This window comes from Mesoplodon mirus (assembly GCF_964341445.2).
Source record: "Mesoplodon mirus genome assembly, chromosome: 5".
Taxonomy (NCBI): Eukaryota; Metazoa; Chordata; class Mammalia; order Artiodactyla; family Ziphiidae; genus Mesoplodon; species Mesoplodon mirus.
In genome coordinates this window covers 3955475-4027563 of record NC_138980.1, presented here as the reverse complement: position 1 = coordinate 4027563, position 72089 = coordinate 3955475, and the positions used below count along the sequence as shown (strand labels likewise).

Genomic DNA, 72089 nt, shown 5'->3' with positions numbered 1-72089 from the left:
CGCCCAAAGCTGCAAACCCTCAAGGCCAGATGGAGGTGTCTTCCCTTTAGGTCTCACAGCACCCAAACCAAGCTTTGTTCCAAACAGAATGGTTCCGTTTCTAACTCAGGATCAGATTTTGTCATCAGGGCCCAGAGGTAGCGCTGCTTGGGCTCCCAGTGTCCCAAAGTTCTTTGAGGAAAGAGCTTCTTCAGTGATTAAAAGTGGTATACTGGTAAACTGCTTTCCAAAAAAGAAAAATCAAAGCCCTGATTTGTCATGCTTACCGATTTCTGTGGTATAAATATTCCCATCACTGCAGATTTTAAGCAAAGTTGGAAAGAGATGCTCATCATCAGTCTCACAGCTGGGAAAAGGCAGCACTGGCACAACACTCCCTGAGGGCTGGCCAGGGACCAGATACCAAAACGTCATTCATTCATTCAGCAACTATTTACTGAGTGCCTGCTATAGGCCAGTTGCTATTCTCTGATCTGGGGATCCAGAAGTAAATACAAGGGATCAAGCTTTTGCCCAGGTAGAGTTCACCTTCTAATGGAGGAGACAGCCCATAAATAAATAAGTAAACAAACAGGTCAGCTCTTGATAAGTGCTATAAAATAAGGAAAGCCAGGTAAGGAGCTACAGTGATGGGTGATCTATTTTAGAACGAGTGATCAGCAAAGGCCTCTCTGAGGTGGTGACATCTGAATTGAGTCCCAAAGGGGTGAAAACTGTAAATATCTGGAGTAGCACAGGCAGAGGGAACAGCAAGGGCAGAGACCCTAAGAAAGGCATATCCCTGGTGTGTTCATCAAGGGGGCCAGCGTGTTTCTAGAGCAGAGGGAGGGGAGAGTACAGCAGAGGAGGTGGGAGAAGAAATGGGGGAGCGGAGCATTGCACGCAGTGTGGATTTCTTGTAGTGGGAACTCATTGGAGTGTTTGAGCAGGGCGTGGTCTCATTTACTTTTCAAAGGGACCATTCTTGCAGCTGGGGAGGGTGGTAGAGATGGACAGTTTTCTAAGGGGGAAGCAGGGAGTTGAGTTGGGGGGCAACTGCTGGAGAAGGTGATGGTGGCGGTGGTGAGAAGTGGATGGATTCCAGATACATTTTGCAAAAGAGGCCATCAAACCTTTTGATGGTTGATGTGGGGTTTGAGATCCACAGGGAAGTCAAAGAGACTCTGGGATCTTTGGTTTGTGTAATCAGGTGAATGGTGATACAGTTACTGGGATTCGGCAGGAACCAAGAGGCCAGCTGGGAGCATGTGAAGTTTGAGCTGCCTATGAAAGGCCTGGGCTGGTGACATGACTTGGGAGTCATCACGGTGTGGATAGACTTTAACACCGCGGGAGTGGATAAAGTCACCAGGGAGGGAAGAGGAAGGTCCAAGGACTGGAGCAGTGGGGACCTTCAACACCGAGAGGATGGGAAGATGAGAAGGCGCTCTGCTGAGAAGGAGTCGTCAGCGAGCTTGGCAACTGTGCAAAAGAAGTGCTTAAAGGTACAGAGCAGCCTGATCAGTTGTGCTAAATGCTGCTGAGAGGTGCGGGAAGATGAGGACTGAGAAAAGGCTTGGCTTTGGCAGCATCGAGGCCCTTCGTGACAAGCATGGTTCTCAGGAAGTGGTGGGGATGAAAGCCTGTTTACAAAGGATGGGAGAGGAAACGGGGGAGAGCAAGTGAAGACATGGAGTGTAAACATGAAGGGGGGTTCTGTCAAGGGAAATAAAGAAGTAGGTTGGCAGCGGGAGGGAAGGCACTGCAGGTCGGCAGAGGGAGAGTGGTAGAGACCAGTGATGCTGGGAAAAAGACAGTATTGTCTCTCTGTCCCCTGATGCCCACCTACAAAATTGCCCTTGTAGACTCCTTTGATTTCCTGCATGTCAATTCATGCCCAGCAGATGCTGGGGAGGGCCCCTGGGCCACCGGCGCAGGAGGCACAGTCGGACTGTGGATTCCAGTTTCCATTCATCTGGCACTCCTGCCACATCCCCATCGCCGAGGCAGAGAGGCTGGCTGGCTCCGTCTGCTCACCACTGTATCCTAAGCACGCCTGGCTTGGAGGAGGCCTCAGCAATATGTGGCAAATGGTTGAAAGAACACCGGTCCCTCAGAGACCTTAGGGACAATGCTCAAGGACAACTGTGCTGGAATAGCTGGGGCTTGAACCTTGCAGTGGGGATGATCCAGTGCCTTCTGACATCTCCGTCTAGGTGATTTCAAGTGGGGGGCGGGTAAGGGGGAGAATCCTGCCCAGGTGTTTCCTTGGGTGCATCACAGCCAGGGGTGGCCAGCCTCTCGGGCTCTCTTGGGCAGCAGAGTGTTCCGGTTGGGAAGGGGAAGCTCTGCTGACTCTGCTGTATCAGGACAGCCAGCAGTCTCTGCCCTGGGAGCCCCTTCCTGTGAAACCCGCTGGCTTGTCCTGGGGTCACAGCTAGGGAGGGACGGAAGGGGGCTGCTTCAACCCTGACGCTGCAGCAGGTGCTTCCTCATCAATCCCTCCTTTGCGGACGCTCATAAGGGATGGTCTTGAGCTAGATTAGCTGTGTGGACTGGATTCCTCAGCCAGGTGTGGAGCCAGCAAGCTTCATCCTGACGTGTATCACACATGCGGAGCATCTACGTGGCTGGATTCACCCTTTGGATGGGGATAGACTGGACATTTGGGTCGTGAGTGACTGGGTGATATTTGTGATTTTCATTCACGTTTCTGCCCCACACCTTTCTGCCCTTTCCCTTTATTCAAGCAGACAGTAGGCTTTGTGCTTCATTCCTTCCAGCGAGGCATGGATGGCGGACGCAGGAGAAGCTTGCAAGGTTTCCCGGCTTTTGTTTTCTAAAAGCTCAAGACCAGAGACAGGGCAGAGTCAGAGGGAAGGAGGAGGGAGCTTGGAGAAGCGGAAGGTGAGAGGTGCTTCCTTCAACATACAAAGAAGGTTGTTCCAGGTAAGGGGTGTGTAGAGCAAAGTCAGAGGGGCTGCTCAGTTCGAATTCTGGCTTTGCTACCTGGAAACCACCTAATCTTGGACTAGTTACTTAAACTACTCTAAGCCTAAAAATGAGACAATAATAATGTCTACCCCATTGATGTTTTCTAACATTTTGGCTTTAGTACCAGGGTTCTTGGGGTACCTGTTAAGGACTGAAGTCTGTACTCCCCGCTGCTGCCCGCCCCCCTCCGCCAAGTTCATATATTGGAGTCCTAACCCCCACTACTTCAGAATGTGACTGTATGTGCAGATAGGGTCATTAAAGAGGTCAGCAATATAAAATGAGGTCATTAGAGGGGACCCTAATCCAATATGACTGGTGTCTGAGGACGTTTGGACACAGACAGGCACAGAGGAAAGACTGTGTGAGGACACAGGGAGAAGACAGCCATCTACAAGCCAAGGGGAGAGGCCGCAGAAGAAATCAACCCTGCTGACATCTTGATCTGACTTCTGGCTTCCAGAACAATGAGGAAAAAAATTTATACACACACCCAGGACTATTATTCAGCCTTGAAAGAGAAGGAAATCTGTTTGCAACCATATGGATGAACCTGGAGGTCATTATGCTAAGTGACATAAGCCAGACATAGAAGACAAATACTGTATGATCTCACTTACATATGGAATCCCAAAACATTGAACTTACAAAAACAAAGAGTAGAATGGTAGTTGTCAGGGGCTGGGAGGTGTGGGAAATGGGGAGATGTTGGTCAAAGGATACAAAGTTTCAGTTATGCAGGATGAATAAGTTCTGGAGGTCTGATGTACGCCATGGTGACTATAGTTAATAATACTGTATTGTACACTTGAAATTTGCTAAGAGAGTGTTCTTGCCACACACACAAAAAGGTAACATGTGAGGCGATATATGTTAATTAGCTTGATTGTGGTACGCATGCTTATATCAAAACATCATGTTGTACACCTTAAATATATACAATTTTAACTTGTCAATTATACCTCTATACAGCTGGGGGAAAAAAATCAAACCACAAATGACAAACCCTTCCTGGCCCTAGGAGTAATGGTTGTAAGTGTGGGTTCCAGAGTCATACTGTCTAAGTAGAAATCTTAGGTCTTCCCTTATTTACGAGTTATCTGTTGCCGTAAAGCAAAATTGGTGGTGCAAAACAGCAATAGTCCTTCATTATTATCTATCATGATGCTGGGTGTTAATTGAGCTCAGCTGGGTGGTTCTCACTCAAGGGTCACTTACATGTCTGGTGGTTGAGGTTGGCTGTTGGCTAGGACCTCAGCTGGCAGGTACATCTACTGTGGCCTCTTCATGTGGCCTGGGCTTCCTCATAAAATGACAGGTGGGTTCCAAGGGTAAGCATCCCAAGAGAGAAAGACATGGGGATTGAATTATGTTACATGACTTTGGAAGTCCCACGGGGTCACTTCTGCTGCATTCTATTCAAGGAGTGAATAATTAGACTTCACCTCTTAATAAGAAGAACCTGCAGAACTATTTTAAAACCACCACATCTTCCAAAGTCTACATCCTTAGCTTCTCCAAGCTTCAGTTTCCTCATCTATAAAGTAATGGTAAACACAGTCCCTTGTTCAGAGAAATGCTATGAGAATTAAATGAGGAAATGTGTGTGTAAACCCCCTAGCACAGTGCCCGGCACACAGCAATTGCTCAGAGATAGTATAGTGCTTATTCTAGGGATTATCTCATTACTGTCCACCCAAGCCTTTGAGGTAGGCATTTGATCTCCATTTTACAGAGGGTGGGGCAGAGATCCTAAGATGATATGTAACTTTCCCAACCCAAACATCTTCCCAATTCTCAATAAGGGTTCCCCTCTGGGAAGGACAAGTGACATTGGAAAACAGTTACAACTGAGTTTCTGAAGGCCAGGGATAAGCAGAAAGCCTCGCCTGGAACAGTGTTCCTCAAACTACGGTTCTTGCGCTGTGAAATTAAGTTAGTGAGCCACAATTGGCACTTTTAAAAAAGTGACATCTAATAATACAAAATGAGAAATATCAGAGTACATTTTGTAAGTAAGGATAAAGTTTTTGAAACTTTTGTTCCTTATATCTGTGTTCATTAGTGGTTTTCAACTGTGGGCAATTTTGTCTCCCAGGAGACATTTGGAGATGTCTGGAGACAATTTTAATTGTCACAACTGAAGGGGGCAGGAAATGCTACAGACATCAAGTGGGTAGAGGCCAGGAATGCTGCTAAATATCCTACAATTCTCAAGACAGCCCCCTCCCCACTCCCTAGTGATGAATTATCCAACTCAAAATTTCAACAGTGAGGAGACGGAGAAACCTTGATATCTGTATATCTATATCTACATGTACTGAGTTGCAATGTGCAGTGTTCCATCCTGTGGGTTGCAGTCAAAGAGTGTGAGAGCCCCTAGACTAGAAGACTCCTTGTGAGTCCAGCTTCTGAATCTAGTTCTGCCACCGAGATTTGCTCACCAGGCCCTGGTAGCATCTGCCCCTACTCAGATGATCTGAATGCACTATTCGTTTTCTCCTGGTTTTCTTTTATTGTCAGCTCTCCCCCAGATAGGACTTCTCTCAGAAGAGTTGGAGTGTGGACATAATGCAGCTTTAGAAGAGAACCCTCTAACACCTGTGAACCCTGGTTCAGACAAAAGCTTTTAACTTCCCTGTTGGCCCTAGGTTTTCCCTGTTTCTTCACAGCGAGGATACTGACCTAACCACTATTACTAGTTGAGCATTTCCTATAGGCCCAACACTTCTCAGTTCCAAGCATTGGCTTATTTATTTCTCATAGCAACTGTGTGAAGAAGATTCTATCATGGCAGTCTTACTAGTGTGGGAACTGAGGCTCAGGGAGGTTAAATCACTCCACTGGGACCACACAGCTGATGAATAGCAGAGCCAGGGTTTGAACTCAGCCCTAAAGGACCAGGGTGTACCGCCACTTTCCAAGCTATGTTTTGATTGGAATCTAGGCTTGAAACACATCTATCACACAGACAGATCCAGTAGGAGAGAACAAATTCTAGGTTGGGGCCAGGCAGTGTGGAGTCTTGTTCTGACTCTCCCCTTCATCAGCCATGTGACCTGGGAAAGGAACTTTTAGTGGTTCAGCTTCCTGGTCTGTCAGGTGGGGATTCCCGTACCTGCTCAGCCTGTCGTAGGAAAACTGTGCTCTGGCATCACTTTGGACATGCAACTGCTTGGGCCATACCTTTACACACCCACCCTGTCACCTCTCACATCTCTCACCTCTTTTAGACCCCTCCTCATCCAGGTTCTCATCTCTGACCTCTTAGAGCCTCCTGTATTCGTCAGCTCGGGCTGCCAAACAAACTCCACAGACTGGGTGGCAGACATTTCTTTCTCACAGTTCTTGGGGCTAGAAGTCCAAGATCAAGGTGCCAGCAGACCCTGTCCTTGGTGAGGACCCTGTTCCTGACTTGCAAGTGGCTGTCTCCTCACCGTGTCCTCCCATGGTGGAGAGAGGAAGCGCTGGCATCTCTCCCTCTTCTTATAAGGGCACCGATCCCATCATGGAGGCCCTACCCTCATGACCTCAGCTAAACTAATTACCTCCCAAAGGCCCCACCTCCTAACACCATCACATCGAAGGTTAGGGCTTCCACCTGCATCCTTTCTCCCTTGAATTCCCAAAGCCCTTTACTTACATGCCTCCAATGGCACTGATGATGTCTGTGTTCCTTCAGAATTCTTGTTTGGAGGGAATGTCCAATCTCCTCTTCCAGACTGAAATTTTCATGAGTGCAAAGGCTGCGTTTTATTTGCCTTTGTTTCTTTGCCTCCCAGATCAACAATCATTTGTAGACGAAATGAAAGAACAAATGGGGGCGTGACATACAGGTGTAAGTGGTTGCCGGATTTCAGGTGGTGTTTGGCAGAGACACAAACATGCTTTCAGCAGAAGCAGCTGGCACTATATGTGAGGGCAGTCACCAGCCCTTTAGCACTTTCCTCTGCTCCCGAGCAGTTCTGGAAGCTTCTTATATAGATGCTGCTTTTCTGAACGAGGCCATCAGCAAGGGCCAATGCTGTTTATCTTACTAATCACGATGACGTTGTCTCCAAAAATAGCTTGTCTATGAGGATTGTGCATTGAGGAGAGAACAAAAGTGGCATCATAGATCGGCAGAGCTTAGGGGTTGTCTTTGGCTCAATGCTTCTGATTGTCAGACGGTAGACAGAAGCCTAAAGAGGGTGGAGACTTAGGAGCTGGGCTATGACCAGATACCTGGCCTTCAGACTCCCATCTCCACCCAGCCGGTGTATGAAAGCACTAACAATCGAACCACAGTGGGTGTTGGGTAGGCAGGGCCCAGCTGACATTCTTCAGATGCCACTTCCTACAGGAAGCCTTCCCTGACCAGAACTGCCCCTTGCCGCAGCTCCCATCATCAAGTTAGAGGTAGGAGCCCCTGCCATGAGCTCCCCTAGCACTCTGTTCTACCTTGATAGCACTCCCACACTCACGGTGAGGTAACATACACTCGTTCATTCAAAAATATTCGAACACTTAACCATGTGGCAAGCACTACTTTAGATGCTGAGGATACATCGGTGAACAAAGCAGAAAAAAAATCCCCACCCTCATGGAACTTGTATTTCTAGTGTGCATGGGGAGACAAACAAAAAACATAAAAACAGATAAAATATAAAACATGCTAGGCAGCAATAAGTGCTATGGAGAAAATAAAAGTGGGAGAGGGCTATAGGAGGGGCTGGATGATGTGGGCAGTGAGGAGGTCAGTTTTAAATAGGACAGTCAGAGGAATCAGATGACCCCTGAGAGGTGACCCTTGAGCAAAGATGCGAAGGAGGTGAGGGAGAGGATGGGATCTAGGTAGAGGGGCCAGCAAGTGCAAAGGCCCCGAGGAGGGAGCCAGGCTCCCCAGTCTGAGGAACAGCAGAGGCCAGCGTGGCTGGAGCAGAGTGGGGAAGGAGAGGGCTGAGAGGTTAGAGCAGGAATGGGAGCAGATTGAACATCTGTCTCCTCCCCACTTCCCAACACCCACACTTCAGCGAACTAACTCATACACTGAGGCTCTGACTGTAGCCAAGCCAGCCAGGAGCAAGCCACTCATTGACTAAGGGAAAGGTTTTCCAGGGGAAGCCAAAGAAAAACATGGCCAATTCTTGGTTCTTAAGTTTCAGAAGGCAGGTCCAGGTGTAATGTGGGAAGACTGTGGAAGGATGCAATTTCTTCTACGTTGACCCAGCCATGCCTTTGTATCCTCTCACCCTTAGCCAGACTAAATAAAGATTCCATGGACTGGGGGTGGTAAGGTGAAGACCGTACTGAAGGAATCTGCTGAGAGGAGGTGGGGTAGCTAGAGGCTGCCATGTCTGTTTCCAGGGCTGGGTGGAAGTCAACCCCTAATTTGAGCTGAGGAGTGGTTGCTGTTCTAGTTTTTGGCATCGGGTGAGGACCTCTTGGTGACAGCATGCAGAAGGAGGCCTGTTCTTCATCCGGAGCACTGATGCTCAGTACTTTGCCTAGGTCCCATGCAGCCCGCTCCCAAGATCCCAGGGCACTGATCCATCACCTCCATGCCCCAAATGGAAGATGGAGCCTGACACTTGGGGTCTCACCAAGTGAGGGTGGTGGTAGACGCCCAACTCCTGTCACACACTCAAATTCCCTGGTGACCTGCCCACCTCTCATCCAGGCTGGGCTCCCTGAGGGCTAGCATGTCTCGTGTGTATATTTCTCTCTGGATTTGGCTACTTCTGTATATCAAGGGAGTAAAATCTGTTGAAAAGTTTATGGGTTCCATATGTCTGTTGGGAGATTTGGGGGGCATGAATTGTAGGTGACATTTGGGCTGTTATGCTTACTTTTCTTTGGTTTTCACCAGGTTCTTTTTTTTTTTGGCTGTGTTGGGTCTTCGTTGCTGCGCACGGGCTTTCTCCAGTTGCGGTTACTGGGGGCCGCTCTTCATTGCGGTGGCTTCTCTCGTCGCGGAGCAAGGGCTCTAGAGTGCAGGCTTCAGTCGTTGTGGCTCGCAGGCTCTAGAGCGCAGGCTCAGCAGTTGTGGCGCACTGGCTCAGTTGCTCCGTGGCATGTGGGATCCTCCTGGACCAGGGCTCGAACCCGTGTCCCCTGCATTGGCAGGTGGACTCCTAACCACTGCGCCACCAGGGAAGCCCTCAGCAGATTCTTAAAGGAGCTTCTGGTTTAAGAAAGTTGAGAACTGCGAGAAAGGAGGATATGTAAGGTGGCCCACAGGTAATAAAAACAATGCCCAGTTTGGGCCAAGCTCTGTCATATTTTGTCTCATCCCAACCTTGTGAGGTCACTGCTAACCACATCCCCTATTTCCACACAGGGCAATCAGCCTCAGGCCTAAGTAGCTAGTTCAGACAGTGGAGCTGGGCCTTGAACCCAGGTACATGCTCAGAGCAGCCCTGTGTCCCCTCCTCCCACTACTTCATCACGGGATGCACTATCCCTAAGACATCCAGACTTCTCTCACACACCTATGCTGGCTTTGTCACTCTAGAATGTTCTATAACATTATTTTATTAAATTTCACTTTTCCTTTTAGTTTGGGCTGATCATCACCTTGAGTAATATGTTTTTTCATGCTGTAAGACATAAAATTCTTTTACTCTGTCATAAACTTGTGTCTTTCTTCTTCAAGGTGGACCCTGAGTCCTAAAACCCTGATATCTCATGAATAGCACCAAATTTGTTTTCTTTGTCTTTTTACTCAGATTTTCTAAACTTCATATATCAAAGTAATGAATTAAATAACCAATACCTCTGCAAATAGCTACCTCTTATTGGATGTTCTCCAGGTGACTGGCATGGTGTCATTTTTACCCTCATGATCTCATTTGATCCTCCTAATGCCCCTATGAAGTAAGTACTATTATTATCCCTATTTTACATTTAAGGAAACTGAGGTTTAGAACCCATGGCAGGAGTGGGATTTGAGCCCAGAGCTGCAGGATTAACTACTACCCTTGCCAAGCCACTTCCTTCTTTACTTCGGCTGGTGTAAAGATGTATCCCTGTGTGTGCCTCAGGGGTGACAAACGACCCAGCAGTATTTGGGTAGTTAGAGATGATAAAGTAGGCTGCTTTGTGGCCAATTGTGAGGTCAGAGCAGAGAGGACCTGTTCACCCCAAGGTGAACTCCTGATGAACTCGTGGCCTTCCTTGGGGTAGACAGACCACAGTGAGGCAGCCTGGAGAGGTCAGCATAATGCAGGCCCTGGCTGGGGGCACATATGGAACCTAGCACTCTCCAGGGATGTGAGCCACTGCTTGGCCAACCTTCCTTCTGGAAAGAGGTAGGAGGCTGCCACTGCTTCTTTGTGCTGCCTGGGTGGCCTCCAAGAACCAGTAAAGTGTGAGGTCATTGTAACTGAGCAGCTCAGGAAATACCTTTGGTGACTGTGGCTTCAGATATCTGAAGTCCAAATTATAACTTGCATTTGCCCAGTGATTCACAGTTCAGTATTTATACCACAGTGATCTCATCGAATCCTTTGTGCTTCCTGCTAGGCTGTGAAGATCATGTCCATTTGATAGATGGAGAAACAGATGAGAAGAGGCAGGTAAATTGCCCAAGGTCACCCAGAGCCAAGACTTGAACCCAGGTCCTACTGACTCCAGGTCCCATTCACCAGTGATTTTCAAACTTCACGCTGTGGAGCCCTCAGGTGCTTGAGGCAGGCAAGGGGAAAGGGCTCAAGATGTGGAGGAGGAGGCCAAGGGGGCGAGGCTCTGTGCCCTTTTCCTCACTTCACTGCAGACCGCACTTGTGTCAGGATTCTGTGTCAGACTTGTTTGAAAGACTTGTGTTGCTAAGCAAATGTTTCCAGAGGACTACCCCAAACTGTTCCTTCTTCTCTGGGAATTGGGTGCAGGCTCTTCCTTCCCTAGGACACCCTTTTCTCTATAGCAGCAAGAAGAAACCTACTCTCTGTTGGAGGATATACTCAACCCCAAGATGGCAGCACAAGGGAGGAGAAAATGTACTGCACAGGGATATAGCAGATCCAGGTCTTAGTCCTAGGTTAGTGTGACTTGGCAAGTTATTTACCTCAGTCTCTCCATCTGTAAAGATGAGGGGATTGGCCTAGATAAGTCTGAACATCGTTTTTTCAAACAACTAGTGAATCTGGGATATCATGTTTAGTTCATAGGATCTTAAACAGAGGTGAGTCACTTGAAATTGTATGAAAATGTAATTTTTTTGTATGTGCATTTTTTTTTCCTGGCAGGTATATCTATAGCTTTCATTAGAGTCTCAAAGGGGTCTGTGATACGGAACATCTAGCTTCTCTGGATTTTTTCTTTATTTTTCTTTTTTGGGCAGATATGCTGGGAAATCTTATTTCTCCTTGGGGAGGGGGCTCAAGTTGTAAGAATGGTGTGAGAAAGCTATTTGCAGAAAGGAAATAAGTGTAACATACAAAGATAAGCAGAGCTAAAAGATGGGAGCTATATGAATGATAAGAGCCAGTGAGCAAGCTAACAATACTGTTTAAGCCCCTGGATCCAGCCATGCCTGATACTCCTACACTTTTCAGCTAAATGAATGACTGCCCCTCCCCCATTAAGGGATTTTCTATTTCAATCGCCCATAGAATAAATGACTGATGTGCTAATATTACTGGGAGAAGCTCTCACCATTTGAAAAATTAAGGAATCTCAACTTAGAAAAAGCAAAGCAGGAAGAGAAAGGGACTGGGGTGGGGGTTTTCCTCTTAGGCTCTTTTTTTTTAATTTCAGGGAAGAAAAGTGCTCCCTGTTTTGTTCCCTATCCTTTATTCTTTTAGCAAACTAGTGGCTTTTAGAGGCAGAAAAGACCTTAGAATCAATATTTTTTTTTTTTTTGGTACGCGAGCCTCTCACTGCTGTGGCCTCTCCCGTTGCGGAGCACAGGCTCCGGACGCGCAGGCTCAGCGGCCACGGCTCACGGGCCCAGCCGCTCTGCGGCACGTGGGATCCTCCCAGACCGGGGCACGAACCCGTGTTCCCTGCATCGGCAGGCGGACTCCCAACCACTGCGCCACCAGGGAAGCCCCTTAGAATCAATCTTGTCATTACATAGATGGGAAACCAAGATCCAGAAGAGATGTGACCTTCTCAAGGTCATAGAGTAAATTGGTAGCAGCACTGAGACTAGAACGGAAGTTACCTTCTTCAAGGTATGCTCCTCCTCTCTGCATGACTTTCCTCAGTGCTCTTTTCCCAGGCAGGCTTGCCAGTTAGCCGAGCTTAGGAGGGTTCCTGTGCCCATGTGTTGCATTGACATATGGATCCTTATCTTGTCCAGAAAATTCTGCAGTCTGGCTCTCTTTTTCAGGTTCCATGGGCACAGGCAAATAATGCAGTGTTTGGTCAGAAGATGCTGGAGGAGGTAAGGGACCAGTCCCCTCACAGGTGACAGGCCCACCTAGGGTGCTGGCCTGGTAGCTCCAGCTAGGATCGGGGTCCTGGAGATCAGGGCCAGGCCAGACATTGCCCAATGTTGCCCACAGCAGGAAGATTTGGATATGGGAACGGTCAAAAGCAGGCAGGCAGGATTTATGGGACAAGTCCAGGGCGTCACTTTCGGCCACAGGGTCAGATTTGTTTAGCCCTGAAGGGCAGGAATGGCAAAGGCAGAAACGGGGTCAAGGGGGGCCGGCGGGAGAGACAGGGGCACACCTTAATGTGAACGAAAAGGCAACTCAAGATCTGCCTGCCGCCCCGTTCACAAACTACTCAAAGCCGCACAGGAGAAATGACCTTTAATGTCCGACTTTGCTTCCAACCCCGCCAAAGTGCCACCGTTCAGTGAAGTACAGGAGGGGCTTGCGAGGTACGAAGTCACGAGACAAACAACACCCTGGCTGCCTCCTGGGCACCCACTCGCTCTGCCCCCGCGCGGGCGGCCCCACACACGCACACACGCAGACCACACGTACACCGCACAGACACACGCACGTGCACCCACGGTTAAATACATGTACAGAGGGACTCATTTAGATATATACACAGAGAGAGAGACGGAAATCCCGGCTGGCGTCGGGTCCCCCAGGCTCTCAGCATGCTCGGCCCAGCTCTCCGCGCTGTACCTGGCACCCATGCCCCTGCCAGAAAAGCAGCTGCCCCTCTCCCCGCCCCCCTCCCCCCGCTTCCCCGTGGGGCCCGTGTCTACCGGGCGCCGACACTCCCCTCCCTCCCTCCGCCCGCCCGCCCCCCACGATGATTGGCTCCCCAGGGAAAGGAAGCGGTGCGCGGGGGCCCTAAAACTGCCCGGGCGCCAGCGGCATGTTGCTTTTGAAGCCGGGCTGCCCGTTGGCCACGTCGGCTGCGGCCTCGCGGCCCCCGTGGCTGGCGTCTCCGTCGGTCCCGGGGCTCTCGGGCTCCGCCAGCAGCTTGAAGGTGAAGAGCGGGCTTGAGTCGTGGCGGCCGCGGCGGCCCGGGGGCTCGGGCGCGGGCAGGCTCAGGAGGGCGCCGGGCGCCTTCCACTCCGGGAAGGCGCACAGCTCGACGGGCGGCGGTGCGCCGCGGCCCAGATAGCCGGGGCTCGGCGAGGCCGAGGGCAGAGTCCGCTGGCTGCCGCTCAGGCAGCTGCCGCTGTCATCCAGCGAGTCCTTGCGCGACTGCGAGCGCTCCAGCGAGCCGCCGCGCGTCCACGGCCGGTAGGTGTAGGCGCAGCCGCCCAAGAGGCGGCGACGGCGGCGGCGGCGGCGGCCGCGGCACTGGCACCCGAGGATGCGCACGAAGGCGCGCTTGAACTCCTTGCTGGAGCACGGGTAGATGATGGGGTTGAGGCAGCTGTTGAAGTAGCCCAGCCAGAACACCACCTTGAACACGGCGTCGGGGGGCTTCAGGGTGGAGAACAGGGAGCCTGCAGGGGGAAGGGGTGGGGTGGGCATGGGCAGAAAGACAGACAGCGGTTGGTGAGTAGTCAGACCCCTCTCTTCGATGGGATCGGCCCAAACACTGTCAGCCTGTGGCATTCCTGCCTCCAGGCCTTTGCCCAGGCCAGTTCCTCTACCTGGAATGCGGCCCTTTACATCTCAAAATAAATGACTCCTACATTCTTTTTTCAGGCCAATCTCCATCACTTAACCTTCGCCCATAAAATCCTTTCTGATCTAGCTAAAACAGCATTCAAACTCCCGTATCTCTAGATTTCCTAGGGCAGTGCTTACCACTTTCTACTCAAATGATAATAATAATCACCCACAATTGTACAGCTCTTGGGTCTGAGGCACTGTGTTGGCGCTTTACCTGTATTATTTTATCCTTCACAAAATGCCATGAAGTATTTCCATGGCAAATATGAGATGTATTAAAGACCTAAAGGTGAAAGGTAAACCTTTATAAGGTAAAAGAAGACACGGTAAAGGATGATCTTTTTGATGGAGGGGTGAAGAAAAACAACTTAACACTTCAAAAAGATAAACTATGGGGCAAGAATGGGGGAAGATTATTTACAATGTCTAAGACAGTCAAGGGGTTGATATTTAGAATATATAAGGACTCCTGAAAGTCAACAAGAAGAAGACAGCATTCCTAGTAGATAGTGGGCAAAGAAAAGGAACAGGCAATTTACAAAATAGGAAACCCGAGGTCTAATGAGCAGATGCCAAGATGCTCAAAATATTAGGCAGTCAAATAAAGTGAAAACCACAGAGTGAGCGAACATCTGTCAGGCTGGCAAAAATTAGAAAACTCGATAGTGCCAAGTGCAGACAAGGGTGTGGAGACATGGGAAGTCTACTGCTGGTGGGGGCAGAGGCTGTGAAGACCTTCTGATCCCATTAGGTATACAGATACCTCCTGACCCAGCAATTCTGTTCCAGGGAAGAGCTCTCAAAGAATTTTCACACAGGTCCATCGGGGCCCATGTATGACTATGCTCAGGGTGGTGTTTATGGTGACAGAGAGTTGGAAAACACCTGGGTGCCCCTCACTGGGAATTATGGAAAGGTAGAGTGGAGTACATGCATAGCACAGCAATTATGCAGTACTTAGAAGTCCTGGATGACATGTCCAAAAAGCAATATGGAAAGATCTTAAATACATTGTTCTCCGTGAAAAAAGTAGGAAACAATGAGATTTATAACATAATATCTTTTGTTATAAGATACAACCAACCACACACATTTTCAAGTTAAAAAATATTATACATATCAAATACAAAATGGGTGCCTACGGGTGAGGCAGAGGGAAAGGGGAATAAGGGATGGGAGTAAAAGGAAATAAATCAATAAAGTGAGAGGCCTGGCTTAGATCGATGACAATGAGGTGCTGTGAATTGGGAAACATGATTAACTCATCTCTGTGAATTTGAGGTCCCAAAGCATTTAATGGCAATATTAAGTTAAAAACAATTCCATTTTAAATGCAAGGCAGTTGAGACTTGGAGAGGTTAAATGACTTGCCCCAGGCCACGCAGCATGTTTGTAATATAGCTGGGGTTTAAACTCAATTCTGTTTGAATATGAAACGTGTTTTCTTTGTTTTTAATGCTATTAATCATACCCTTTGTGGAAAAATGAGAAACTATTAAAAAGCAAAAAGAAAAGAAAAAATATTTTAAAAGCACACATACCCATAATGCAGAGACATCACATTTTGGTACATAACCTTTCAGATTTTTTTCCTGTTGTATATTCGTATGTAAATGCTTTAAAAAATGCAAATATACTTTACAGAACATTTCGTAACTTCAAACCATGTCCCTAAGCCAGCCACTCCACCTGCAGTAGAGTGACTTTTGTATTCCTGTCTTATCTCCTCTGTTACACTGTGAGCTTCCTGAGGGCCTGGTCTTTGGGATCACCTCTGAATCCATTTGTTGAAGGAAGAGCATCTGAATGGGAGAAATCTTAGCAAATCACGAAGTCCAACCTCCTCGCTTGGCAGATGGAGACACCGAGACCCAGAAAGTGGCTGAAGTCCCCACAGTTGTGGCATAGATGCCACAAGAATCCCTATTTTGGATTGCACTTGAGTTTCCCCCCTGTAGCACTTGCCCTTCTTGATTATTTGAGCTTTGGCTTATTGTTACAGGGAGCCTCCAACTTCTCTGCTTGGCAATACAGGGGTGGTGGCTGGGGGGAGATGGCCAGAGTTCCTGGTGCAGGGTTAAACCAGAGAGGGGTTAACTTGGAAAGAAGGTTATCCATACTCCGGGTAAGTGCTAACTATACATACAAGTATGCTGACTCTTCTCAACTGTGGGTTAGCTCTAGGTGGGGGCCAATGAGGGCGCCACCTCGTGGTCTGATTTGTGACAAGGCTTGCACCATTAGGTTTTTGTCCCACTGTCCCAGATTATCCTTTGGAATAAAACACTGGACAGAAGGCCCCAGTGGAAATGCAAATATGACGTGTGAACACCTAGTACCCATGATGGGGTGAGTTGTTTCTGCCCAGGGGGATGGTCTTGTTTCTGTCACTGACTCTAAAGGGCATAGTTAAACTGGTCTTGACAAAAATGGGAAACTGGAGAATAAATTTGGGGAAGTGGAGAGAGGGAGGTAACACTTGGAAACCTTGTGAATTACCCTGGACGGTAAATGCTGGTGAGCGTGGGCACAGGTAGGCACAGCACCCATGAGGACATGTTAAGGCCTGGGATAGAGGCTGGGGAGGCACAGACAGCTGTGGCAAAGGTGGGCAGGATCCAGAGCAGGAAAGCATACTTGCTGAAGACAAACTTGTAACTCTGCTTGCCAATCCTGTTGAAGATGTTAGTAAAATGGTCAGCAAATGGCTTACAGGAGGTGTATCCTGAGGGACCAGCTTTTAAAGGATACACAAATAACAATGGTGCTAATAGCTAATATCAGAACCGTCAGTCACGTTGTGTGTGCTCTTGTACACATCTTACACTAAATCCTTTACACCATTTGCCCATTCAATGATCACAGTAATCCCTAGATGAAGGGACTATAGTTGGTCCCATTTTTTTTAAAAATATTGACATATGTTGTGAATTTAAAATTTTATTTATTTATTTATTTATGGCTGTGTTGGGTCTTCGTTTCTGTGCGAGGGTTTTCTCTAGTTGCAGCGAGTGGGGGCCACTCTTCGTCGCGGTGCGCGGGCCTCTCACTGTCGCGGCCTCTCTTGTTGCGGAGCACAGGCTCCAGACGCGCAGGCTGAGTAATTGTGGCTCACGGGCCCAGTTGCTCCGCGGCATGTGGGATCTTCCCAGACCAGGGTTCGAACCCGTGTCCCCTGCATTGGCAGGCAGATTCTCAACCACTGCGCCACCAGGGAAGCCCCCAGTTGGTCCTATTTTATGGATCAGGACACCAGCATATAAGAGTCGTAGGTTTTCACATTTTTATACATTCATTCATTCATTTGACAAATACGGAGCTCTACTAAGTGCCAGGCATGAGGCCAACCTGTGGGGATACAGACAAACAGGGGTGTGGTCTCTGCCCTGTGGCAGTCCACAGGCTTGTGGGAAGGCTGATGCATTCACAGTCCATTGCCACAGAACACACATGGCTTTATGATAGGGGCATAAATATCATTCTGTACCCCTGTGCCACGTGGCATTTCTTTCTAGGTTCCTCTTCACCTCCATCACAACGGAAGCACCTTGTCAGGGATAAAGACAGTCTGGATCTTTCTCTTTATTTTCTTACAAAGCACTCTCCAAGGACCATGGGGCTGAGATGTGCTCAGCCAAAGGGAACGGGGTGATGCTGACTTTTCTTATGGCATTTACTTACAGCCACAATTTGAGTTTGGGCTCCCTGAGTTACTTGTTCCTCTGAGAAGAAGGTCATTCTTTGCCTTCAGCCGCTTTAGGCAACGTGGCCTGGTGACTTGAGCTCAGAGTTTGGGATCACAGAGGCCTGGTTTTGCATCCTTTTGGTGTATTGGCTGTTTGACTTTTGAAAAGTTAATTGGCTCTTTCAGGCTAAATTTTCTTATCCATAAATTGGGGATGACATCTGCTTCATAGGGTTATTCTGAATACATGAAAAAATCCATGTAAACATACTTGACACAGGGTCTGGCACCTTGAAAATTCATAAATGGTGGCCATTTTCCAAATATACTTTATATCCTGGCCCATTCACTGCCCTCTTCCAGGAACTCTGCTCTGATTAACGCTACCCGACTCAGACTGAATTCTTCATTCTGTACCCCACAGAACATATACAATCAGATCTTATTCTGTTATTTTATTGTTTGTCTGTGAATTAAGCCATCCCAGGGCTGGCTGAGTCCTTGTTTACCACCCAGACTCTAAATTCCTTCTGGGCAGAAACCATATTTTTATTTCTTTTCTTTTCCTTTCCAGATTTGTATATTTTTATTACAAAAGTGACACAATGGAGAATGAATAGGGGGAGCACAGGGAATTTTTAGGGGAGTGAAACTACTCAGTATGACGCTATATTGGTGGATATGTGTCATTATACCTTTGTCAAAGCCCATAAGATGTACAATACCAAGAGTGATCCCTAATGTAAACTGTGGACTTTGGGTGATTATATGTCAATATGGGTTCATCACAGTACCTTCCTGTCAATTTGAATGTGAACCTAAAACTGCTCTAAAAAATAAAGTCTATTAAAAAAAAACCTCACTGACCCTTAAAAAACTAAAAATAGAGTTACCTTATGATCCAGCAGTCCCACTCCTGGGCATATACCCGGAAAAGATGAAAACTATAATTCAAAAAGATACATGCACTCCAATGTTCATAGCGGCACTATTTATAATAGCCAAGACATGGAAGCAACTAAGTGTCCATCAACAGATGAATGGATAAAGAAAATGTGGTGTGTGTGTGTATACACACACACACACACACAGAGGAATATTACTCAGCCATAAAAGAGAAAGAAATAATGCCATTTGCAGCAACATGGATGGACCTAGAGATCATCATACTAAGTAAGTCAGAAAGAGAAAGACAAATACCATGTGGTATCACTTATATGTGGAATCTAAAATGTGGCACAAATGAACTTATTTACAAAACAAAACAGACTCACAGACATAGAAAACAAACTTATGGTTAACAAAGGGGAAGTGGGGGAGGGATAAATTGGGAGTAGGGGATTAACAGATGCATACCACCATATATAAAATAGATAAACAATAAGGATTTACTATATAGCACAGGAAAGTATATTCAATATCTTGTAATAAACTATAATGGAATCGAATTAAAAAAAGAATATGTATATATATATATATCCGAATCACTTTGTTGTACACCTGAAACTAACACAATATTGTAAATCAAATACACTTCAACTAAAAAACCCCTCACTTACAAAAGTGACACCTGCTAAATTAAAAAATTACACATTACAAAAAAATCTATATAATACAGAGTGAAAATTCTTTCTTCATTCAAGTAGACAGGACCAGAGTTAACAGTTTTGTTTTTATCCTTTCAGACGGATTTTTTTTTAATGGGGTCATACACATACCTTTCCCCAAATTTCTTTCTTCACTTAGAATACATAAAAGCTACTTCCCCATGTCAGAGCATTACATCCTGCCCTCTGGATATAAAGTAGTTCACTAAACTCTTTCCTGATGATAGTCAAGTAGGTGATTTCCAATTTTTGGCTATTACAAACTGCAGTAATGACAAGCCTCATGCATTTCGCTTTTTGCACGTTTGAGTGTTTCTGCAGGCTAACCTCCTTCACGAGCAATCGCTGGGTCAATTCCACATTTAAGTCCTGACAGCTAGCCAAATTGCCTTCTGAACTGGTCGTACCAATTTACCCTCCTCCCATCGACTGTGTATGAATGTGATATTTTCCCTACACCTCCACAACTCTGGGTGTGGTCAGTTCTTAATCCTCATGTGTTTGGAAGCTGAATGATGACCTCACCTACCCTCTTGTTCCATTTGCATTCTACTTTGCTTCCTCCTCCTGTAGACCCCAGCATGACTCTCGCACCCTGAGCAAGCCCTCAGTGACTTCTGACAAGGACTGCCCTTTTCTCGTTAGATTCCGATTCCTGGGATAGAATCCTGGTTCTCTCACCAGACACATGACCTTGGGCAAGTTTCATACTATACCTAAGCTTCAGTTTCCCCATCAGTAAAATGGAGCTAATAAGAATACCACCTTCCCTAGGTTGTTGTGAGGATTAAACATGGTAAAACATGTAAAGTTCTTACTAGCTTGTTGGGTACTAGGTTCCTGCCACCTAAATCAACTCTGCATTAATGCTTATTAACCAAATAATAATTATTCCTGTAAACCACTCATTGGGCTGGAAATCTAATTACAGGAAACCTGTTTGATAACTTGATGTGTCATTTTGGGTAAGTTGCTTTCCCTTTCCGGGCCTCAGTTTCCCTCCTTTAAAAACGTATTTATTTATTTTACTGAACTAGAGTTGATGGACAATATTACGTTAGTTTCAGGTGCACTACATAATAATTTGACATGGTTTCCCTGTTTTAGTTGAGTGGTTTGATCTGAGTCTTGTCCAGCCTTAACATTCAGAGTCTCCACGAGGCCAGAGCTAGAAGCCCTGCCCATCTCCAGACCCACCACAGAGGGGCAGTGCGGGTCAGGGACTGGACTGCCAGCTGCCTTGGATTCCACACATATGTTGGACCCTTCCCTCCTCCCTCACTTGCCAGCAGCAGAGCAGCCATGTGGATTAGTGGCCCTGTCTGCTACGCCAGCCTGCCCTGGGGGGAGCCAAGAAGCCCTGGTTAATTAGGGAAGGTGCTGAGGCCCTTGGGGCATGCAAGCGGATTGGTGATAGGGATCTTTTTCTCTGGGCACCCAAACAGTCCTGTGGGGGCCAATGAAGCTGCCAGGAGAGGAAGCAAGTATCAATGGGAAATGTGGGTTCCTGGAAGCCTGCTCTCTCTGCTGGAAGTCAGGGCTATGCCTGCTCTTTGCCAGGGCCACTAACTCGCAGTGCATGTCCCTGAGCCTGGCTCCACTTCTCTTGCTCATGAAATGGTCCCACGCTCCTTGCCCTGTGTCTTAGCATCATGGCTTGGCAGGACTCCGAAACCTTCTTCCTTAACAGAAGGTCAGTCAGGGTGAGTAACTTGCTCAAGGTCACTCAGCTGGTGAATGGGAGAACGACAGCCAGAACCTGTTCAAATGTCCTTCAATAGATCCAACAGAGATTTATCGAGACAGTGGAGTCCAGTGGTTAAGGACCTGTTCAGACATCACAGGCAGGTACAGCTGGGTTCAAGTGCTGACCCTGACTTCCCAGCTGAGTGAACTTGGGGAAACTACTTGAGGTCTGTTTCCCAGAAAGTGGGGACGGGGATTTCTTTTCTGCATGTCTGCGTTGAGCTTAGGCTTGGTGAGTGCCTGGCATGTTGAGAGCACTCAAAGCTGTCCTCAAAGTGCGGTTTGACTGCTTCAAACACAACTGCTGTTACTATTGCCAACACGGATATTACTGCCGGCACTACTGCCAAGAAGATGAGGAAGGTGGCGGAGAGGATTAGGCCTCCTGTGCAGGCCAGGCCTCGGGACTCTCACCCTGCTGCTCCTGCCAGTACAGGCCCAGGAATGGGACTCCAGGTAGTTCTGGAACTTGATGGAATTGTACGGGATGTTCATGCATTTTTCTGGGGGAGAATCCATAGCTGTCATCATGGGCTTGGGTCAGCAACCCTGACAGGGGTAAGCCTCACCCATCTCAAGTCTAGGGCTTCCTAAGCATCAGTCATTCTACCACCCGGACCACCTGTTTCTTTAAATCAACTCACGTTTGGTATCTAAGTTAAATTTTTTTAAAAAAAGGAAGCTTTCTATCATCATTTAAAAACCTGCATCATTTGCTATAAGCAGAATGCAATGGTAGAGAAAAATAAGATGAAAACTAAACAATATTAGTACCTCTGGATGCCTCCGTACAGTAATGGGTCTGAGCCTGCTCCCTTTTTCAGAAAGGGAGATTAGCCGGGGTTGAGGGGTGTTGAAGACTTGCTGGCCCTAAACTGAGAGGAATTCACTCCTCTTTGAGGACCGGAAGGATTGAAAGAGAAGTGAAGAGGGAGTATTTTCTCACTGCAGAACCCAGCCCCTGGAACACAGAAGTGCTAAATAAATATTTGTTCACCGACTGACTGATCGAATACGCGACCCAGAGCTTTCTGTGCCACCTCTAGCTGTCACTTCAAGCTATCTTGCACATCACTCAGATCTGTAGTCATTTTGAGCAGCATTACGGGTGCAGCCCTGGGAAACCATTTGCGGGAGGCCACATGGCTCCACTCGGTTGCCTCTTGCTAGCCTCTTACTGAGGTGTTTTAAACAGGTCAAATGAGACAACACCTCTGAAAGGGCTTGGAGGGGTTGAAAGCTGCACACCTGGATGGGGCGAGCAGGAGGCAGAACTTGAGAGCGGAGGGATGGAGCAGCAAGCAGATGGTGCAGTGAAGCCACTCACATCACTTGGGCTTTGAATGCCTGAGGGAGACTTAGAGGCATGGTGAAGGGCAAGGATCAAAAGCTAAAGCGGGGACTTCCCTGGTGGCGCAGTGGTGAAGAATCCGCCTGTCAATGCAGGGGACACGGGGTTGAACCCTGGTCCCGGAAGATCCCACGTGCAGCGGAGCAACTGAGCCCGTGCGCCACGACTACTGAGCCTGCGCTCTAGAGCCTACGAGCCACAACTACTGAACCCTGTGCTCTGCAACGAGAAGCCACCGCAATGAGAAGCCCGCGTACCGCAAGGAAGAGTAGCTCCCGCTCACCGCAACTAGAGAAAGCCCGCACACAGCAATGAAGACCCAACACAGCCAAAAATAAATACATAAAATAAATATATTTTTGAAAAAAAGCTAAAGCGGAGCAGGGCCAGCACAAGGAGAAGGACTTCTTGGCTGGACCATGGTCCCAATGGGTCACCTTAAGGTGCTATTTAACAACTCTGAACAGTGAACCTCCCTCCATTCTTCAAAACCCCAGAGTATGTTTGTGGAGTAGTAGCTACTATTTAACAAGCTCTTATCCTGTGTCAGCCACTGGCCAAATGCCTAAACATCTTTACGCCCATTACTCCTTCAACCTGTCTGTTCCCAAGGCAGCCCAGCATGACTGCGCCTGGCACGGCTCTAGGGGGCGCCATTTCGCACTGCAGTCCATAGCGTTCCTGGTGACTGGGTCCAACCTGCCGTGCCCGCTGGAGGCCACAACTGTCACACTTGGGGGAATGGAAGGCAAGTTGCTCCAGGTCACAGACCTAGTGGGGGATAGAGTTTGAATATGAATCCAGGAAGCCCTAACAGAAGCTGTCAATCACTTCCAATACAGTTCATGGGGAAACAAAATACACAAGCTGGTGTGTATAAAGGACAGGAAAAATATACATGAAAGGAGACATCAACCGTGTTTATCTTTGGGTGGTGAAATTATGCATGAATTTTCCCTCTCTGGGCTTTTTGGTGTTTTCCAACATTTTCTCCATAAACACGAATTACTTTTGTAATTGGGAAAAATCCAATGAATATTACTTTAAAAAATGAACAATGAATCAAAAGATACTGTGTTTATGGGGTCCTAGTTATATGTCAGCCAACTATCTTATGTTCTATTTCATTTAATCCCCCTGACAGTTCTATGAGCAAAGTGGGATTATCCCTACTTTACAGATGAAGAAATGGAGCTGCAGCTAGAAGGCAGCACTTGCGCAAGGTCCCCCACAGGTAAGAGAGAGAGAGAGAGGTTGGAAATCAGATTTTTTGTTGTTAAGTCCAGCAGCCTCCTCTGTTAGTTCCTGATGTGCCTGTAGGTCCCCTGATGTGCCTTATCCTCTTACTATAGGGCCCTTTAATATTCCTTCATTAAATACCGGTTGAAGGAATGACCAGGCTTGGAGACTGCAGCAAGGCATAGAGGGATGTAAAGCATCATTTATCTGGTCCCCCCCAGGGCTGGGTGGTTTGTAACATCCCCCTGAGCTCTGACATTCTGGGTCTGTAGGATTATAAATCTGATTTGACTTATTTCACAGTCAGCTTCACACAAGCAGACATCTCAAGGGAGCCAGTGGGTGGTGAAACCGTTTCGATCAGCTTGTAAATAGAGTGGAGCTCCCTTTCAATGTGGCTGTTATTAGGAGCACTTGGCTACACCTTTAGCCAAGCCAAGTCTCCCCAGTGGAAACAGTCTGGTCCAAAAAAAATTCAAAAATTGAAAATACTAGTTGCTAATTCTTTCAGCACTGGCTTTGTGAAGGAAGTTCCCTTGGATTTGGAAATTCCCTTCAAGGTTTTTCCATTTTCATTTGCTGCTTAACCCTGGAATGAGATCACAAAATTGTCCAACAAATACAATATCCTTGGGGCCAAAGAGACACATGTTAAGATTTACAGCAAATACTGAAAACAATAATAATCACCAGAGCTACCATTTATAATGAACTAGGAACCAGTTATTAGCTACTATGTTTATAAACATTCTCTCATACAATCCTTCCAGAAGCCTTGCTATTAATATATCTCATTTTATGGATGAGGAAACTGAGGTTTAAGACAATGAAGTCACATGTCTAGTAAGTGGTAGAGTTAGGATTAAAGTCTAACTCTGAAGTCTACTCACTGGTTCTTACTCATTGTTTAATAACAAGAAAAAGAAGCTACTACTATTCATTTCCTTAAGCACCAGGCAATTTCTCCCTCAACTGGGAACAATCTTTCTCTTCACCAAATTGTCATAGTATTTTATCTGAGGCTAAAATACGGCATTTATTACTTTCTGTATTGAATTACAGTTGCTTAGGGCTATGCCACATCTCCTCAGATTAGACTGTGAGCTTCTAGAAAAAAGAGTTCATGTCTGACTCTTCTCTTTCTACTCAGGGCCTAGCACAGTGCCTAACACAGGACAGGCACTCAGCCAACATGTGTCACAAGAATAATATTAGTAATAAAAATGACAAAACCAAAAATACGTTAGCCTCTGGCTACTCAAAGTGAGGCTCATGAGTAAACAGCATCAAAATCACCGGAGTGCTTGTTAGAAATGCAGAATCTCAGTGATCCAGTGAATCAGAAGCTGCTTTTTAACAAGATTCTGAGGTGAGAAGCATTGCCTTAGTCCACATTATAAATTTATTGTAAAAATTGTTTTCCCGGGTGTCTTGGGCTTCATGATGGGCAAAGGCTGGGTTCAGAACCACCTCACCATGGGATTGACTTCCTTGTCCCAAACCCTCCAGTGGCTCCTGTAGGTTATAGGATAAAGTTCAAACTGCTTCAGCTGGAATTGAAGACCTGCTCAACTTGGCTGCAATGGACTGATTCTTCACAACACGAGTTGACCTTTCCGGCTCCTTTCCCTGTATCTACTCTGTCCACTGGTCTGAGATGCCCGTTCCTTTCCCCTCCTCCTCTCCATCCCTTCCAGGCCTGGCTCAAATTCCTCCTTGTCATAACCACAGCCCATGATGCAGAGCTTCCTGTGAAGTGTGAAAGCAGAAGGAAGGAGTGAGCAGGCTGTGAAGACCTGCTCAGATCCAGGTAACCGACACACCTTAGCTAGTTTCACTCCCACAGTAAGGCACGAGGGAGGACTGGGTTCTGTAATTCTCAATTTTCAATTTACAGATGAGGAAATAAAGTCTTCAAGTGTATGGAGCTCACCCGATGTTACACGGCTATTAAATGGTAGAGCTGGTATTCAAACCCAAATCTGCCTGGTCTCAAAGCTGGGCAGTTTTCACAACAGGTGATACTACCTCTCAACTCTTAGAATAGTTCTGGGTGGGGGAAGGCTAGAATTATTTACTTCTTATTTATCATGGTCTTTCTATATATTTTATATGGTCATTAAAACACAGAAGCCAAGAATTTTGTGGCACTCTACCTCGATGGTTCTTAACCTGAAAATGCTGGTTATGCAAATAATTCAGCATCATATAATTTCAGGGGCTCACAGACTCACTGAATCCCATCCATGGGTACCCAGGAGGTGCACAGTCACCAGATGAAGAGTCTTCTGCTATTCTCTCCACAGAATTCTATCACAACAGCTGTTGAACTTATTTATTTAAGAGTCTGTCTCCCTTGTTTACAAGCTCCTCAAGGCCAGGGTCAATCTTACTTGTCCTATTTCTCTAGCCCCAAACACAGAGCTTGGGTTATAGTGAATGTGTAAAACTATTTGTTGAGCACATAACCTCCTCTTCATGTGCCTAGCCCAGTATCTGGTTCATAGTAGGTGCTAGGTAAATGGTTGTGGAGTGATTCTCTTGCTTATAACGTGCTTCCTTCCTCTTCTTTATTTAAATGGCAACCACAGGCCAATGCCTAGTCAGTTTTCATCTTCTTCCTGAAATCTTTCCTGACTGCTCCAGGCTTCTTCTCCTATATTTCCCATCAAAACAAAGGCCATACCACATGGATTCATATGGAATGTCATTCTTAAGAGATGTGCCACTTGTCTCTTTGGGCAGCATCAAAGCTCTTTGAAGACGGAGTCTGTGTTCTATACTTCTAGCACAGGACTGGGCATGGGGTCCGTGCCATCAGTTGCCTGCTGGTTACTTGATGGACCCATTCCAACTTCAAAGAGGGAAGCGACCTCTTGGCTTAGGCCCAGAGTTGGGAGAAGATGGGATGGAGGAGTTTCTGCAGCACTTAAGGGTCTATCTTTGATGCCAAACTGAGTGTGTTCCATGCTTTGACCTCAATAGCAATTTCCCCATAGAACCCTTTTAAAACTGAGTGTTGGGGCGAACCTATGTGAAGGAAGCAATACAACTTTATGAAGGGGCGTAAAAAGAAGACGTATAAATGGAGAGACACAGCTTGCTTTAGTCTAGAAAGTCTCTAACCAAGAAAACTTCAGTTCTCCCCCAATTCATCTGGAAATTCAAGATCATCTCATTAAAATACCACCAGGTTTTCTTCAGGGGGGTGGTAGAGAGGGGAACCTAAATGATCCCAAACTAAATATATGGAAGAATATAGATTATAGAAGAATAACCATGAAAAAATAGCCAGGTCAATTAAAATAAATAAAGAGGAATGGTGGGAGTGGTGTGGGAAGATGGGGAAACTTACCCCTACAGAGAGTAAAACCTATCATACAATCATATCATACCATAAAAGTAATTAAAAAGTACCAGGGAAGGAGGTGCAAGAAAATGCAGATAGATCAATGAAATCATACAGTTTATAAACAGAACCAAATATCCATGAGAATTTTATAAGCCATTTCAATGCCTGTGGGGAAAAAACAGATTATTCTTTAAGTGGTGTTAGGACAACAGTCGCTAGCTATTTAGAAACAAATAAAGCTGGATCTCTACTTTCTTACATTAAAATAAACCCAGATGGATCTAAGATTTTAAATATTAAAAGATTATTAAGATATAAGAAGATGGAAGTGAATATTTTTATGATTTTGAAATAGGAAGGACCTTTTTAAGCATGACCGAAGTTCAGGATCCATAAAGAAAAGTATTGCTGTGTTTGCCTAGACATTTCTACAAGGTCATAAACTTTGAAAACAGAGTTATCAGAATTGACAGAAACATTTGTAAATTAAAGGACAGTAAAAGGAATATTTCTAATACACAAAACTCTCTTTCAAATCAAGAAGACAAAGCAACTCAAGAGAAAACAAAGCAAATCATATGGATAAGGAAATAACAAGAATAAGTACAATGGACAGCCAGTGAATTAATGAAAGCCTCATGAAATCCTTTACAAAGCAAATAATGCAAATTAAAAAGCAGCAAAATATTTCAGGTCTATTAGTTTGGCAAAGGTATGAGAAAACAGACATTTGCATGCTTTCTGAGTGGGGCTACAGATTTTGGAAAACTGGTGTTATCTGATACAATTTAAATGAGCATAACTTTAGCTTTTGATGTAAGTACTCAACATCCAGGAATTTATCCTACAGAAGTACTCTTAAAAGGGAGCAAAGATAAAAATACAGGAAACTGCAGTCATGTTCCCCCCAAATGGGAAATAACCTAAATTCCAGCCATAGGGGATTATGAAATAAACCACGTAGCAGTCACGCATTGAAAAACCATCCATCTATTAAAATGGTAAGCTAGGTCTCCATGGAATGAGGCCCATGCCAGAGCTAAGTAGAAAAAAACCAAATTTCAGGAGAGAATGTCTAATATCTGATTTTTATAAAAAACATTTTGTGTGTGTGTGTGTGTGTTCATAGAAAAAAATCTGGGTGAATGTGAAAAAAACTGTTCATAATGGTTATCTCTGGAGGATGGCTTTATGGGAAGATTTTCACTTTTTATTTAAAATTCTTTTTGCAATGAACAATCATTGCTTTTGTAATTAGAGGGAAACAGGGAGAGAGGCAGGAGGGAAAATGAGAGAGAGAGAGAAAGAGATAGAGAGAGTGGTTGAGAATATAGGGGGAAAGACCCAGCCTAGGGCTAGAAAGAAGCTGGCCGACCTTTATTCAGGGTCATCACAGTTGTGGGCCTCGTTTCCTCATGTATGAAACGAGGGGGTTGCATTAGCTACCGGGGCTCCCTGCTTCTTGAATTGTCAGCTGTGTTCACTCCATTGCAGAGGTGGAACAGAGATGAGGGGAAAAGTTACAGATATACCTGTGGCCAGAGTGTCTTTGAGCCTATAACAAAAAGGCTGTGCAATACTGGATGCTGCCCTCAGAGGGAGATGAACCTGCTGCTTGGCTGAGAAGCTCGGTACCTTCAGATGAAAGGCTCCAGAGAGAACAGGGACAATTACTGGCTTTGGGGAATCAGGTGGTAAAACGCTGAGATTGACCACTTAAGCCATTAGGCACCATGCAATGCCTTTCATCCCTTCTCTCAGCAGCTGTCCACTGACGCCCCTGCCTTCCTCTTTCTGACTCATCCCGCTGATCTGTCCTTTGGCTGGTGGTAATCCAAACTTTTTCCTATATCCACTGGCTTGCCAGGTTCAGGTTGGGACCCCTACACAGCTCTGCATCTCCTCTCCACCTGTCAGGCCTGGTCTGGGATGCACTCCTCCTCTGGGGGCCACACCTGGGCGTCATGCCTGCCTTGTCACCTGCAGCCCTTAGAGTGAATGATGCCAGCCTGCTGTCTCTAGGGCATCTTGTCTTCTCACCAGAGCCCTCGCCTGCCTTTCTTTATCCCGAGGGCCAGGCACATCGCTGGTGTCATGAATATTGTATGATGAAATGATTAGTCTTTGCTACTGCATACGTGCCGCTGTCCAGATTTTAGCAAAGCAGGGCCTTCTCCTGCTTCTCAGTCCAGGTCCACAGACATGCCATAAAATGACCCTGAAATTGCTGCCCTTTCTCATAGCTTGAAGGCTCCTCATTGCTACGAAATTTGCAGATGCAAGTGCCTGAGGGACAATTTACTGCTCAACTCAGAGATGGCCTGTAGGACACAGAGCTGGCTGGGCTTGCTGCAGCCATGGGAGAATGTTTTCGGAGGGTTTCCATGAAGGGACAGGATGTAATTCAGTATTTACAGGCTATGCTGTTTATATATGTGTAGCCCAGGCATCAGCTGGGGGCCTTTCCACCCCTTGAAAGCTATAGGCGACATGATCATGAATGTCCCTTTCCCATAACCCTGGGATGTCCAAAGCCCTCCCTCAAAGCCTCTGGATTCCTGGAGTGGGGCAGGGGGAATAACTTCATTCCCACCACTCTGCTTCTTGGGCTCCATTTCCCTTGATGTCTGCTCTGCTTATACCACCTGGAAGCAGTGATTCCACAAGAGGAAAATTACCCACACCAAGCGTTTAAGGTACTACTCAGTGCTGGGCTCCCCGGCCCCCTCCTTGTCCTCTCTCACCTCAGATCCTCTCCTCGCAGATTGCTCTGAGAGTTCCAAATTCTTATTGCTTTTTTTGGCAATAATTTCTGTTCTCTCTTCTGGTAGCTTTGGCATCAGCCTTGTTGAGGGCAGCGAGGAAGAGGGGCATGTAGGTTGTGACGGGGGGAAATGGGTTTCACTTTCTACCTTCAGCTCTATTTAAGATTTTGCCTAAAGACAGTTCCTCTCCTCAAATTACTAGATTTTCAGAAAATACAATTTCTTCACCTCTTTCATGTAAATATACATGAAATCTATTCTCCGTTTGATGCAGGTTTTTAGATTACTGCTTGCAGTGGGAGGTCCCCAAGCTTTGTCCCACTTTACAGAGAGTCTTAGTTGAACATCCCTTAGGTACCTGGAACTGGTTGAGAATTTAATCCAGGAGATTAACATTGACTGGGGAAGCAAGGAGATTTCAACAATTATTTTATTCAGTACCTATAAGCCGGTGAGGTGAATACAATTATTATGCCCATTTTATGGATGAAAAAAACTGTGGCTTAGTGTAATTAAAGAAATTGCTCAAGATTACATAGTGGTGGAGATAGGATTCAATTCCAGGTCTGACCCTGGAGCAACTGATCTTTCTGCACCTCAGTGCTGATTCCCACAGACTGGGGACTTGTTATATCCCTGGAACGTTCTGTGTGAAAGCACCTAGAGGAAAACCAGGAGGTGCTGGTTACAGGTGGGGATGGAGAGATAAGTGTGGGTGATAGTTTGGGAAGGAGGCATTACTTGACTTTGCTACTTTCAGAGAACTTTCCTGCAAAAACGATTTCATCTTTGCACATTTTGAGGAGACAGGAGCTGGAAAGGCAGGGAATTGCATCCCCTTTGGGCATGAGGGTGCAACGGCAGTGGGGCAATGTGTCTCAGAGAGCTGGTGACCTCGGGCTGTTTAGAGCCTGAGAGAGGAGGCCTGACTTCCTGTGCAGTGTCCTGATCAGAAGGAAGGTGGAGAAGTCGTGCTGACTCTCGTGATAGTTAGAAATGGACTCAACCTTTATGATGGTGCCCAAGAAAATACAGAAGATGGTGGTGATCTGAATTTAATAACAACAACAGTAAGAATCGCAGTTACCATCTACTGGGAGCTTACAGGAGGCAAGTACATACATTACCTAACATACATTATCTAACTCTGTACTCAAAACATTTCAACGTGGGAGGTAGAGTTACTGTCCCCATTTTACAGATGTTGAAACTGAGGCTTAGAAGAGAAGTAATTTGCTCAGAGTCACGGAGATATTAAGTAGTAGAGTTTTTGCTTTCCCATCTTCTGCTATTTGGATCTGGTGAGGAAGGCCATCAAAACACCAAAGACTAAAAGGACATGTAAAAAAACTGAGCGGATTCCACAAGAGAGTACAGGGTGCAGGGGGAAACAGAAGAGCCATGTTTGGGTGTGAACATACTAGTTTTCAGATGACTCATGTTCCCAGCCAAATCCAGGAGGAACTGTAATTATTTAGAATTGAAAAGTCTGCCATCTCCTGGCCTTGTGAATGTAAGTCCCAGGGAGACAGGAGTCCCAGGAATGTAAGTCCCACCAAGAAGGTGGGAGGAGAATGGATGTTTAACTCACAAATCCTTCCATCATCTGTAGATGGGCAATGCCAAGAACATAAGCGAGAGGACAGGGCATAGGATGGAGAAAAATTAATAAATAGAGATCAAAAGATAGAGTTAAGCCAGACAATAAAAGGGCAGAACAGCCCCCTTTCCCATCACCACTCCTCCTCATATTTCTGACAAGGATATGGTGGTCTTGTGCAAAATGAGACCCCAAGGTGGCCATGGACGGGCAGCAAGGACAGGGCAGCTCACGTTCCAGCCTGAGGAGCTGCCTGCATCCTCTGTGTGTGTCTCATGGTGGTCTGGCAGCCCTAGCCTGTCTATCCAGATGGAGCTGAATTCTGCACTGGGTCACCCAAAAGGTGACCAGTGAATTAGCAATTCACTCCAGAGTGCTAATTCCTCTGTCTACCTCCTTCCTTGCAGGCTGGGACCAGATGTTCCACCCCCAATTCTGAAAATGCCACTGAGCCTCAATGGATCATTATTAAACACAGCCCCAAAAGCACCTGCTCAGGCCAAGAAAAGTTCCCAGAAAAATCTTCCTGGCAAAGCAGCATCACAGCAGATGGATGGGCAAGGTCCTGGCCCTCATGCTCCCCTCCCCTCTTGTCTTCATCCGATGATTGTGATAGGAGAGGGGTGCGTAGGGTGGGTGGAGGCTTCACTGATCTGGGATGAGGCTTTCCAGACCATAACGGAGCAGGATGCAAGGGGAGATCGTGAAAGACAAGAGTGTGTGAAGAAGAGCAATTGGCAGAAGGAGCCTTGTTCTTTGGAGGCTGCTGAAGCGCACCAATGGGGTCAGGCCCAGTGATGGCCTGTCCATCTGCTCGGAGGTCTTACTGGTTTGGTGGAGGACAGCGCGACCTCAGGAGAGAGTTTTGACCGGGGTACCTCCACTCCACAGGGCAAATGGACCATTTTAGTGCCTGGGCATTTTATTCCAGCCTCTTCTGATCTGGTTCCTTACACTGCAGGACTGTTAAAAAGAACAGTCTGGTGAAACCAGCATTTGACTGGGTTCATTAACCCTGTTTTTAGTTTTAGTTTCAGTATTGTTGATATATCGATCCTCTAGCAAGCATAGGAGTTAATGGTGTCTGTGAACTCCTGAAAAATATGGGGTTATTTGATGTGCACATGTGCATTTTCTGTGTAGCTGCTTCATAGCTTCCATCAGATTCTCAAAGGGTCCCATGTACCAAAAAAAGGATAAGAACAATTCGATTAAAGAAAATCAATGTTTCAGTTGGGAGTTGGGTTGCACGCATGCTCTAAAGAGCATGAATAAGCTATCAGAAGTCTGAGCTTCATTTCTCAAATGACAATACAAATTAATAGTGTCTTGTGTTGGCGATGATGCAAGTGAGTGGGCATTCATATCCTGACGGTGGGAATATTGATTGGGACATGCTTTCTGGAGGGCAACTGGGCGATATGACTCAGAGACCTTACAATTTTATGTATTTAGTTATCCTGAAATTACAATTCTAAGAATTTATCTTAGTGATTAAGGGTGCTGCCTCTAGAGTCATTATCTATGTCACTGTGGGCAAATTACTCAACCTCTCTAGGCCTCAGTTTCCTCACCTGTAAAATGGAAGTAATATTTCTTATTCATAGGACTCCTGGGAGGGTTAAATTAGATAATACAAATGAGGTACCACCTCACACCAGTCAGAATGGCCATCATTAAAAAGTCTACAAATAACAAATGCTGGAGAGGGTGTGGAGAAAAGGGAACCCTCCTACACTGTTGGTGGGAATGCAAGTTGGTCCAGCCACTATGAAAAACAGTATGGAGGTTCCTCAGAAAACCAAAAGTAAAATTAGCATAGGCATATACCCACTCCTGGGTATACACCCGGACAAAACTCTAATTCAAAAAGATACATGCACCCCTATATTCCTAACAGCACTATTCACAATAGCCAAAACATGGAAACAACCAACACGTCCATCGACCGATAAATGGATAAAGACGATGTGGCATATATATATACAATGGAATACTACCTCAGCCATAAAAAATAATGAAATAATGCCATTTGCAGCAACATGGATGCAACTAGAGATTATCACACTAAGTGAAGTAAGTCAGACAGAGAAAGAAAAATACCGTATGATATCACTTACATATGGAATCTAAAACATGGCACAAATGAGCCTATCTACAAATCAGAAACAGACTCACATAGAGATCAGACTTGTGGTTGCCAAGGGGGAAGGGAAGGGGGAGAGGGGAGGACTGGGAGTTTGGGGTTGGTAGATGCAAACTATTACGTATAGAATGGATGGACAACAAGGTCCTACTGTAGAGCACAGGGAACTATATCCAGTCTCCTGGGATAAACCATAATGGAAAAGATTATAAAAAAAAGAATATATATATATATATATATTATATATATATATATTCTTTTATCTTTTATATATATATATTATATATATATATATATAATATATATATAACTGAGTTGCTTTGCTGTACAGCAGAGAGTGGTGCAACACTGTAAATCCACTATACTTCAATTAAAAAAAATAAGTAAAAAAGATAATACATGTAAAACAGTACAGTGCCTGAGTAATAAATACTCAGTAAATGTTATTATGATTGAGATACAAGGATTTTATTGCCACATTATTTATCATAACTAAAATTTTGAAACAATTCCAAATATCCAACATAACTGATTGGTTTAATGATCCGTATATCTCAACCATTAAAGACTAAATTAGTGAATATGATTCACAAGGTGTTCATAATATATCAAAAGACAAAGAGTAGGTTACAAAATAGTATGTACAATATCATCCCATAGAAAAATGGCTGAATAAATATGCATCAAACATTTCAGTAGTTATGTGTGAAGGATGGCTTTTTTACTACCTTCTTTTTGTTTTTCTGTATCTTCTAAACTTTTCTATAATGAGCATATATAACTTCTTGCAATAAGACAAAACAAACCCAGTAAAAGTTACTTGAATCAAAAAAAAGGATGACAGGAGATTGGTTCAAGATGGCAGAGTAGAAGGACGTGCTCTCACTCTCTCTTGCGAGAGCACTGGAATCACAACTAACTGCTGAACAATCACTGACAGGAAGACACTAGAACTCACCAAAAAAGATATCCCACATCCAAAGACAAAGGAGAAGCCACAATGAGATGGTAGGAGGGGCTCAATCACAATCAAATCAAATCCCGTAACTGCTGGGTGGGTGACTCACAAACTGGAGAATGCTTATACCACAGAAGTCCACCCACTGGAGTGAAGGTTCTGAGCCCCACGTCAGGCTTCCCAACCTGGGGGTCCAGCAACATGGGGAGGAATTCCTAGAGCATCAGACATTGAAGGCTAGCGGGATTTGACTGCAGGACTTCAACAGGACTGGGGGAAACAGAGACTCCACTCTTGGAGGTCACACACAAAGTAGTTAGTGTGCACATCGGGACCCAAGGGAAGGAGCACTGACCCCATAAGAGACTGAACCAGACTTACCTGCAAGTGTTGGGGGGTCTCCTGAGAGGCGGGGGGTGGCTCTGTCTCATCGTGAGGATAAGGACACTAGCAACAGAAGTTCTGGGAAGTACTCCTTGGCGTGAGCCCTCCTAGAGTCTGCGTTAGCCCCACCAAAGAGCCCACCAAAGAGCCCGGGTAGGCTCCAGTGTTGGGTCGCCTCAGGCCAAACAACCAACAGGGAGGGAATCCAGTCCCACCCATTAGCAGGCAAGCGGATTAAAGTTTTACTGAGCTCTGCCCACCAGAGCAACAGTCAGCTCTACCCACCACAAGTCCCTCCCATCGGGAAACTTCCACAAGCCTCTTAGATAGCCTCATCCACCAGAGGGCAGACAGCAGAAGCAACAAGAACGACAATCCTGCAGCCTGTGGAACAAAAACCACATTCACAGAAAGATAGACAAGATGAAAAGGCAGAGGGCTATGTACCAGATGAAGGAACAAGATAAAACCCTAGAAAAACAACTAAATGAAGTGGAGATAGGCAACCTTCCAGAAAAAGAATTCAGAATAATGATAGTGAAGATGATCCAGGACCTCGGAAACAGAATGGAGGCAAAGATCAAGAAGATGCAAGAAATGTTTAACAAAGGCCTAGAAGAATTAAAGAACAAACAAACAGAGATGAACAATACAATAACTGAAATGAAAAATAAACTAGAAGGAATCAATGGCAGAAAAACTGAGGCAGAAGAACAGATAAGTGACCTGGAAGACAGAATGGTGGAATTCACTGCTGTGGAACAGAATAAAGAAAAAAGAATGAAAAGAAATGAAGACAGCCTAAGACACCACTGGGACAACATTAAACGCAGCAACATTCGCATTATAGGTGTCTCAGAAGGAGAAGAGAGAGAGAAAGGACCAGAGAAAATATTTGAAGAGATTATAGTCGAAAACTTCCCTAACATGGGAAAGGAAATAGCCACCCAGGTGAGGAAGCGCAGAGACTCCCATACAGGATAAACCCAAAGAGAAACACGCCAAGACACATAGTAATGAAATTGGCAAAAATTAAAGACAAAGAAAAATTATTGAAAGCAGCAAGGGAAAAACGACAAATAACGACAAATACAAGGGAACTCCCATAAGGTTAACAGCTGATTTCTCAGCAGAAACTCTACAAGCCAGAAGGGAGTGGCATGATATACTTAAAGTGATGAAAGGGAAAAACCTACAACCAAGATTACTCTAACCGGCAAAGATCTCATTCAGATTCGATGGAGATATCAAAAGCTTTACAGACAAGCAAAAGCTAAGAGAATTCAGCACCACCAAACCAGCTCTACAACAAATGCTAAAGGAACTTCTCTAAGTGGGAAACACAAGAGAAGAAAAGGACCTACAAAAACAAACCCATAACGATTAAGAAAATGGTAATAGGAACATACATATTGATAGTACCTTAAAAGTGAATGGATTAAATGCTCCAACCAAAAGACACAGGCTTGCTGAATGGATACAAAAACAAGACCCATATATATGCTGTCTAGAAGAGACCCACTTCTGACCTAGGGACACATTCAGACTGAAAGTGAGGGGATGGAAAAAGATATTCCATGTAAATGGAAATCAAAAGAAAGCCGGAATAGCAATACTCATATCAGATAAAATAGACTTTAAAATAAAGAATGTTACAAGAGACAAGGAAGGACATTACATAATGATCAAGGGATCAATCCAAGAAGAAGATATAACAATTATAAATACATATGCACCCAACATAGGAGCACCTCAATACATAAGACAACTGCTAACAGCTATAAAAGAGGAAATCGACAGTGAAACAATAATAGTGGGGGACTTTAACATGTCACTTACACCAATGGATAGATCATCGAAACAGAAAATTAATAAGGAAGCACAAGTTTTAAATGACACAATAGAACAGATAGATTTAATTGATATTTATAAGACATTCCATCCAAAAACAGCCAATTACACTTTCTTCTCAAGTGCGCATGGAACATTCTCCAGGGTAGATCACATCTTGGGTCACAAATCAAGCCTCAGTAAATTTAAGAAAATTGAAATCATATCAAGCATCTTTTCTGACCACAAGCACTATGAGATTAGAAATGAATTACAGGGAAAAAAACGTAAAAAACACAAACACATGGAGGCTAAACAATACGTTACTAAATAACCAAGAGATCACTGAAGAAATCAAAGAGGAAATCAAAAAATACCTAGAGACAAGTGACAATGAAAACATGACGATCCAAACCCTATTGGATGCAGCAAAAGTGGTTCTAAGAGGGAAATTTGTAGCTATACAAGCCTACCTCAAGAAACAAGAAAAATCTCAAGTAAACAATCTAACCTTACACCTAAAGGAACTAGAGAAAGAAGAACAAACAAAACCCAAAGTTAGCAGAAGGAAAGAAATCGTAAAGATCAGAGCAAAAATAAATGAAATAGAAACAAAGGAAACAATAGCAAAGATCAATAAAACTAAAAGCTGGTTCTTTGAAAAGATAAACAAAATTGATAAACCATTAGCAAGACTCATCAAGGAAAAGAGGGAGAGGACTCAAATCAATAAAATTAGAAATGAAAAGGGAGAAGTTACAACAGACACCGCAGAAATACAAAGCATCCTACGAGCAACTCTATGCCAATAAAATGGACAACCTGGAAGAAATAGACAAATTCTCAGAAAGTTATAACTTCCCAAGACTGAACCAGGAAGAAATAGAATACATGAACAGACCAATCACAAGTAATGAAATGGAAACTGTGATTAAAAATCTTCCAGCAAACAAAAGTCCAGGACCAGATGGCTTCACAGGTGAATTGTATCAAACATTTAGAGGAGAGCTAACACCCATCCTTCTCAAACTCTTCCAAAAATTGCAGAGGAAGGAACACTCCAAAACTCATTCTATGAGGCCACCATCGCCCTGATACCAAAACTGGACAAAGATACTACAAAAAAAGAAAATTACAGACCAATGTCACTGATGAATATAGATGCAAAACTCCTCAACAGAATACTAGCAAACAGAATCCAACAACACATTAAAAGGATCATACACCATGATCAAGTGGGATTTATCCCAGGGATGCAAGGATTCTTCAATATACACAATTCAATCAATGTGATATGCCATATTAACAAATTGAAGAACAAAACCCATATGATCATCTCAATAGATGCAGAAAAAGCTTTTGACAAAATTCAACATCCATTTATGATAAAAACTCTCCAGAAAGTGGGCATAGAGGGAACCTACCTCAACATAATAAAGGCCATATACAACAAACCCACAGCAAACATCATTCTCAATGGTGAAAAACTGAAAGGATTTCCTCTAAGATCAGGAATAAGACAAGGATGTCCATTTTCACCACTATTATTCAACATACTTTTGGAAGTCCTCCTAGCCACGGCAATCAGAGAAGAAAAAGAAATACAAATTGGAAAAGAAGAAGTAAAACTGTCACTGTTTGCAGATGACATGATACTATACATAGAGAATCCTCAAGATGCCACCAGAAAAGTACTAGAGTTAATCAATGAATTTGGTAAAGTTGCAGGATACAAAATTAAGGCACAGAAATCTCTTGCATTCCTATACACTAATGATGAAAAATCGGAAAGGGAATTGAAGGAAACACTCCCATTTATGATTGCAACCAAAAGAATAAAATATCTAGGAGTAAACCTACCTAGGGAGACAAAAGACCTGTATGCAGAAAACTATAAGACACTGATGTAAGAAATTAAAGGTGATACCAACAGATGGAGAGATATACTATGTTCTTGGATTGGAAGAATCAATATTGTGAAAATGACTATACTACCCAAAGCAATCTACAGATTCAATGCAATCCTTATCAAATTAGCAATGGCATTTTTTACAGAACTAGAACAAAAAAATCTTAAAATTTGTATGGAGACACAAAAGACCCCGAATAGCCAAAGCAGTCTTGAGGGAAAAAAATGGAGTTGGAGGAATCAGACTCCCTGACTTCAGACTCTACTACAAAGCTACACTAATCAAGACAATATGGTACTGGCACAAAAACAGAAACATAGATCAATGGAACAATATAGAAAGCCCCAAGATAAACCCACGCACTTATGGTCAACTAATCTATGACAAAGGAGGCAAGGATATACAATGGAGAAAAGACAGTCTCTTCAATAAGTGGTGCTGGGAAAACTGGACAGCTACATGTAAAAGAATGAAATTAGAACACTCCCTAACACCATACACAAAAATAAACTCAAAATGGATTAGAGACCTAAATGTAAGACCGGACACTATAAAACTCTTAGAGGAAAACATAGGAAGGACACTCCTTGACATAAATCACAGCAAGATATTTTTTGATCCATTTCCTAGAGTAATGGAAATAAAAACAAAAATAAACACATGGGACCTAATGAAACCTAAAAGCTTTTGCACAGCAAAGGAAACTACACACAAGACGAAAAGACAACCCTCAAAATAGGAGAAAATATTTGCAAATGCATCAACAAAGGATTAATCTCCAAAATATATAAACAGCTCATGCAGCTCAATATTAAACAAACAAACCCATCCAAAAATGGGCAGAAGACCTAAATAGACATTTCTCCAAAGAGGATATACAGATGGCCAAGAAGCACATGAAAAGCTGCTCAACATCACTAATTATTAGAGAAATGCAAATCAAAACTACCATGAGGTATCACCTCACACCAGTAAGAATGGGCATCATCAGAAAATCTACAAGCAACAAATGCTGGAGAGGGTGTGAAGAAAAGGGAACCCTCTTGCACTGTTGGTGGGAATGTAAATTGATACAGCCACTGTGGAGAACAGTATGGAGGTTCCTTAAAATAATTAAAAATAGAACTACCATATGACCCAGCAATCCCACTACTGGGCATATACCCATAGAAAACCATAATTCAAAAAGACACATGCATCCCAATGTTCATTGCAGCACTATTTACAATAGCCAGGTCATGGAAGCAACCTAAATGCCCATCGACAGATGAATGGATAAAGAAGATGTGGTACATATACACAATGGAATATCACTCAGCCATAAAAAGGAATGAAATTAGGTCATTTGTAGAGATGTGGATGGACCTAGAGACTGTCATACAGAGTGAAGTAAGTCAGAAAGAGAAAACCAATTATTGTATATTAATGCATATATGTGGAACCTAGAAAAATGGTACAGATGAACCAGTTTGCAGGACAGAAATTGAGACACAGATGTAGAGAACAAATGTATGGACACTCAGGGGGGAAAGTGGCGGGGGGTGGGAGTGGTGATGTGATGAATTGGGAGATTGGGATTGACATGTATACTCTGATGTGTATAAAATGGATGACTAATAAGAACCTGCTGTATAAAAAAATAAATTAAATTCAAAAAAAATAAAAAAGGATGACTAATCTTAGTTGAGAAATGCTTTGTGGCCTTGAGTAATCATTTCTGCGAAGGTTCCTTTCTTCGTGTCTAAAATGAGAGCTGTACCTCTTTCTTCTTGAGAAACCAGGAAACCCAAATGAAAGGGTGAGGGTGGATGTGCTTTGTGTAGGGTGAGACCTGGCATGTGCAGAAAGGCAGGGGTTCTTAACCTGAGAAGCTTTCACAAAATAATCTGTGTTGAAATGCAGGAGGGCCCCAGAGACCCAGCTGTCTGTACTTTGAAAACCTGCCCCTGGCTCTGGACTGAAGTCCTGCTATGATCAACTCTGGAGAACTTGGTATGGATCGAGGATGCAAGGCAGAGTGACTTTCAGCTACAAAAATTGGTCTGCAGTCAGGATCCCAAGTTCCATCTCTGTGAAACCGATGGGCAAGTGTGGCCACGCTTACTAATTAGGCAGCAGCAATGTAATTAATCAAATCAATTCCCTTCATGATGCAAAGCCAAAGAACCCAGGGACAGCTTGAGCTTGGAAGGGCTTCCAGAAAGCCAGAGAACATGAATTACTCTGCCAGAGATGTTAACATGGTTAATCTAGATTGCTTTGTTAATTGCTGGCTCCCTTCTCAATAATGGATAATATGGTGACACAGTGTGGCTCCCGTGTCCCTCACGTGGCCAGGCTCTGGGTTGGGTGATTTAAATGGTGCTTTTGTTTATTTTTTCCCTGGATTTACAGCAAGCATTAAACTTCATCAGGCTTAAAGAGCCTTTGCTTTCTGGAAGGAAGCAAAGTTATAGCCAGGTTCCCCATTTCATTTATGAACAACTTTACCATTAATTTGAAAGTCCATGAATTAAGAAAAAATGTAAATTGGGCTTCCCTGGTGGCGCAGTGGTTGAGAGTCCGCCTGCTGATGCAGTGGACACGGGTTTGTGCCCCAGTCCGGGAAGATCCCACATGCTGCGGAGCGGCTGGGCCCGTGAGCCATGGCCGTTGAGCCTGCGCGTCCAGAGCCTGTGCTCCACAATGGAAGAGGCCACAACAGTGAGAGGCCCGCGTACCGCCAAAAAAAAAAAAAAAAAAAAAAAAAAGTAAATGGGAAACCACTAGAAGAAATGCAGCTTATTGTAGGAACCAAATGTTGAGATCAACATTTTCCATTTCTTAAGTACTGATCAGAGGAAGAAAAACATGAAAGATGCTGCTCTGATTGACTGAAATGAGCTTGGGATAAGAAAACAGACAGAGTTGTTTCCAAGTCTGGTACACTATGAGTTCTGAGAACTTGGGCCAATTATCTCACCTTTCCTAGACTTGGTTTTCTTAGTTATACAATGAAGAGAATGGTATCCTCAAAGGGTTGTGAAGGTTAAATAAGATCACATACTGAAACACCTGAGCTCAGTGCCAGAGACAAAGTAAGTGCTCAGTAAATATTAGTTCTCTGCCAGTGTCTTGTCCCCTGGACAAAGCCTGGAAATCATGGCTTTGTTCTATTACAGACTCGTGTATCCCAGTCCCACTGTCTGTGCTGTTAGATTTCCAGACTGTTCTTCTAGACAACAGCAACTTGCAGTCTTTCCAGAATTTGCACACGTGATTTTTAAGAGGGGGGCCTAACAGAATCTGGGAGTGGGAATTTATATCAAGTTTGAAAAAAGCACATTCAACATTATATTAGATTTTTTTTCATATGAATACACTTGTTGTTCTCATCCTACCCATCACAGAATACAAAGCTCAAATCTCTTGGCTGGTTGTACAAAAGAATCTGTGATTGCAGAGGGCATGCAACTTTCAGTTTGGAAAAAGGGGTCATGGGTTAAGCAAGATGGAGAAAAGTGATTTACAGAATGTCATTCTGGAAAAACATACTTGGAATGCCAGAGATTGACAGGAAGGGGGTATGAGGGGAGCTTCAGGGTGTGGATAATCTTTTCTTTCTTGTTTTGGGTGCTGCTTACAGGGATGTGTTCACTTTGTGAAAACTGACAGGGCTCTACCCTTATGATTGGTGCACTTTTCTGTATGTATGTCACACTTAAAAACAAGTGGCACATAATTCGCACGCATTCAGCATGAGATGGGACAAGGCCTGAAGATACCTCATGTCAGCTTAGTAAGGAAGGTTGGGTTCTCTGTGAAGCCTAGATCGTGTTTTTTCCTGGATGGTTTCGCTTTTTATATGTTAAGGACAGAGCACAATCCCAAACCCCCATCACCTCTCTCCTGGACCACTTCTATGGCCTCCCAAGCGCCCTCCCTGCCCCCACTCTTGAGCCTCTACAATCCATTCTCCACTTACCCACAGAGGTCTTTAAAAAACATAAATCAGATTATATTATTTCCTGCAAAACCTTCCAATGACTTTCTACTGCATTCAGAGAAAACTGTAAACTATCAAGACCCAGCAGGCCATACAGAATGTCCATGCTATCTTTCTGCCTGACATCCTTTGTCATCTCTCTCCTCTTTCTCTTCACTCCAGCACTCTGGCTGCCACTTTCTTGTCCCCTCTAGTACACCATCTCTTTAGTACATATAATTATGTATTATTTTCAATTACATATCCAGTATTTGTCCATACCCACCCCCCAAGAATGGCAGCTTCATGAAAGTGGAGGCTTTGCCTGGCTCATTCACTCTTGGAGCCGTAGTGCCTAGAAGAGACCATGACATGTAGTAGGTACTTAACATGTGATCTATGGAATCTTTGTCAGCCTCTCAACCTCTGAACTTCAATGCCTGTGTCTGTAAAATAAGGCTAATAATAAGTCTCTCCTCTCATCTCTAGGGCTGTTGTGGAGATTGCAGGAGATAATGTATGTGAGGCACTTAGCACAGCGCCCAGCACATTGTACAAATGGTGGCTGTCCTCGCTGGGTGCTAATTGCAGGGCTTTGTTAATCTTACACCTACTAGAGGCCTCTGATTCATTTATCATGAGCAAGCAATCATCTTTTGTGAGGGACACTTTGACAAAATTGTAACGTGGCATGTCGAGAGACCAGATTTCCCAACATCATTCTGATGTTTCTTTGGCTGTTAGCCATTCTCTGCATGTCAATCAATTACTGACTGATTAACAGAGATTTTGTGCTACCGATCATTCTTCAAAAGACAGGGCAGATGAAATTTGTATCTAGAAGAATGAGCAGCCTGTGGGACACTGTGCCAGGGTCAGACATATAAGAAATGGAAACACAGGAGCAGAACACTCAGGCCAGGAGACGTTGGCTGGTGAGAAAGCAGATTGCCAAGGCTCTCTGCTGTAAAAAATGGGGTCATTTGCTCCTGGGGCATCCCGAGTACATTGGTATCTTTAGAAGTGTTTTGTTAAAAAAAAAAAAAAAAAAAAAAAAAAGCCTGCTTGAAAGGTTCACAGGGAATAGGACCTGTCTGTTTTAAGAAGTTCCCAAAGGTAAAATTGGTCTCTATAAGATAGTGATGTAAATAAATGGGCAAATCTTGGGTAAAGACCCTCATTGAATGATATACAGCTACTGATTTGAAAGGAACAGAAGACCCAGAAAAATAAAACTGGGGAGTGAGAGTCAGAGAAAGAGAGAGAGAATGAATGAGAATGAGAGCCAATCATGGTCGTAAGTCAGTCACCCAGTAATAATATACTGATTGGAAGAAAACCATCGCAGAATTTTAGCTACAAAATGAGAAAGTATTCCTTTGTGCTCTTTTTCATTTTATCTTTTTTCTTGTGATCTGGTGAAGAGAAGACTGAAAAAATTTGGGAAAAATCAAATGAAAAGCAAATCTCTTCTTCTCTCCAAACCCTGAAAAAAAAAATCTGCTAAATAGGTCACATGCAATGTCTTAACCATCTCAGCAGAGGCATAGGCTACAGGAAGCATAAAAGAATTTCAAGGTTTTACCTAGATAGAGCTGGTTAGTGAGAGGTGATGACAGGTGGCACAGAGAGGAAATCATCCAACTAACAAATATAATCAGGTTGGAGCTCAGGCCCTTCAGGTCTGGAGCTCTCTCAACAGGGAAACCAGAGGAAGTAGCCCCACGGGAGTATTTTCAGCTCTAGAGGGTTTAGGGATAGGCAAAGTTTAAGAGTAAGTTTGTATTCCTGGGAGAATATAAGAGGTCAGTTAACAAAGTATCTGATTATACTTAGGTAGCTTATTTCTTTGAAGCATGCTCTTTGTTATATTTTTCTTTATTCCTACAGGGATGATCTAATTTATGCTTTTATTTTTAATAAAGAGAGCTTCAACAATTGTTAATTACACACATAAATGAATACTTTTTCTTTGTAAAAATTCAGAACCTATCTTTTGAACACTGCTCCTAATGCCAGGCCCTTCCTTCACAGGTAGCTACTGTTGTCTTTTTGGTGAATAACCTTACAGTTTTTTTTTTCTTCGTACAGGCGTTCGGAGATATTGCAGGTTTGGTTCTAGACCACTGTGATAAAGCAAGTTATCACATGCAGTAAAGCGAATCACCCGAATTTTTTGGTTTCCCAGTGCATATAAAAGTTATGTTTACATTATGTACTCTATTAAGTGTGCAATAGCATTATGTCTAAAAAAACAATGTACATACAGTACCTTAATTAAAAATACTTTATTGCTAAAAATGCTAACCATCATCTGAGCCTTCAGTGAGTCATAATCTTTTTCCTGGTGGGGGGTCTTGCCTCTATGTCCGTGGCTGCTGACTGATCTGGGTGGTGGCTGCTAAGGCTGGGGTAGCTGAGGCGATTTCTTAAAATAAGACAACAATGAAGGGTGCTACATCGATGGACTCTTCCTTTCATGAAGGATTTCTCTGTAGCCTGAAATGCTGTTTGGTGACATTTTACCCACAGTAGAACTTTCTAAATTGGAGTCCATCCTCTCAAACCCTGCTGCTGCTTTATCAACTGAATTTACGTAATATTCTAAATCCTTTGGTGTCATTTCAACCACCTTCACAGCATCTTCACCAGGAGCAGATCCCATCTCAAGAAACCACTCTCTTTGCTCATCCATAAGAAGCAACGCCTCATCCATTAAAGTTTTACCCTGGGATTGCAGCACTCCAGTCCCATCTTCAGGCTCCACTTCGAATTCCAGTTCTCTTGCCATTTCTGCCACATCGGCAGTGACTCCCTGCACTGAAGACTTGACCCCCTCAAAGTCATCCATGAGGGCTGGAATCAACTTCTTCCAAACTTCTGGGTTTAAAAAAATTTTTTTAAATTGAAGTATAGTTGATTTACAATGTTGTGTTAGTTTCTGATGTACAGCAATGTGGTTTGCTTATACATATACATATTTTCATATTCTTTTCCATTATGATTTATAACAGGATATTGAATACAGTTCCCTGTGCGATACAGTAGGGCCTTGTTGTTCGTTTTATATATAGTAGTTTGTATCTGCTAATCCCAAACTCCTAATTTATCCCTCCCTCACCCCCTTTCCCCTTTGGTAACTGTCTATGTCTGTGAGTCTGTTTCGCTTTCATAGATCAGTTCATTTGTGTCATACTTTATTTATTTATTTATTTATTTATTTACATCTTTATTGGAGTATAATTGCTTTAAAATGGTGTGTCAGTCTCTGCTGTACAACAAAGTGAATCAGCTATATGTATACATATATCCCCATATCTCCTCCCTCTTGTGTCTCCCTCCCACCCTCCCTATCCCACCCCTCTACGTGGTCACAAAGCACCGAGCTGATCTCCCTGTGCTATGCAGCTGCTTCCCACTAGCTATCTATTTTACATTTGGTAGTGTATATATGTCCATGCCACTCTCTCACTTTGCCCCAGCTTACCTTTCCCTCTCCCCGTGTCCTCAAGTCCATTCTCTACGTCTGTGTCTTTATTTCTGTCCTGCCCCAAGGTTCTACATAACCGTTTTTTAAAAATTCCATATATGTGTGTTACCACACAGTATTTGTTTTTCTCTTTCTGACTTACTTCACTCTGTATGACAGACTCTAGGCCCATCCACGTCTCTACAAATAACTCTGTGTCGTATTTTAGATTCCACATATAAGTGATACCGTAAGGTATTTGTGCTTCTCTTTCTGACTTATTTCACTTAGTATGATCATTTCTCTAGGTCCATGCATGTTGCTGTAAATGGCATTATTTCATTCTCTTTTTAATGGCTGAATAGTATTCCATTATGTATATTACCACATCTTCTTTATCCATTCATCTGTCGATGGACATTTAGGTTGCTTCCATGTCTTGGGTATTATAAATAGTGCTGCTGTGAACATTGGGGTACATGTATCTTTTCGAATTATAGTTTTGTCTGGATATATGCCCAGGAGTGGCATTGCTGGATCATATAGCAACTCTATTTTTAGTTTTTAAAGGAATCTCCATACGGTTTTCCATAGTGGTTGCACCAATTTACAGCGCAAGAGGGTTCCCTTTTCTCCACACCCTCTCCAGCATTTATTGTTTGTAGATTTTTTGATGATGGCCATTCTGACTGGTGTGAGGTGATACCTCATTGTAGTTTTGATTTGCATTTCTCTAATAATTAGCAATGTTGAGCATCTTTTCATGTGCCTATTGACCATCTAATGTCTTTGGAGAAACGTCTATTTAGGTCTTCTGCCCATTTTTGGATTGGGTTGTTTGTTTTTTTGTTGTTCAGTTGTATGAGCTGTTTGTATATTTTGGAAATTAAGCCCTGTTGGTCACATCATTTGAAAATATTTTCTCCCAGTCCGTAGGTTGTCCTTTCTTTCATTTGCTTATGGTTTCCTTTGCTGTGCAAAAGTTTATAAGTTTGATTAGGTCCCATTTGTTTATTTTTGGTTTTATGTCTATTGCCTTGGCAGAGTGATCTAAGAAAACACTGGTATGATTTATATCAGAGAATGTTTTGCCTATGTTCTCTTCTAGGAGTTTTATGGTGTCATGCCATATATTTAAGTCTTTAAGCCATTTTGAGTTTATTTTTGTGTATGGTGAGAGGGTGTGTTCTAACTTCATTGATTTACATGTGGCTGTCCAGCTTTCCCAACACCACCTGCTGAAAAGACTGTCTTTTCTCCATTGTATAATCTTGCCTTCTTTGTCAAAGATTCATTAGCTATAGGTGTGTAGGTTTATTTCTGAGCTCTCTATTCTTTTCCATTGATTCATATGTCTGTTTTTGTGCCAATACCACGCTGTACCAAACTTCTGTTAATGTTGATAGTTTGACCTATTCCCATGGATCATTAATGTTCTCAATGGCATCTAGAATGGTGAATCCTTTCCATAAAGTTTTCAATTGACTGTGTCCAGCTCCATCAGAGGAATTACTATCTATGCTGGTTACAGCCTTATGAAATGTATTTCTTAAATAGTAAGAGTTGAAATAGAAATTCCTCCTTGATCCATGGGCTGCAGAACGGATGTCATGTTAGCAGGCATGAAAACAGCATTAATCTCATTGTACATCTCCATCAGAGCTCTTGGGTGACCAGGTGCATTGTTGATGAGCAGTAATATTTTGAAAGGAATCTTTTTCCTGAGCAGTAGGTCTCAACAGTGGGCTTAAAATATTCAGTAAACCATGTTGTAAACAGATGTGCTGCTATCCAGGCTTTGCTGTTACATTTATAGAGCACAGGCAGAGTAGATTTTAGCATAATTCTTAAGGGCCCTAGGATTTGTGGAATGAGAAATGAACACTGATTTGAACTTAAAGTCACCAGCTGCGTTAGCCCCTATCAAGAGAGTCAGTCTGTCCTTTGAAGCCAGGCATTGACTCTCTAGCTATGAAAGTCCTAGGTGAAATCTTCTTCCAACAGAAGATTATTTTCTCTACATTGAAAATGTGTTGTTTAGTGTAGCCACTTTCATTAATGATCTTAGCTAGATCTTCTGGATGATTTGCTGCAGCTTCTACATCAGCACTTGCTGCTTCACTTTGTACTTTCATGTGATGGAGATGGCTTCTTTCCTTAAACCTCATGAACCAACCTCTGCTAGCCTCAAACTTTTCTTCTTCAGCTTCCTCACCTCTCTCAGCCTTCATGGAATTGAAGACAGTTAGGGCCTTGCTCTGGATTAGGCTTTGGCTTACGGCAGTGTTGTGGCTGGTTTGATCTTCTACCAGAACACTAAAACTTTCTCCACATCAGCAGTAAGACTGTTTCACTTTCTTATTATTCTTGTGTTAACTGGAGTAGCACTTTTAATGTTCTTCAAGAACTTTTCCTTTACAGTCACAACTTGGCTAACTGTTTGGTACAAGAGGCCTAGCTTTTGGCCTATCTTGGGTTTCCACATGCCTTCTTCACTAAGCTTAATCATTTCCAGATTTTGATTTAAAGTGAGAGATGAGTGACTCTTCCTTTCTCTTGAACACTTAAGAGGCTACTGTAGGGCTATTAATTGGCCTAATTTCAATATTGTTGTGTCTCAGGGAATAGGGAGGCCCGAGGAGAGGGAAAGAGATGGGGGAGTGGCCGGTGGGTGGAGCAGTCAGAACACATACAGTATTTATTGATTAAGTCTTAATTACACAGGCACGGTTTGTGCCCTCCCCCCGGCCACTGAATTACTATAGCAACATCAAAGATCACTGATCACAGATCATCATCACAGATATAATAATAATGAAAAAGTTTGAAATATTGTGAGAATTACCAAAATGTGACATGAAGACATGAAGCGATCAAGTGTTGTTGGAAAAATGATGCCCACAGACTTGCCATAGGGTGGCCACAAACCTTCAGTTTGCAGAAAACACAGTATCTGTGAAGTGCAATAAAGAAAAATGCAACGAGATGCCTGTATTTTCATACATACACTCAGAGGAAATAGAATATTTGGGATTTTTTAAAATGTTACATTTTATACTGTATGCAACTCTCTAAAACTTGTTTCCCCCTGTAACAATTTGTCTTGAAGATGTTTCTTACCTACATCTAATTCATTCTTTCTAACTGCTGCATTGAAGTTCACTGTATGGGTGTGTCAGGGATTTTTCCTCACTTGCCTATAGATGGACATTTAGGTTGTTTCCCAATTAGAAGAGTATTTTTTTTGTTTTTAAATTATAGCTTCACTGAGACTTATCACCATAAGTGATAAGTCTTACATCATAAAATTCATCCTTTTAAAGTGTACAATTAGTGGTTTCTAGTGTGTGCACAGAGTTGTACAACTATCACCACCAGCTAATTCCAGAACATTTTCATCACCCTCAAAAAATACCTAGTACCCCTTGTCAGTCACTCCCATCTCCTCCTCTCCTCAGCCTCTGGCAAACACTAATTTACTTTCTCTCTCTGTGGATTTGCCTACTCTGGATATTTCGTATAATGCAATCACAAAATATGTGACCTGTTTGGTTTCTTTGCCTTAGCATATGCTTTTCAAGGTTCATCCACGTAGCGTATATCAGTACTTTATTCTTTTTCTTGTCTAAATAATACTCTATTGTATGTATATATCAAATATGTTTATCCATTTTTCAGCTGATGGACATTTGAGTTATTTCCAATTTTTGCCTATTATGAATAATGCTGCCGCGAACGTTCACATACAGATTTTTGTGCGAGCATATGTTTTCAATTCTTTTCGGTAGATATCAGAAGTGGGATTGCTGGGTCCTAAGGCTACTCTATGTTTAGCTTTTTGAGGACCTGCCAAACTGTTTTCCAAAGTCACTGCATCATTTTACACAGCCACAAATATCTATATCTATGTATATTTAAGCAAGAAATAACATATTCATAGGGCAAATTGATGGGTTTATTCTCTTGAGATATCACCAACCATCTTTGGAGCAAAAGCTGAGAAACACACTAATTTAGTGTTGTCTGGTAGAACCTTCTGCAATGATGTGCTGTCCAGTATGGTAGCCACCAGCCATATATGGTTACTGAACACTTGAAATGTGACTCCTGTGACTTAGGAACTGAATCTTTAATTTTATTTAATTTTAATGAATAATAAGTTGGATTCGTCTTCTGTGGCCCATGGCTACTATACTGGACAGCAGAGGACTTACTCTCTCCTGTCTGTAAAAACTCATGGTTCCCCAAAAGGTCACCTTAAAGATACTGAGAAAGTGACTTGCCTTCTGGTCTGCACCTCACGGCTCCAAACTGGCTCCTGTCACAGACATCACAGAGAATAAATTCAGAGACCACAAGGCCTTAAATCAGAACCGCACCACATTGAAATTCAGGAAATTCTTAACTTTTTCAGAGATGTGTTTGGAAAATCAGCCCTTTGTGTACCTCCTTTATGCTTTCAGCTCACTCGACTTGAAGAAGTGTTTAGTTTCTTATTACAAGAGCAATACATATTCCGCATAGAGAAGCATGAGAAGAAAACAAAAACAATTACAGGTAGTTACTGCTAATATCTTTTTTTTTTTTTTTTTTTTGGTACGCGGGCCTCTCACTGCTGTGGCCTCTCCCATTGCGGAGCACAGGCTCCAGACGTGCAGGCTCAGCAGCCATGGCTCACGGGTCCAGCTGCTCTGTGGCATGTGGGATCTTCCCGGACCGGGGCACGAACCCGTGTCCCCTGCATCGGCAGGCGGACTCTCAACCACTGCGCCACCAGGGAAGCCCAACTGCTAATATCTTGAGGGGTGTGTGTGTGTGTGTTTGTGCACATACATGGAATTTATTTATATTTCAGCTTTGGGGACAGAAGCCAAAGTGACAATGGAACCAATCTTGTTCCTTGTTCACAGTCCCTTCTCATAGTACCTGTGATAAGATTTTATTCACTTACTGTGTTCTCACTGTGTGCCAGGCCTGTGCTGGGTGAGACCCAGACTCCTGGGGGAGAAGGACATCAAAAACCCATTCAGCCCAGTGTGACAAGGTTCTGATAGGGGTGAAGCGAGGCCAGGGAAAGCACAGGACAGGAGTAGCTACTGCCTGGGGAGCTGTGGAAGACTGCAAAGGTGAAATGACATTTGAGCTGGACCTCTGAATTGGAAGAATTCATGATGCAGAGAAGAGGGTGAGGGGCGTTGCAGGCAGAGGGGAGAGCGTGTGCAAAGGTTTCAGACATGAGGGAGCCACGTGTGTTCAGGGAAGGGAGAGTGTTCCTGTGTGGCTGGAGCGGTAACAGCACAGGTCACGGTGGCTTACCTGCTTTATTGTCATTTAATTTTCCTATTCCCCTGATAAGTACAATGTCATCCCCATTTTATAGGCAGAAAGGGGAAGCTGAGAGAGATGAAATAATTTGCTCAAGGCTGCCCAGCTAGTGAGGGCAGAGCTGGGATTCCCGTTGGTTGAGCACCAAGCTCAGTCTTGAGTGATGAGGGAGGGTGGCACCCAGTTGTGAGGAGACTTCTCTGCCACACTCAGGAGCTCAGAAGTTACCCGCTGGGTAGTTCAGCAGGATGCTGGCGTGACCGGATCTATGTTTTAGGAAGACACTGTGGCACCAATGCAAAGACAGTGCTGGAGAGAGCTCAACCCACACTGTAAGTACGTCTTCAGTTTACCTGGGACTGAACCACTCTCAACACACAGACACACACACACACACGGCTTCAAAGATAGGAGCCCCTGAGAATCCAGTGTTTTTTGTTTCTCTCTCCCTTCCCAAGTGAAAATCCATGCTAGCAGCCCAAGTTCTGGGTCTTTTCCAGACCATGGTGGGAGGAGGTTGGGGGAAGGGCACATTGCTCCTTGCTGGAAGACCTTGAATAAATCACTTCTCAGGCCCTCTTCTGTAAAGTGAAATTCTTAGAATTTCCATCTTTAAATATCTTTTCCATCTTTTAAACTGTCTGGCTCCTAAGAGCAGTGGGACCTATTAAGGGATTTCACTCTGGCCACACATCCTGGTTTTTGGAGAGCTAAGATAGTCTCAGACCAGCTGCCCCCAGATTTAGAGCCTCTTAGCAATTCTTGCATGAGTCTAGGGATCTGGCTTTCTAGGCATCCCTGAAGACATAACAGAATCTTCTTTTGTTCCCAGGCTAGGCCAATGGCAGCAAATAACCTAATTAGGACTTCACAAGCAGCTTGCCCAGTGAAAGGTAATTTAGTTAGAGTCTTATTAGTTGTTATAACTACTTTTTAATGAAGCTTTATTACATTCAACTATGCAGATACCAAGCAATTGTGTTAAATGTTGGCAAACAGCTCATTAGTCTTTGATTTCACTTCTTTTTTTGCATTGTTCCCACCTATCCTGATATTCAGATGCCAGGAGCTCATTTTTCTCTTCAAAGTCAGGGGCAACCTTGGAGGCATACTTCCCCTTCTTATCCCATTTCCCATTTCTCTGGGATCCCCTGTCTATTAGAGTTGAATTGGAACAATATGGATGGGGAAAGCTTCCCACTGGCCTTCCGTATTCCTTAATACTTCCATCATTAATCCCTCCCAAGCTGTACAATTTCAAGGACTTAGGGCCCCTGGTTGAAGTGCAAATGGTATGTTGGAGGCAAACACAGAAAACCATTATTATGAATTAATACCTTAGTGAAGATTAGCTCCTCATATTAGCTAATTGGCCAATAAATGAGACTGCAGTAGAATCAACCCTGGACTGAGTAGTTTTGATATTTGTTAGTGTGTAAAGCATGGGGGAAAAAAAAAACAAAAGAAGAGTTTTTTTTTTTTTTACTATGCACGAGGCACTGGGCTAGATATTTTCATATTTATTATTCCATTTAATCCTTTTAACAACCTTGATATGAATGTATTATTATAACTGATTTACAGATGAGAAACAGGAGCACAGAGAGGTTGAGTCAGCTTCAAAGTCACACAGCTAGTAAGAGGAAGAGTGGGGATTTGAAGTCCCAGGACATCAGACAAAGGCTACAAGAGCACTGAAGTGTGGGCAGCCTTGGCTTCTAGGGGGCAGTATCAGGTCACTGGGGGTTAAGCATCCCAGGGGGTCACCTATGGGCAGGTGAACCCCAGGACAGAGGATTGAGGGGCACTAAAGACTAACTTGGCAAGGCTTACAGATTGGCCCCAGCAGGGCTGATCTGTTCATGTTCTGTCTCTCTTCATCATCAATAGGCAGTGTGATGTCATCATTAAGAGGACAGGATTTGGTGGCAGGCTGACCTAGATTCAGATCCTGATTCCAGCCCTTTTCTGTAGGTATGACCCTGGGCAAGCTGTTTAAGGTTTCTCAGCTGGGACTTTCTCATCTGGAAAAAGGAATAATTGTATCTTCCTTATATTTTTGCAGAAGTTAAAGAATATGTGTGAAGCTTCCAGCCCAGGGGAAATGCCAGTAAGGAGTGGCTCCTCCATTTCGGAATAGGTATTGGTGAGCTGTGTGGCTACAGCAGGGAGGGCCATGGGCAACAGGAAATGGACCCACAGGGAAAGTGAGATCTGGTCTTATTAGGTTATTGCTTCTTAATCTTGAGTGTGCATCTGAATCACCTGGAGAACTTGAGCACCCAGATTGCCTGGCTGCACTCCCAGTTTCTGACTCAGTAGGTCTGGGGTGTCATCTCTACCAAGTTCCTGGGTGATGTGGATACTGCTGGGCTGGGGACCACACTTAGAGACTCAGTGCAAAGGCCTTTCATAGTGGGTACCCTCTGTGTGTAACAGTGGCTCTAATCCCTGGACAGAACATTTGGAGTCCAGCCGAGCCTGGGGTGAATCAGAGAAGCAGAGCTCTGGCCTCTCTCCTCTTCCCCGTATTCTATCCTGCTTCTGTAGTTTCTTGAGGCTTTGGGATCCAGTCCTTGTGAACATGGGTCAAAAAGGCTTAATTATGATGCCTTAATTTTTTGCCATGCCAGTCCTTGGGCCTGCTTAGGTTGAAGGGATATTTGTGGTTTAAATGAATCCATTTTATGGCTGCAAGTGCTGATACAATTTGTTCTTCACAGAGACAAGGAGGGGTTAGGCTCTGAGTAACAACTTCCAATTAATCTATTAGCCTGAAATTTTATATTTTCGGTAAGTTTACCACTTTAACAAGCAGGACAGAGAGTCTCAGACAAGCAGAAGCAACTGTGTTTGCCTTCTACCATTCTTTTTACCAAGAAGGGGCAACTCATGGAATACTAGTGACATAATGCACGTGGAAGGGTCTAACGTAATATCTTAACAAATAAAAAAATCAGAATTTTTTACTGTTCATTGAATAAGTATTTTTAAGCCCTTGCGATAGTGTGCTTTATATTAGGCTTTCTCTACTTGGGCGCTAATGAGATCTTGGGACTGAGTATTCTTTCCTGTGCATTGTAGGATGTTCGGCTGTACGCCTGGCCTCTCCCACTAGATGCCAGTGGCACACCCCAGTTGTGACCATCAAAAATGTCTCCTGACATTGTCAAATGTCCCCTGTGGGGCAAAATCATCCTTGATTGTGAACCACTGCTTTACATGAATAATCTTATTTCATTCTCACAAAACCCAGTGAAGTAGGTGTTATTTGTCCCATTTTAGAGAAGAGTGAGGGAGAGGAGGAACAGAGAGGTTGAGCAATTTGCCAAAGACCACCCAGCCAGTAAAGGAGCAGGAGCGGAATTTGAACTCAGGACTGACATAATCCAAGGCCTCATTTTGGGCCTACTAAGAGGACACATCTAGGAAAATGTAGAGAAGAGCATCTGCTTAATCATATGCATCCTGGTGATTGCCTCTGAGAAGGAGAGAGATGAATGGGATGAGGAGCGGGGCCTTTTAGGTGTGTTTGCAACATATTATTTAAGAGGAGAAAGAAGATAGGTAGCAAACTCAGCAACATGTTAACATTGGTTAAATCTGAGTGGACAAGTCATGGGTGTCTCAAATTATTTTTAATCCCCCAACCTTTTAATGAGAAGGAACTGGTCCCATTTTTATTTCCTCCAAAGACACAGCCCATTTGTAGAATTACTCATAATCCCAATTTATCAACAGATCCTTATTAAATGTATCCCCCAAAGGTGATATTATATTAGAGGCTTCACATACATTAATAGCTGATGTTTCTGAATTATTTACTCGTGTGTGGCACCCAGCTGAGTCCTTTTCATCCATTCTCCTATTTATTCCTCACTCCAATCCTATGAGCAGATGATTTCAGTCTCGTTTTACAGATGTATTAACTGAGGCTTAGAGAGATGAGCGGCAGAGCCAGGACTTCAGACCTGGATTTGCCTGATTTCAATGTCCCTGTTCTTTCTAGTACTCCAAGCTGCCAGCCAAACAGAACCTGTGAAGGGCTTCCTTGGAAGGAAGGAAGGAAGAAAGGAAGGAAGGAAGGAAGGAAGGAAGGGAGGAAGGAAGGGAGGAAGGGAGGGAGGGAGGGAGGGAAAGGGAAAGGGAAAGGGAAAAAGGGAAGGTACCAGCCCTCTTTACTGGATGAGCGGGGGTGGGATGGCAGTGACAGAGACAGGTGGCAGGAAAGGCTTTCCTGAGGTTCTGAGACTCCCTGGCTGATCTCAGTTCCTGGCTTAGGATCTTCTTGATCTCCCAACTTGGTGGCAGTGGGTCAGAGTTCATCTCTTCCCTGCCCTATCCTGGATGCTGGTTCCAACACCTCTAGATTTAGTACAGTCTGAAAATAACTTTGCCTCTCCATCCTGACTAGCAGTTCAAGGTCGGGATTAAATTACCACCCTGACTAACCAGGGCTCATTGCCTGCCTCTCAAAAAAGCCTCCTTCCCCAGAAGAATCTGCTCCACATGCCATCTCCTTGCTTCTTAAGCAGTGCTTGATTAAATTTTCCATTCGTGAGGCTGGCATCTTCCGAGCCAATTTGAATTTTGCAAGTAAAATGTGGTGCATTTGCCGTGCCCTTGTCTAAATATAGACTGTCCACTGAGTTCCCTGGATCAGCACAGGCCCCCATGGTCGGTGCAGCAAGCTTGGATGCCCAACGGAATCCTTCCTTATTAATTCATCCTTGAGTGCCTCAAAGTTGATTGTTTTCCTGGGGTGGGGGGGAGTATCTTATTTTGTTATGGTTTTTAATCAGTACATCAGCCCCAGAGCCTCGAACCACTGATGTGGATCGTGGTGGCCCTGGCAGCCATGTGAAAGATCAAATCCGTTTACACACTGTTGGGTGACTGCTTTTTGTTCTCAGATCCTGGGTAACATACACACATTCCAAAGCTGCTGCTTGCTCTGGCTCCCCTGATGGATGGGGTGTTGCATTCCAAGAGGGCAGCTTGCTAGCCCTGAAGTCTGGAAGGCTGACACCGAATTAGTTGCGAGGATTTGAAGCTTTCAAGCCATCTTATCACCTCTGAGGGGAAGCTGACTTGTCACGCAGATGTCTGAAACTTCCCCAGGCAGTGAGGAACTATCAGCATAAAAAGTGGTTTCTTCAGCTATGCTGAAACACGCTTAGTGGGAGTGTAAATTGCTACATCCTTCCCAGAGGGTAATTTGATAATATGTGTCTGAGGCCTTTCACATGAGTCTACCTTTTGATCCTAACCATTCAAAGTGGATTTCATCCTAAGGCAATCCTAAAGGGCAAGTGTACAAAAGATATTAAAGAAAAAAGTGCATGTATAAGAAAATCTGTCACAGCTAAAAACTCAAAACAATTGTACATCAAGAGGGGATGGATTATCAAACATACAAAAAGATCCTTAACCTCATTCACAGGTATTTCACATATCAAGTTGGCAGAGATCAAAAAGTTTGATAACAAACTGTTAGGGAATGAGTGGTCACTCTCAAATGTCAGTTAAGGAACTGAAAATTGGTACAATCTCTATGCAGGATGATTTGGCAGTATTTATAAAAATTAAAAAAAAATTTACTCAGAAGAGCCCACTTTCAGGATTTTAATCGTATAATGTGGGAAATAGTGAAGTATGTACAGGAATATTCACTACAGTGTTGTCTGTAATAATAAAAGATTTGAAACAACCTAAATGTCCTTCTATAGAAGTCTTTTTGGAAGAAAAAGGAATACTATGCAGTATCAAAAAGAATGAGGTTGCTCTATTTATACTGAAGTGGAAAATTTCCAAGATGCACTGTTCAGTGAAAAAAGCAAAGTGCAGAATAGCATGTTATTTCTATTAAAAAGAATGTATAAATATATTTTTATATGCATAGAATATCTCTGAAAGGATGTGCAAGAAACTGGTATTAATAGTTGCCTCCAGGGAGGGGAATTCGATATGTGGGGACCAAGGAACTGAGAGGGACATTCTTTTCATTCTACACTTGGGCCTTGTGAATGTGATACCTTGTGTGTGTCTTATCTATTTACATAAATATGACCACTATCGTCATAAGTGGATTGGTTATATATAACACATTATGGTACCTTCTATTATGGATTGCAATACATCATTTAAAAGATGTGAAATACAGGGCTTCCCTGGTGGCGCAGTGGTTGGGAGTCCGCCTGCCAATGCAGGGGACACGGGTTTGTGCCCCGGTCTGGGAAGATCCCACATGCCGCGGAACGGCTGGGCCCATGAGCCATGGCCGCTGAGCCTGTGCATCCGGAGCCTGTGCTCCGCAACGGGAGAGGCCACAGCAGGGAGAGGCCCGCGTACCACAAAAAAAAAAAAAAAAAAAAAAAAAAAAAGATGTGAAATACAAATTAAAAACTGAAATGATTCAGTTTTATTGAAACGGCAAGAAGTCCACACTTGATACTTAGTGATAAAAGCACTAGGTGATGTAATTTGTGTATACACACACACACACGTGAAATAATGTGAAATATGAAATACAGAGGTGTATAAAAAAGTTAATAATCTACTCCTCCTCACTTCTCTCTACCCCTGGAGGTGACTAATAGCTTTTAAAAATAGGATTACATAAAACCCTATGACTTGTCTTTTTCACGTAAATATCATGACAACCCTCCTACACAATAGATCTAACCTATTTATTTTAACAACTTTACATTTTAATATATTTAAAATTCCTTATTTAGTAAAATTGAACATAATCAGGTTAAACCTAAAATATCAAATATTTCTTGCTCCAGTGATTCTGTCTCTAGGAATTTATCCTGAATATGTGGGCACAGACACATAGACAAGAGTACTCACTGCAACACTGTTTTTAGTATGGAAAAACCAAAAATAACCTAATGTCAATGAGCTGGGAAATTGTTAAATAAAATAGGATATTCCATAGATGGATTACTATACAGCCATGAAAAGGAAAGCAGTAACTATACATCCTGACAGAACTATGCCCAAGATATGCTGTTGAGTGTAAAACGTAACCTCCACTATAGTGTTTATAAAATGATACCATTTGTAAAAATAAACAGGATGTAAACATACATTCCACACACATACACACTCAAATATTTACACATATATACCTATGTATATGGATGCTTACAGATAAATAGACTATTTCTGGAACTATACACAACCTGGTAACAGTGTTTGCTCCTGGGGAAAAAGACTGAGAGTGCTGGATAGAGGTGGACCTGGGGTCTGGTGTGGGAATGATTTTTCTTTTTTTTTTATTCTCCTTGATTTAAATAAAAGTCTCTGCACTATTTTTAAATAAAGAAAGTAGATTTAAAAATTGCTACAAGTCATCATGCAAGACAGTTACAAAGCACAATGGCACAGTCCAAGTTCCCTGTGGTCCTAAGACTATATAATTTGAAAGAAAAAAGTATAGAAAACCTCATGTCCTGAAGTACATCTTTATAATGTCATAGGACAGGGTTCTTATTCTGGGGTTAGGGAGTCCCTGAACTTGGATGGGAAAAATTATTTTTTTAATTTTTTTTAAAGAATTAACCTTTGGCTGAAAGTTAGCATTTTCTTCCACAGGAATGCAGGCAACAAGCCACTGTAGAATTAGCAGGATTTGTTGCCCACAGAAATCAGATTTACGATATTATATTATGTTTGTTGCAGATATCTTGAAATATTTCCACTTGCCACTACTTCAAGTTATAGTAGTTATTTATCTGACTTGCTGCTAGATCTTGTTTAATATGTTAATAATGAAGAACATTGGTTTACTCTACAGTAAATTTGTTTTTTCAACATTATAATAGCTATTTCAACATAACTGATTTTCTTTGATATCCTGTGTATCTTATTTTATGTATCTATTATAAGGGGCTTCACCAGATTGCCAAAGGGGCCCGTGCAACCAAAAAGCCCAAGAACTTTTGCTTAAGATAAAGTCTGCAGAGCTGGGGACAAGGAGTCACAAATGACACTATGAGGGTATACCTGGAAGCAGGTACCACTTTCTCTTGATGCCAGAGGGTGATTGATGGCCTGAATATATAAATCAGAGATGTAACTTTTTTTTGGTTGTTCCAGTTGGTAGCACCCCCTCCTCCCCCACCAGCTGCCTCTCTGGATCTCTGCCTGGCCCTGTGCTGGTGGCGTGAGCCCTGGGGCCCATGCCTGTGAATGACAGTGAGCCCGGCTTGCCCTTGGTCCTATTTTAACCTCCTTCTGGGCCATGGCCAGGGTGCTGAGCTCAGCCTCAAAGCGATGCATGTTAGCTTGGCAGGAAACTCTATCTTAAAGAAGAATTTTAACGAGCGTGCGAAGCCAAGCCCCAAATGCATCCCAGCTTCAGGGGAGCAAGACACTGTGCGCAGATACCCCTGGAAAAAGTTAAATGGGGCTCTGAAAGGAATGGTCCACTTGCATGTGCTAGGGACATTTCTATTTCTGAACATTTCGGCATGAACTGTTCATTGGTGTGACTTTTACAGCGGACTTTGTGTGCTCACACCAGAGAGGGGCACTTGAGTGCTCAAAGGAGACTCACGTGTGCTGCCCCTGGGTGTGGTCACAAGTGTGCTGTTGACACAATCTAAGAACACAAGCCTGCCAGTGAGGACGGTATAATGGGCTGACCTACGCTCTGTCATGTCAGGAGGGGGGTGATGAATGGGTGAAGATACCCCTCCCCTACCATCATTCCAGCCTGACCAGTACCTAGGACATAGCTCGCTTTTCTTCTCTTCCCCCCAAATTCACTTTGGCCCACCCTTCTTTCCATCTCCTCTTCATTCTGGAGACACTCATCGTTCAGATCATACCATCTGCCTTGTGCTGAAATGGATCCACTCCTTCACTGACTCACTCATCTAAGTATTTAGGGTCAGCCAGCCATGGATTCAGATCCCAGCTCAGTGACTCACTCGTGCAAGTAGGGTAAATTAACTGAATGAAGACTTAAAAATTTCCAACCAACCTTTACATTAATTCCTTTTTCCCACAAAAAACACACACGTGAAGTTGTGCCTTTCCTCCTTCAATTAATGTTCACTTCATTCTCTCATTATTAATCTTTCTCTGTACTGCTGAGGCCATGGATGCCAGACTCTCTCCTCCCCCATCTCAGGCTTCTCAGTGAAACCAAGGCACCACTGGATGTTCCATTGTAAACACTCTTACTCCGGGAGTTAAAATATCGAGGTACTTTTATCATTCAAATTGAGACATTTTGAGAATATGAGAGGGTTACAATAATCATCATAGTGCCCTTGGTAACAGACGTAAGTGGAGACTGGCTCAGGGAAAGTGGGATGTCTGGTCACCCCATCATAGAGCAATGCTATATCACCTACAAACAGACCCAGTGTATCTTTGGTGCATTAGCAAAGCTGGACACCTTCACTTTTGTGGAGAAATGCTTTGATATTAAAGACATCAAAGTAGACTTCATGGGATAAATTAGAATGTTGGCCTTCCTTCCATTCATTTTAGGGCATGTGTGTGTGTATGTCGTGTGTGTGTGTGTGTGTGTGTGTGTGTGAGAGAGAGAGAGAGAGAGAGAGAGAGAGAGAGAGAGACAGAGAGAGAGAGAGAGAGAGAGACAGAGAGAATTTAGAATTACATTTGGAGGTGGGGGCAGCATTCACTTCTCAATACCTTGGGCCTTTCTGAAGGTCTTAATCAGGCCCTGCTATAAAGTCACCAGAATTGTGTCCTCCTGTCCTACTTCTGTGGGGACCAACTCTGACCATATCCCTCCCAGAGGTGAGAGGCAGGTGACAAGGGCTGAGAAGGTGAGGGAAAATGGGGACCGACTGGCAATAGACAGGTCTCCCCCAGAGGTGGCGGAATGGCAACTTTTATGAAGAATGAAGATGTTGTCCAATTTTCAAGCTCATAACTTGGGTCCACTCCGGTCTTCATCTATCTAATCTTTCTTCATTGGGCCCATAACCAGACCCATATTGGCCTTTTGGTTTCACAAGAGCAGTCAAGACAGTTTCGACGTGCTTGTGGTATTTTCAAGGAATGGGACAAGTCACCTAACCTCTAAGCCCGTTTCCTCATTTATAAAGTGAGCAGAACATTAATACCTATCTGATGGGCTATTGGGAGGTTCAAATGGTAGATGAAGTCTGGCACATACTGTGTGAATCAGAGCTGCAATTGCTACTTTTATTGGGAGTCTAGTAGGTACATGTCTCTGGGCATGGAGGACAGGAAGATGAGTGAAACCTGGACCATTTCCTCCAGAGGTTTGCAGCCCAGTAACACTGCTGAAGATGGGCCAATCAGTCCTGATTCCCGTGAACAAATGTGACAAGCACCATACACAAGGTAGAAAGGCAGCCATCACCACCAGGGAAAGGGGTGGGGACCAGGAAAGACTTCCTAAGAGAAGTGTCCACAGAACTGGGGGTCTACAGGTGGACAGGATTTGGATGTTCAGAGGGTATGGGAAGAGCATTCCTGCCAGAGGGAAGAGTATGAAAAAACAGATAGGGTAAGGACAAGGTAAGGTGTATATGGGGAAACAGCAAACCGAGTTAAGGTGCGCTCCTAGCACCCGTGTTAGGCAAAGAGGAAAGACGCCGTCACTGCTTACAAAAAGTTCACACATAAGTCCATCAGTCACGAGGCTGCTAGAGAGAGCCACCCCGGTAGTGTTTGGGGTGGACCATGGGCACTTCCTTAACCTCAGAGGTCCTCTCTTCATGGGACCCTCCAAATCCCTGGGTGGGATCCCAGCGTGTCTCTTCTGGGTAGTATTGTTTTGCAAAGTTTTCATGAGTAAGATCTATTACTTGCAACTGGTGAGGACCACTATCTTATTCCACTCCAACTTCCCTCTGTCATATTTCCCTTCATGTGGGTGTTAGTATAGGGGCTGTGGGCATTTTTGGGAACTAGCTAAGAGTTAAAGATACATTTCATTTGGGTTCTCTTGAATATACATATATGGTGTGCATATATGTATATTCTTATATACATATATGTGCATTTTCTTTCTGTATAGCTAGGTTATCACTAGTCAGGGGTACTGCAAAGTGGAAAAACAGCTTCTAGAAATACTCTCTTGTCCACGATGCCAGCCTTTGTGACATCAAGAGGTAGGACCAGAGGCTGATCCAAGGTAGGAGAGAGTCCTGTGGTGCTGAGATCACACGTATGTGGTGAAGAGGTGAATCAAGTTCTGAAATGTATGCAGCCAGAAATTAGGCTGTGAAAAAGTGTTGTAAATTTTATGTGTTTAACCCCAAAGCCCCAATTTGATAAAAGCCTTAAAGGCATCTGGCACTACCCGTAATATGTTGTGAAGCTGAAAAAAAATCTAAAGCACCCATAATAAGAGAAAGAGAAATTTTGACTTAGCTTGCTAGGGGAAAGACCCAATTATTTTTATATTCCTTATGTTCTCACCAGGCTATGGTGCCTTTTGGTTGCTGAATAATAGGCAGCCACTTGCCCTTCCTTTCCATCTTCTCACAATAGACTCTGCTTTCCCTAGGGCCTCTTTGGGCTTCCATAAATCAGGGCTCAGAGCCCCACACCTAGTATACCCCCAGTAATGAACCCTTTAGCTTTATCTGATTGCCTAGATGTGAATCCAGGTTCTGTCACTAATCAGCTGGGTGGCCTGAGGCAAATCACCCAATCTCTCTGGACTTCAGTTTTCTCATCTGTAAACTGGAGACAACAATAGTGTCCATTTGGTAAGCCTCTGGAGAGGAGTGAATGAGAGCATGCATAGAAAGCACCCTTAGCCTGGTGTAAGCCGGGCACATGGCAAGACCTAATCAATGGAGCTATTAGCATTACCATTATCAGAGGTGGTGAGGGAGCACAGTGACTGCGGAAACATCCTGCAGATGTGGGAGAAAGCAATTTCCCATTGTGGCCGGGTGGCCATCCGTTATTTTTATGAGCCACACATCCTCAGGTAAAGGCATCTCCTGCATTAGAGGTCTTAATAGGCCCACCTGTGATGGTACTGCAGCTACACACACGCCCACTGGCATTTCTGTGGTCTGTTGCACCCCAGAAGGACTGGGTGCTTCCACAAATGGCCCCCATCCTAGCATACCTGACAAGCATGACTCCACACACATCATCCTTCCCCCGCACCACCCTCCCTGCCCCCTGCCCTACGCCTTTGACTCTTATGGCAAAGCTGAGGCTAATTTGTTTATCCATCACGGAGAGGATAAATCACCCTCCCCCTTTCTTCCTGCTTTCTCCCACAAATATTTATCGTGCCTAACTATCATGGTGTCTCCCATGATTCTAAGACTTTAGGAGACTCACAGTAAAATTTCAAAACAAATTTTTGGTGGGGACAGCCATAGGGTTAGTAACCCTTTATTTTGCCAAGTAGAATACTGCGCACACACACACACACGACTGTCACCGTCACTTACTACCATCATTCCACTAAAGAAACGTTATTTCAGTTTCCCCAAATAGACAGGACATAGTCTTTAGAATGAAAGAACAGTCATTTATATTGACTACGTTTGGAAAAACACAGAATCTTCCTGACTCTTCTTTCATTTTGTCATGAGCCGGTAAAAATTTTATCACCCATGGGCACCAGACCTCAGACCAATGTCTGGAAGCACTGTAGTGACAACATGTTTATTGAGTGCCAAATATGGAGTCTAATAGATTCTATCATTTACTAGCTGTGTGACCTTGGGCAATTTACCAAACCTCTCTGAACTCTAGACACAGGGTGATGATCCTTGCTCTGCAGAGGGGCTGTGAAAATTACAAGCTATACAGAACATTTAGTGTTGAGCAGTGTTACCTGCTACAGTGAAGACCTGCTTCCACAGTGCTCATTCTCCTCCCCTTCTCCAGGGAGGCTCTGGTTTGAAGAGTTCACCTTCCCTCCTAACAATCCTCTGCCTTCCTCTGTATGGGCTGGCCCGAGGGACTGGGCAGGACTGGGGATGTTTCTGGCTGCACTGGGGGAAGTTTAACCAAACTCTGGTTCTCCGAGGGGTGTTCATTCCAGGTTCCCAGGCGTGGGGAGGACTAGTGCTATGCTGGTAGCATAATTGCCTGTGAGAACTGGTTAAAAATTGAGATTCATGGCCCCATCATGAAAGATTCTGATACAAAGGTCTGTGGTAGAGCTCAAGAATCTGTGCTGTTGAAAGCAGTCCCCTGCCAGATGTTTCTAATGAGCATCTGGGTTTGCTGATGGTCATGGCTCCTGGTTTTTGGGTTGGGCCATTTTGTCCACTCACCTCATAAGAGTGTCTGGCGTATCATTCCTAGCATGGTATCTTGTGAGCCCTGATGAATGGGATCTGAGGAGATCCTGGGAGGAATCCTCTTGGTTCTGTTTCACCCAGTAACCTCAGGGCTATTCCAGATACATCTCTTATTCTCCTGTATCATAACCAACCCATCCCCAAGTCCTTGAATCTGTCTACTTCTCCGCATCTCCACTGCTACCAGCGTGGTCTAAATTACTTACCACCGGCACTCACTGGGATTACAGCCTCCTAACTGCCCCATCTCTGCTCTGTGCTCCATGTAGCTGCCTGAGTCATCTTTTAAACACATAATCAGATTGTATCTCTTGTCGGCTTCAAATCCTTCAGTACTGGCCACGGCAATTAATTTATCATAAAATCTAAAATCCTTAACGTGGCACAAAAGCCCCTGCACGGCCCCACGTGTGCCTGCACCTCCAGCCTCGACTTGCACCTGCCTCCCCTCTGTTCTCCAGGCTCTGGTAGCTCCCTACCAGCGCCTCCCTCAGGACTTTCAGGTGTGCCCTTCCTTCTGCCTGGAGCTCTCTTCTTCTACCTGCCCCTTTCACTGAATTAGCTCCTCCAAACTGTTCAGGGTTCTGCCTAAATGCCACTCAGGGATCCCTGTGATATACCGATCCCTGTTGTATACTTCTAATAGCAGCATACCCCTTTTCTTCAAATCTTTTTTCACGATTTGCATTTATGTTTATTTGCATGTGTGTATTTTTCAAATTACCTGTGTTCCTCACTAGAACTAAATTCTACGAGAACGTGAAACACAGCTGCTTTGCTCCACAATCTCCAGCACAACGCCTGGACCTAGTAGGCTTCCAATAAATACATACTTATTCAGTGAATGAATGAATGAATGATTAAAGATGTGGAAACAGGTCCCTCTATGAAGGGCAAGATCCCACTTTTTCTTCCTGGTTGGGGAGACTAAATGCCCAGTGTTGAGAGATCCATGTCATGCACAGTGCAGGAGGTATAGAGAAAGCCGAGCCCTGAGCTAGAATGTGGATGACCTTCCCTGATAGTTTATGAGTGAATTTTTTTCAGGGGTGAGTGGGGAATGGAAGAAAGACAGGGTTTTGTAACAGAAGTAGAATAATCAGCTTTTGACAAGGTGGCTCTGGGGTTTCTGGAGAACATTTGCTATGAGAGCAGGTTGGGACCAGAAAGCAAAAAGGTCAGACCTCTTTGTGCACTGGACCAGGCAAGTGCCTGTTCTGACAGACACGGATTCAATTCTTGTCTCTACCATTTACTTGCTGTGTGACCTTGGGCAAGAAGTCTAACCTCTCTGAGCTTCAGTATATTTAACTGTCGAGAGGGAGCAATTACTTTCCCCTGTCAGGGTAGCTGTGAGGATTAGTGAGATAATGTCTGTAGAGGGCCTAGCAGAATGTCTGGTACATAGTATGTGCTCCATGATAATAGGATCTCACTGGGCTGTGAGCCTCCTGCACGCAGGGGCCATGTTTGCTTTGGTTCAACCACCCAGTGATTAGTACAATGCCTAGCACATAGTAGGTGCTTTAGGAAGTCTTCATTAATGATCTTATAAGTGACAATGTATTTTCCTGCAGTAAGATCTCCCTCTTCTAGGAAGGATTCCCTGTGTGTAAAATTTTCCCTCACTCAAACCAATTGATTTCCCGGTGAGCAACTCAAATCCCTGTTTTGAAACCTCAGAACTGGAGGATCAGTGTGTGTCTGCGGGGGTGGCTCTGTCCTAAGCCATCTCTGAGACCCCCAACCTCCCTTATGCTCTTGTGGGAGCTGGAAATTCATCAGCCCTAATTTGAATGAGAGGACTGGAGAAACCAATCAATGGAGAGAGGGATTCCGATTTGGTTCCAGTACTATAGAGATTACAACTGTTTCTTTGAAACTGACCATTTATTTGGAGGGGAAAGCAGTTAGTTCAATAATGGCTTCCTGATGCCTGCCTTTCAGCATTTTAAAAGACGGAAGAAGGATTTGGAGCGAGGCAAGGTTCCAGTGTTTTCGAAACAACACACACAGCCCAGCTACCAGTTGGCTGCCCAGTGCTTCCTGCTACCCACCCGCACCCCCATCTACCACACCCCCCTGCACCCCAGTGCAACGCACATCCCTCAATAGCCCAGCCACTTCTTGAACCCTGACCAGGCGGGTGGGAGTTGGCCTTCATTGTAATGCCAGGCAGCTGAAGATTCCTTGGACACCGTGCACATCGCCCATCAAGTAGAAATGCTACTATATTATATTCCAATTATTTCCTGTCCCTCCGTGGCCTGATTCCAGGGGCTGAATAAAGAGGCCCTTGTTTGGTGGATTCATCCCTGCTCCTGAGTAAGTGAGAGCTGGTCCCTGGCCCAACTTGGTCTGAGGCCACAGGGAAAAAGGGTGGGGAGGAGATAGGGAGGGTGTTACAGGTGGGGAGGGCTCCACAGGAGATGGGAGGCCTGTCTCTGCAGGCAGCCCAACCTTGCTCCCAAAAATAAAAACAAGGGAGGAAGGAAAACAAATGGGGCCTCTGACCAGGACCCTGTAGGGGGCAAGGCTATTTTCCTTCCTTCCCAGGAGGAATCCCAACCCTCCTCTTCCACAGAGAAGACAAACACAGCGATAGAAATCTCGTGCCATCCAGGCACCTGGAAGTCTATCGCCAACTGGACGTTTACTCCTACCTGGGCTTCTCTGTTTGCCAACCACTGTCTTCCCCCAGATCTGCTTTCTCCCCTTCTGAGTGAAAAGCCTTTCATGGAAAATTGAGAATTTGGAACCTGCATCAGATTCCAAAGGAGTTATTGTTCTACATCATGCTACTTTTATTTGGGTGTTATTTGAACTCAGACGAAGTAGAAGCCCACATCTCCATTTTGCTCAGATGCTCTTTCTATTGATAAATTACTAAGAACATGTTAATTAAGCACCTTCTCTGTTTGAAACTCTTGAGTCACTTTCGAAGTCCATCCCAAGTTCAAGGCCTGGAGTCCACACTCCTTACCCACCAAGGGTTGGGTTTCCAGGGGAGAAGTATGTGGATGGACTCAGCTCAGGGACAGCACACTGGGAGAGTTCTGGGAGATAACGGTTGGTCAGGAAGTCTTCAAGTCAAGGAGAAGAGAAACAAGCTCTGATAGCATCAGGGTGGCAAGAACATCTCACTTTCTGTGGCATGGAAGCCAAGGACCTGAGATGTTAGGAAGATAAGGTCTCAGAAAGGCATGGATAGAAAGAGGGGGGAAACTGAAATAGTGTAAGTGAGAAGAAACTGAGGGTGGGTGTGAAGAGCAGGACCCAGAGAGAAGCCACATCGTCCTGCACCACCGCGTGGGTGGTGAAGTGCTAACCTTTGCAGTGTTTAAAAACCTGGGTGTCCAGGAGCTTGGAGCCTGAAAGGAGCTGAGGCATCCCCTGGCTGGTGCTTCTCAAAGCCTGGTCTGCGGATCACCTCTTCAGAATCACCTGGTGGGCTGGTTAAACGTGACTCCTGGGACTTCTCTGATTTACTGGCTCGGATTCTCTATGCGTTAGATCTTAGAAGCTGAATTTTTATCTAGTTCCACAAATGATTCTGATCCTTACTGAAGTTTGAGAGCCCTTGATCTAGTCTAACCCTCTTGGTCCCTGGAAGTGAGACCTGAAGCCCAGCTGGTAAAGCAACACACCTAAGTTCACAGAGCTAATCGATGGCAAAGCTCACATGCATAACGCTATTGCTCTTGACCCTCAGAGCAGTTCTCTTTCCATTTCAACATGCTGGCAGCCTCTTCAGTTGTTTCCCCTGCCCCCTAAAGTGAAAGCCTGCACCTTTCATCCACTCCTGCATCCTGCTGGGGCTTTGTCTTTCCTGAGGATGCTCTGGTCACAGCCTCTGCCGGCTGAGGATCGGGGGAAGAAGGAAGAAAGGAAAAAGATCTAGTTCCCTTCTGAGCCTTTAATAACAGGTATTGGCAACTGAATGGAGAAGAAAACACAGTTTTAGCTGCAGGGGGTATTGGGGTTTGGTTTGTAGTACTAAGAGCTAACTTTCATTGAGTATTTGCTGTGTACCAGACACTGTACTAAGTCCTTTCCACGCACTAGCGCAAACCCCATGGAGCAAATAGTAATTAGCCCTATTTTGCAGATGAAGAAATTGAGGCTCACTGAGAAGTCATCATTTGCCCAAGGTCACATGGCTAATTATTGGCCAAATCACTCCATGTGCGACCACGATCTTTGTATGGTCCAATGGAGTGTGAACTGTCATCCACTTTAACTGGACAAGCCTGCAAAAGGACCCTGAGACCTTGGGAAAGAAAAGAAAGCTGGGCAGCGGCATGTGATCACTACTTCGGGTAGAGCTTCAAACCCTCTCCACTTCACACGCTGAAAATATTTCTGAAAGGCATTAGCTCGAAAGCTAGCCTTAGAAATGACAATATGGAGAGTAGGTTAAACAATTTTTCTTTATCATTTTAAAATGGAAACTCCCGACATCAGTTTACCCTCTTTCTATTTGGCTCTTTCTCTTGGAAGCAGTGTGTCTTTAGGATTTTTGTTACTTCGGGGATTTGTTTATGTTCAGTTCCAACTGAGCCCCTGGTGTGACTGCAGGCGTTAGTGGTCCATGGCAAGTAGCAGCTGTTGTCTCTTCTGATATCACAGCACATGACTCTGTCATAATTACCTCCCTCCATTCATTTTCTGGAGTGTCCCCCAGGGATAGAAAAAAGAAATCAAAGCAGATCACTGCCTCAGAGAAGGGACAAGTGTTTCCTGAGCCGTGTGGACAGCATGTCACAGTACCCTCCTCTAGGTTTACCTCCTATCCAGACCTTGGCTTCATCCTTAGAGGAAGTCAGGTAGCCTTTTGAACAACTCACTCAGTAGGACTCCCAAACAAAAGAAGATGGGCACATTTTCATAGGAGAGAAAGGGCTCAGTTTCATACTAGCAGGACTTGGTGTCTGGTAGCTGAAGGTGAAGCGCAACTATAATTTAATTCTGGACATTCCATAAATCACCAGAGTTAGGGATATTTTGGGGTGGAAACTGAGAATGTGTGACCCTCTGGCCGTCTTCCTTCTCTTTCAAATCTCAAGTTTTAGCTAAAGGCTGGTTGCGGCTGTGAGGCTGTAAAACGCTCTTATTAACTCGTAAAGGAGGGAGTGCGTGGAGGTGAGAGCAAGTGGTGAAAGGACGAGGGGGAGAAGGCAGCCTCTGCAAAGCTCTTGAGGAGCGTGGATCTCTGCAGGAGCCCTGGAAATGCTGAATGAAAACTGCCTTTCTGTGTACGAGCTGCCTCCCTGCTTCCCAAATGCCGTGTCTGCGGTAACTACAAACTCTTTTGTATGCTGCTTTAGTGACGCCGCCTTAGCGGGCACATGATTACTACTGAAATAACGCTGGTGTGATGTTCGAGTCCAGTGTCCTTTTTAATTATTAAACCAAGGCGGTTGAATGAGTCATTGCACATACCAGATTTGCCTCCCGAGGTTCTATTTCAAGTGACTCGTACCTTAGCGCGTTCCACGAACACCTGAGTTGGTTCTTAGCCACCTACCCAATCTGCAAAGCCTTTGCAGAACAAACAATATTCCCCAACCTCCAAACACACACAGACTGCATAAAACACTAAAACCCACACAAAACTTTAGAGTAAGCTCATCAGTAGACCCAAGATCTGAAAATGCCCCGTTCCCCTCCACCCGTCCCCAACTTACCAAGCGGCAGAGCGATGAAGAACGGTAGCCAGCACAAGATGAACATGCCGACTACAATGCCCAAGGTCTTGGCCGCTTTCTTTTCCCGGGAGAACTTAAAAAGTTTGACAGCTATGGAACTCCTGGGGTTGTGGCCCTTGGCCTTGGTACTGCTGAGGGTGTCCTCGTGAAAGTTCTTGGAGTGGATCCTCAAGGTCAGCTCCTTGGAGTTGGACATCTCCTTCATGACTCCAGCCTCCAGGTTCTTGGTGGTCCTCTTGGCGACGATGTAGACCCGGCAGTACATGACCAGAATGACCGCCAGAGGGATGTAGAAGGAGCCCAGGGAGGAGAAGAGGGCATAGAAGGGTTCTTCAGTGACCCCACATTCCTTGTCATCATTGGGCGCCGGCTCCTTCCACCCAAGAAGAGGCCCAATGGAGATGACCGTGGACAAGACCCAGACACTGAGGAGTGCCAAGATGGCCTTCCTCCTGGTGACCAGCGACGGGTACTGCAGAGAGTAGCGCACCCCGATGTAGCGGTCGATGGAGATGGCGCACAGGCTCAAAATGGAGGCTGTGCAGCACAGGACATCCACGGCGGCCCAGATGTCACAGAAGATACGGCCCAGCACCCAGTAGCCGAGCACCTCCAGGGCCGCGGAGAAGGGAAGCACGGTGAAGCTTAGCAGCAGGTCGGCAATGGCCAGGTTGACGATGAAGTAGTTGGTGGGCGTCCTCAGGTGACGGTTGCAGGCCACAGACAAGATGACTAGGATGTTGCCCACGATGGCAAAGAGAATGAAGGCGCCCAGCACCAGGCCCACGGAGATGGCCCTGGTGACGTCCAGCTGGGGCAGTGTGGAGTTGCTCGAGGTCTGGTTGGGGCCAGTGAAGTTGGCATTTTTCAACTCTCCCCAGTGGGCAGGTGCTGATGTGTTGTGGCCGGTGTCCAGATCGGGATTCATTTTAGAGTCCGCCCTCCATAGCCAGAGGGGTGACAGGGCTGGGAAGGGCTGGCAAAGGCTCCTCAGCTGCCCTGAAACTTTGCTTTCCCCGTGGTCTTCTTCCCAGAGGCGCCCTCCTGGCGAGAAGTCATCTCCCCCGGGCAGCCCAGCCCGGCAGCACGTCTCCTGCCTGCACCAAGCCGATCGCTCGCCTGTCACAGCGAGGAGGAGGAGAGAGGGGACGAAGCGGCAGCTCCAAGTTTAATGGTCCACGTCAGGCGCGCCGGGCCGGGCTCGCGGGGAGCGGCGGGGAGGAGCGGGCGGCGGGGCAGGGGGCGCCCGGCTCTGCCCGGCCCGCGGCGGGTCTGCGGACAGCGGCGCCTCCGCCCAGCTAGCGCCGAGGAGGGTCTGCTTTCAATGAGCCGCCTCTGGGCTGACTGCACGGCGGTGACATCAGGCGGGGGAGCCCGGCGCCCTGACTCCGCGCGGCACTAGGGGGCAATGCGGGTCCAGCGAAGGCGCCCGCAGCCCCGACGCCGCCACCCTGCTCAGCCCGGAGGCGGGCCGCGCCCCCCGTCTCCCCCAGGGCAGGCCAGTAGGGGGAGGGGAAGAGGTGGGGGGGGCGGGGGGCTGGGGGTAGAGCGACCTGAGCCTGGGGATCCCCCTGTCCCCCATCCCCCGGTGGCCCACTGGGATTCTTTTTCCTCCTATTCACTCCGCAGTTTCAAAAGTGGGCTGGGGGTGCTTGCCTTTGGCGAGGGGCGTCTGGAGTCAGCACTCAGATATAGCGGGCTCCTCAACTTGCGTGGCACCTAAAAGAGGAAGAATTCCAAAGTTAGTCAAATGAGAGGGAC

The 72089-nt window shown here is 44.6% G+C and overlaps 1 protein-coding gene across 1 annotated transcript; it reads right to left on the bottom strand.

The window, feature by feature from the left end:
• Positions 1-13211: 13211 nt before the first annotated feature.
• Positions 13212-71466, bottom strand: ADRA1B (adrenoceptor alpha 1B; the record flags this gene model as incomplete). Its single annotated transcript, XM_082622916.1, has 2 exons — positions 70308-71466; positions 13212-13819 (listed from the first exon to the last, which is right to left on the bottom strand). Exons 1-2 carry the CDS (start codon positions 71254-71256, stop codon positions 13212-13214), a joined length of 1557 nt encoding a protein of 518 aa, XP_082479042.1. The 5' UTR covers positions 71257-71466.
• Between the last annotated feature and the right edge of the window lie 623 nt (positions 71467-72089).